Genomic DNA, 72,089 nt, shown 5'->3' on the forward strand with positions numbered 1-72,089 from the left:
ATACTTTTGATTGAGCAGTTTTGAAACACTCTGTCTGTAGAAAATGCAACTGGACATTCGTAGCGCTAAGTGGGTAATAGTGGAAAAAAGAATATGTTCAAATATAAACTACACAGAAGCATTGTATGAAACTTCTTTCTGTTCTGTGCATTCAACTAACAGAGTTGAACCTGACTTTTGATTGAGCCTTTCTGAAACACTCTTTCTGTAGAAACTGCAATTGGACATTCTGAGCGCTAAGAGGCCTATATTGGGAAAAATAATATCTTCAAATAAAAACTACACAGAAGCATTGTGTGAAACTTATTTCTGATATGTTCATTAAGCTAACAGAGTTAAACCATGCTTTTGATTGCGCAGTTCTGAACACTCTTTCTGTAGAAAATGCAAGTGGACATTCGGAGCGCAAAGAGGGTAATAGTGGAAAAAGGAATATATTCAAATATAAACTACACAGTAGCATTCTGTGAAAATTCTTTCTGTTCTGTGCATTCAACTAACAGAGTTGAACCTTACTTTTGATTGAGCCGTTCTGAAACACTCTTTGTGTAGAAACTGCAATTGGACATGCTAAGCGCTGAGAGGCCTACATTGGGAAAAAGAATATCTTCAAATAAAAACTACACAGATGCATTCTGTGAAACTTATTTCTGATCTGTAAATTCAGTTAACAGAGATAAAACATATTTTTGATTCAGCGGTTATGAAACACTCTTTTTGTAGAAAATGGAAGTGGAGATTCGGAGCGCTAAGAGGGTAATAGTGGAAAAAGGAATGTCTTCAAATATAAACTACACAGAATCATTCGGTGAAACTTCTTTCTGATCTGTGCATTCAGCTAACAGAGTTAAACCATACTTTTGATTGAGCAGATCTGAACACTCTTTCTGTAGAAAATGCAACTGGACATTTGGAGCGCTAAGAGCGTAGTAGTGGAAAAAGGAATATATTCAAATATAAACTACACAGAAGCATTCTGTGAAACTTCTTTCTGATCTGAGCATTCAGCTGACAGAGTTAAACCATAGTTTTGATTGAGCAGTTTTGAAACACTCTGTCTGTAGAAAATGCAACTGGATATTCGTAGCGCTAAGCGGGTAATAGTGGAAAAAAGAATATGTTCAAATATAAACTACACAGAAGCATTGTATGAAACTTCTTTCTGTTCTGTGCATTCAACTAACAGAGTTGAACCTTACTTTTGATTGAGCCGTTCTGAAACACTCTTTCTGTAGAAACTGCAATTGGACATTCTGAGCGCTAAGAGGCCTATATTGGGAAAAAGAATGTCTACAAATAAAAACTACACAGAAGAATTGTGTGAAACTTCTTTCTGTTCTGTTTGTTCAACTAAAAGATTTGAACCTTAGTTTTGATTGAGCCGTTCTGAAACACTCTTTCTGTAGAAAATGCAAGTGGAGATTCGGAGCGCTAAGAGGGTAATAGTGGAAAAAGGAATGTCTCCAAATATAAACTACACAGAATCATTCTGTGAAACTTCTTTCTGATATGTGCATTCAGCTAACAGAGTTAAACCATACTTTTGATTGAGCAGATGTGAACTCTCTTTCTGTAGAAAATGCAACTGGACATTTGGAGCGCTAAGAGAGTAGTAGTGGAAAAAGGAATATATTCAAATATAAACTACACAGAAGCATTCTGTGAAACTTCTTTCTGATCTGAGCATTCAGCTAACAGAATTAAACCATACTTTGGATTGAGCAGTTTTGAAACACTCTGTCTGTAGAAAGTGCAACTGGACATTCGTAGCGCTAAGTGGGTAATAGTGGAAAAAAGAATATGTTCAAATATAAACTACACAGAAGCATTGTATGAAACTTCTTACTGTTCTGTGCATTCAACTAACAGAGTTGAACCTTACTTTTGATTGAGCCTTTCTGAAACACTCTTTCTGTAGAAACTGCAATTGGACATTCTGAGCGCTAAGAGGCCTATATTGGGAAAAATAATATCTTCAAATAAAAACTACACAGAAGCATTGTGTGAAACTTATTTCTGATATGTTCATTAAGCTAACAGAGTTAAACCATACTTTTGATTGCGCAGTTCTGAACACTCTTTCTGTAGAAAATGGAAGTGGACATTCGGAGCGCTAAGAGGGTAATAGTGGAAAAACGAATATATTCAAATATAAACTACACAGTAGCATTCTGTGAAAATTCTTTCTGTTCTGTGCATTCAACTAACAGAGTTGAAGCTTACTTTTGATTGAGCCGTTCTGAAACACTCTTTCTGTAGAAACTGCAACTGGACATGCTAAGCGCTAAGAGGCCTACATTGGGAAAAAGAATATCTTCAAATAAAAACTACACAGATGCATTCTGTGAAACTTATTTCTGATCTGTAAATTCAGTTAACAGAGATAAAACATATTTTTGATTGAGCAGTTATGAAAGACTCTTTTTGTAGAAAATGCAAGTGGAGATTCGGAGTGCTAAGAGGGTAATAGTGGAAAAAGGAATGTCTTCAAATATAAACTACACAGAATCATTCGGTGAAACTTCTTTCTGATCTGTGCATTCAGCAAACAGAGTTAAACCATACTTTTGATTGCGCAGATCTGAACACTCTTTCTGTAGAAAATGCAACTGGACATTTGGAGCGCTAAGAGCGTAGTAGTGGAAAAAGGAATATATTCAAATATAAACTACACAGAAGCATTCTGTGAAACTTCTTTCTGATCTGAGCATTCAGCTAACAGAGTTAAACCATACTTTGGATTGAGCAGTTCTGAAACACTCTGTCTGTAGAAAATGCAACTGGACATTCGTAGCGCTAAGTGGGTAATAGTGGAAAAAAGAATATGTTCAAATATAAACTACACAGAAGCATTGTATGAAACTTCTTTCTGTTCTGTGCATTCAACTAACAGAGTTGAACCTTACTTTTGATTGAGCCGTTCTGAAACACTCTTTCTGTAGAAACTGCAATTGGACATTCTGAGCGCTAAGAGGCCTATATTGGGAAAAAGAATGTCTACAAATAAAAACTACACAGAAGAATTGTGTGAAACTTCTTTCTGTTCTGTTTGTTCAACTAAAAGAGTTGAACCTTAGATTTGATTGAGCCATTCTGAAACCCTCTTTCTGTAGAAAATGCAAGTGGAGATTCGGAGCGCTAAGAGGGTAATAGTGGAAAAAGGAATGTCTCCAAATATAAACTACTCAGAATCATTCTGTGAAACTTCTTTATGATCTGTGCATTCAGCTAACAGAGTTAAACCATACTTTTGATTGAGCAGATCTGAACACTCTTTCTGTAGAAAATGCAACTGGACATTGGGAGCGCTAAGAGAGTAGTAGTGGAAAAAGGAATATATTCAAATATAAACTACACAGAAGCATTCTGTGAAAATTCTTTCTGATCTGAGCATTCAGCTAACAGAGTTAAAACATACTTTTGATTGAGCAGTTTTGAAACACTCTGTCTGTAGAAAATGCAACTGGACATTCGTAGCGCTAAGTGGGTAATAGTGGAAAAAAGAATATGTTCAAATATAAACTACACAGAAGCATTGTATGAAACTTCTTTCTGTTCTGTGCATTCAACTAACAGAGTTGAACCTGACTTTTGATTGAGCCTTTCTGAAACACTCTTTCTGTAGAAACTGCAATTGGACATTCTGAGCGCTAAGAGGCCTATATTGGGAAAAATAATATCTTCAAATAAAAACTACACAGAAGCATTGTGTGAAACTTATTTCTGATATGTTCATTAAGCTAACAGAGTTAAACCATGCTTTTGATTGCGCAGTTCTGAACACTCTTTCTGTAGAAAATGCAAGTGGACATTCGGAGCGCAAAGAGGGTAATAGTGGAAAAAGGAATATATTCAAATATAAACTACACAGTAGCATTCTGTGAAAATTCTTTCTGTTCTGTGCATTCAACTAACAGAGTTGAACCTTACTTTTGATTGAGCCGTTCTGAAACACTCTTTGTGTAGAAACTGCAATTGGACATGCTAAGCGCTGAGAGGCCTACATTGGGAAAAAGAATATCTTCAAATAAAAACTACACAGATGCATTCTGTGAAACTTATTTCTGATCTGTAAATTCAGTTAACAGAGATAAAACATATTTTTGATTGAGCGGTTATGAAACACTCTTTTTGTAGAAAATGGAAGTGGAGATTCGGAGCGCTAAGAGGGTAATAGTGGAAAAAGGAATGTCTTCAAATATAAACTACACAGAATCATTCGGTGAAACTTCTTTCTGATCTGTGCATTCAGCTAACAGAGTTAAACCATACTTTTGATTGAGCAGATCTGAACACTCTTTCTGTAGAAAATGCATCTGGACATTTGGAGCGCTAAGAGCGTAGTAGTGGAAAAAGGAATATATTCAAATATAAACTACACAGAAGCATTCTGTGAAATTTCTTTCTGATCTGAGCATTCAGCTAATAGAGTTAAACCATACTTTTGATTGAGCAGTTTTGAAACACTCTGTCTGTAGAAAATGCAACTGGACATTCGTAGCGCTAAGTGGGTAAGAGTGGAAAAAAGAATATGTTCAAATATAAACTACACAGAAGCATTGTATGAAACTTCTTTCTGTTCTGTGCATTCAACTAACAGAGCTGAACCTTACTTTTGATTGAGCCGTTCTGAAACACTCTTTCTGTAGAAACTGCAATTGGACATTCTGAGCGCTAAGAGGCCTATATTGGGAAAAAGAATGTCTACAAATAAAAACTACACAGAAGAATTGTGTGAAACTTCTTTCTGTTCTGTTTGTTCAACTAAAAGAGTTGAACCTTAGTTTTGATTGAGCCGTTCTGAAACACTCTTTCTGTAGAAAATGCAAGTGGAGATTCGGAGCGCTAAGAGGGTAATAGTGGAAAAAGGAATGTATCCAAATATAAACTACACAGAATCATTCTGTGAAACTTCTTTCTGATCTGTGCATTCAGCTAACAGGGTTAAACCATACTTTTGATTGAGCAGATCTGAACACTCTTTCTGTAGAAAATGCAACTGGACTTTGGGAGCGCTAAGAGAGTAGTAGTGGAAAAAGGAATATATTCAAATATAAACTACACAGAAGCATTCTGTGAAACTTCTTTCTGATCGGAGCATTCAGCTAACAGAGTTAAACCATAATTTTGATTGAGCAGTTTTGAAACACTCTGTCTGTAGAAAATGCAACTGGATATTCGTAGCGCTAAGTGGGTAATAGTGGAAAAAAGAATATGTTCAAATATAAACTACACAGAAGCATTATATGAAACTTCTTTCTGTTCTGTGCATTCAACTAACAGAGTTGAAGCTGACTTTTGATTGAGCCTTTCTGAAACACTCTTTCTGTAGAAACTGCAATTGGACATTCTGAGCGCTAAGAGGCCTATATTGGGAAAAATAATATCTTCAAATAAAAACTACACAGAAGCATTGTGTGAAACTTATTTCTGATATGTTCATTAAGCTAACAGAGTTAAACCATGCTTTTGATTGCGCAGTTCTGAACACTCTTTCTGTAGAAAATGCAAGTGGACATTCGGAGCGCTAAGAGGGTAATAGTGGAAAAAGGAATATATTCAAATATAAACTACACAGTAGCATTCTGTGAAAATTCTTTCTGTTCTGTGCATTCAACTAACAGAGTTGAACCTTACTTTTGATTGAGCCGTTCTGAAACACTCTTTGTGTAGAAACTGCAATTGGACATGCTAAGCGCTAAGAGGCCTACATTGGGAAAAAGAATATCTTCAAATAAAAACTACACAGATGCATTCTGTGAAACTTATTTCTGATCTGTAAATTCAGTTAACAGAGATAAAACATATTTTTGATTCAGCGGTTATGAAACACTCTTTTTGTAGAAAATGGAAGTGGAGATTCGGAGCGCTAAGAGGGTAATAGTGGAAAAAGGAATGTCTTCAAATATAAACTACACAGAATCATTCGGTGAAACTTCTTTCTGATCTGTGCATTCAGCTAACAGAGTTAAACCATACTTTTGATTGAGCAGATCTGAACACTCTTTCTGTAGAAAATGCAACTGGACATTTGGAGCGCTAAGAGCATAGTAGTGGAAAAAGGAATATATTCAAATATAAACTACACAGAAGCATTCTGTGAAACTTCTTTCTGATCTGAGCATTCAGCTAACAGAGTTAAACCATAGTTTTGATTGAGCAGTTTTGAAACACTCTGTCTGTAGAAAATGCAACTGGATATTCGTAGCGCTAAGTGGGTAATAGTGGAAAAAAGAATATGTTCAAATATAAACTACACAGAAGCATTGTATGAAACTTCTTTCTGTTCTGTGCATTCAACTAACAGAGTTGAACCTTACTTTTGATTGAGCCGTTCTGAAACACTCTTTCTGTAGAAAGTGCAATTGGACATTCTGAGCGCTAAGAGGCCTATATTGGGAAAAAGAATGTCTACAAATAAAAACTACACAGAAGAATTGTGTGAAACTTCTTTCTGTTCTGTTTGTTCAACTAAAAGAGTTGAACCTTAGTTTTGATTGAGCCGTTCTGAAACACTCTTTCTGTAGAAAATGCAAGTGGAGATTCGGAGCGCTAAGAGGGTAATAGTGGAAAAAGGAATGCCTCCAAATATAAACTACACAGAATCATTCTGTGAAACTTCTTTCTGATATGTGCATTCAGCTAACAGAGTTAAACCATACTTTTGATTGAGCAGATCTGAACTCTCTTTCTGTAGAAAATGCAACTGGACATTTGGAGCGCTAAGAGAGTAGTAGTGGAAAAAGGAATATATTCAAATATAAACTACACAGAAGCATTCTGTGAAACTTTTTCTGATCTGAGCATTCAGCTAACAGAATTAAACCATACTTTGGATTGAGCAGTTTTGAAACACTCTGTCTGTAGAAAGTGCAACTGGACATTCGTAGCGCTAAGTGGGTAATAGTGGAAAAAAGAATATATTCAAATATAAACTACAGAGAAGCATTGTATGAAACTTCTTACTGTTCTGTGCATTCAACTAACAGAGTTGAACCTTACTTTTGATTGAGCCTTTCTGAAACACTCTTTCTGTAGAAACTGCAATTGGACATTCTGAGCGCTAAGAGGCCTATATTGGGAAAAATAATATCTTCAAATAAAAACTACACAGAAGCATTGTGTGAAACTTATTTCTGATATGTTCATTAAGCTAACAGAGTTAAACCATACTTTTGATTGCGCAGTTCTGAACACTCTTTCTGTAGAAAATGCAAGTGGACATTCGGAGCGCTAAGAGGGTAATAGTGGAAAAACGAATATATTCAAATATAAACTACACAGTAGCATTCTGTGAAAATTCTTTCTGTTCTGTGCATTCAACTAAAAGAGTTGAAGCTTACTTTTGATTGAGCCGTTCTGAAACACTCTTTCTGTAGAAACTGCAATTGGACATGCTAAGCGCTAAGAGGCCTACATTGGGAAAAAGAATATCTTCAAATAAAAACTACACAGATGCATTCTGTGAAACTTATTTCTGATCTGTAAATTCAGTTAACAGAGATAAAACATATTTTTGATTGAGCAGTTATGAAACACTCTTTTTGTAGAAAATGCAAGTGGAGATTCGGAGCGCTAAGAGGGTAATAGTGGAAAAAGTAATGTCTTCAAATATAAACTACACAGAATCATTCGGTGAAACTTCTTTCTGATCTGTGCATTCAGCTAACAGAGTTAAACCATACTTTTGATTGAGCAGATCTGAACACTCTTTCTGTAGAAAATGCAACTGGACATTTGGAGCGCTAAGAGCGTAGTAGTGGAAAAAGGAATATATGCAAATATAAACTACACAGAAGCATTCTGTGAAACTTCTTTCTGATCTGAGCATTCAGCTAATAGAGTTAAACCATACTTTTGATTGAGCAGTTTTGAAACACTCTGTCTGTAGAAAATGCAACTGGACATTCGTAGCGCTAAGTGGGTAAGAGTGGAAAAAAGAATATGTTCAAATATAAACTACACAGAAGCATTGTATGAAACTTCTTTCTGTTCTGTGCATTCAACTAACAGAGCTGAACCTTACTTTTGATTGAGCCGTTCTGAAACACTCTTTTTGTAGAAACTGCAATTGGACATTCTGAGCGCTAAGAGGCCTATATTGGGAAAAAGAATGTCTACAAATAAAAACTACACAGAAGAATTGTGTGAAACTTCTTTCTGTTCTGTTTGTTCAACTAAAAGAGTTGAAACTTAGTTTTGATTGAGCCGTTCTGAAACACTCTTTCTGTAGAAAATGCAAGTGGAGATTCGGAGCGCTAAGAGGGTAATAGTGGAAAAAGGAATGTATCCAAATATAAACTACACAGAATCATTCTGTGAAACTTCTTTCTGATCTGTGCATTCAGCTAACAGGGTTAAACCATACTTTTGATTGAGCAGATCTGAACACTCTTTCTGTAGAAAATGCAACTGGACTTTGGGAGCGCTAAGAGAGTAGTAGTGGAAAAAGGAATATATTCAAATATAAACTACACAGAAGCATTCTGTGAAACTTCTTTCTGATCGGAGCATTCAGCTAACAGAGTTAAACCATACTTTTGATTGAGCAGTTTTGAAACACTCTGTCTGTAGAAAATGCAACTGGATATTCGTAGCGCTAAGTGGGTAATAGTGGAAAAAAGAATATGTTCAAATATAAACTACACAGAAGCATTGTATGAAACTTCTTTCTGTTCTGTGCATTCAACTAACAGAGTTGAACCTTACTTTTGATTGAGCCTTTCTGAAACACTCTTTCTGTAGAAACTGCAATTGGACATTCTGAGCGCTAAGAGGCCTATATTGGGAAAAATAATATCTTCAAATAAAAACTACACAGAAGCATTGTGTGAAACTTATTTCTGATATGTTCATTAAGCTAACAGAGTTAAACCATGCTTTTGATTGCGCAGTTCTGAACACTCTTTCTGTAGAAAATGCAAGTGGACATTCGGAGCGCTAAGAGGGTAATAGTGGAAAAAGGAATATATTCAAATATAAACTACACAGTAGCATTCTGTGAAAATTCTTTCTGTTCTGTGCATTCAACTAACAGAGTTGAACCTTACTTTTGATTGAGCCGTTCTGAAACACTCTTTGTGTAGAAACTGCAATTGGACATGCTAAGCGCTAAGAGGCCTACATTGGGAAAAAGAATATCTTCAAATAAAAACTACACAGATGCATTCTGTGAAACTTATTTCTGATCTGTAAATTCAGTTAACAGAGATAAAACATATTTTTGATTCAGCGGTTATGAAACACTCTTTTTGTAGAAAATGGAAGTGGAGATTCGGAGCGCTAAGAGGGTAATAGTGGAAAAAGGAATGTCTTCAAATATAAACTACACAGAATCATTCGGTGAAACTTCTTTCTGATCTGTGCATTCAGCTAACAGAGTTAAACCATACTTTTGATTGAGCAGATCTGAACACTCTTTCTGTAGAAAATGCAACTGGACATTTGGAGCGCTAAGAGCATAGTAGTGGAAAAAGGAATATATTCAAATATAAACTACACAGAAGCATTCTGTGAAACTTCTTTCTGATCTGAGCATTCAGCTAACAGAGTTAAACCATAGTTTTGATTGAGCAGTTTTGAAACACTCTGTCTGTAGAAAATGCAACTGGATATTCGTAGCGCTAAGTGGGTAATAGTGGAAAAAAGAATATGTTCAAATATAAACTACACAGAAGCATTGTATGAAACTTCTTTCTGTTCTGTGCATTCAACTAACAGAGTTGAACCTTACTTTTGATTGAGCCGTTCTGAAACACTCTTTCTGTAGAAAGTGCAATTGGACATTCTGAGCGCTAAGAGGCCTATATTGGGAAAAAGAATGTCTACAAATAAAAACTACACAGAAGAATTGTGTGAAACTTCTTTCGTTCTGTTTGTTCAACTAAAAGAGTTGAACCTTAGTTTTGATTGAGCCGTTCTGAAACACTCTTTCTGTAGAAAATGCAAGTGGAGATTCGGAGCGCTAAGAGGGTAATAGTGGAAAAAGGAATGCCTCCAAATATAAACTACACAGAATCATTCTGTGAAACTTCTTTCTGATATGTGCATTCAGCTAACAGAGTTAAACCATACTTTTGATTGAGCAGATCTGAACTCTCTTTCTGTAGAAAATGCAACTGGACATTTGGAGCGCTAAGAGAGTAGTAGTGGAAAAAGGAATATATTCAAATATAAACTACACAGAAGCATTCTGTGAAACTTCTTTCTGATCTGAGCATTCAGCTAACAGAATTAAACCATACTTTGGATTGAGCAGTTTTGAAACACTCTGTCTGTAGAAAGTGCAACTGGACATTCGTAGCGCTAAGTGGGTAATAGTGGAAAAAAGAATATATTCAAATATAAACTACACAGAAGCATTGTATGAAACTTCTTACTGTTCTGTGCATTCAACTAACAGAGTTGAACCTTACTTTTGATTGAGCCTTTCTGAAACACTCTTTCTGTAGAAACTGCAATTGGACATTCTGAGCGCTAAGAGGCCTATATTGGGAAAAATAATATCTTCAAATAAAAACTACACAGAAGCATTGTGTGAAACTTATTTCTGATATGTTCATTAAGCTAACAGAGTTAAACCATACTTTTGATTGCGCAGTTCTGAACACTCTTTCTGTAGAAAATGCAAGTGGACATTCGGAGCGCTAAGAGGGTAATAGTGGAAAAACGAATATATTCAAATATAAACTACACAGTAGCATTCTGTGAAAATTCTTTCTGTTCTGTGCATTCAACTAAAAGAGTTGAAGCTTACTTTTGATTGAGCCGTTCTGAAACACTCTTTCTGTAGAAACTGCAATTGGACATGCTAAGCGCTAAGAGGCCTACATTGGGAAAAAGAATATCTTCAAATAAAAACTACACAGATGCATTCTGTGAAACTTATTTCTGATCTGTAAATTCAGTTAACAGAGATAAAACATATTTTTGATTGAGCAGTTATGAAACACTCTTTTTGTAGAAAATGCAAGTGGAGATTCGGAGCGCTAAGAGGGTAATAGTGGAAAAAGTAATGTCTTCAAATATAAACTACACAGAATCATTCGGTGAAACTTCTTTCTGATCTGTGCATTCAGCTAACAGAGTTAAACCATACTTTTGATTGAGCAGATCTGAACACTCTTTCTGTAGAAAATGCAACTGGACATTTGGAGCGCTAAGAGCGTAGTAGTGGAAAAAGGAATATATGCAAATATAAACTACACAGAAGCATTCTGTGAAACTTCTTTCTGATCTGAGCATTCAGCTAATAGAGTTAAACCATACTTTTGATTGAGCAGTTTTGAAACACTCTGTCTGTAGAAAATGCAACTGGACATTCGTAGCGCTAAGTGGGTAAGAGTGGAAAAAAGAATATGTTCAAATATAAACTACACAGAAGCATTGTATGAAACTTCTTTCTGTTCTGTGCATTCAACTAACAGAGCTGAACCTTACTTTTGATTGAGCCGTTCTGAAACACTCTTTTTGTAGAAACTGCAATTGGACATTCTGAGCGCTAAGAGGCCTATATTGGGAAAAAGAATGTCTACAAATAAAAACTACACAGAAGAATTGTGTGAAACTTCTTTCTGTTCTGTTTGTTCAACTAAAAGAGTTGAACCTTAGTTTTGATTGAGCCGTTCTGAAACACTCTTTCTGTAGAAAATGCAAGTGGAGATTCGGAGCGCTAAGAGGGTAATAGTGGAAAAAGGAATGTATCCAAATATAAACTACACAGAATCATTCTGTGAAACTTCTTTCTGATCTGTGCATTCAGCTAACAGAGTTAAACCATACTTTTGATTGAGCAGATCTGAACACTCTTTCTGTAGAAAATGCAACTGGACTTTGGGAGCGCTAAGAGAGTAGTAGTGGAAAAAGGAATATATTCAAATATAAACTACACAGAAGCATTCTGTGAAACTTCTTTCTGATCGGAGCATTCAGCTAACAGAGTTAAACCATACTTTTGATTGAGCAGTTTTGAAACACTCTGTCTGTAGAAAATGCAACTGGATATTCGTAGCGCTAAGTGGGTAATAGTGGAAAAAAGAATATGTTCAAATATAAACTACACAGAAGCATTATATGAAACTTCTTTCTGTTCTGTGCATTCAACTAACAGAGTTGAACCTGACTTTTGATTGAGCCTTTCTGAAACACTCTTTCTGTAGAAACTGCAATTGGACATTCTGAGCGCTAAGAGGCCTATATTGGGAAAAATAATATCTTCAAATAAAAACTACACAGAAGCATTGTGTGAAACTTATTTCTGATATGTTCATTAAGCTAACAGAGTTAAACCATGCTTTTGATTGCGCAGTTCTGAACACTCTTTCTGTAGAAAATGCAAGTGGACATTCGGAGCGCTAAGAGGGTAATAGTGGAAAAAGGAATATATTCAAATATAAACTACACAGTAGCATTCTGTGAAAATTCTTTCTGTTCTGTGCATTCAACTAACAGAGTTGAACCTTACTTTTGATTGAGCCGTTCTGAAACACTCTTTCTGTAGAAACTGCAATTGGACATGCTAAGCGCTAAGAGGCCTACATTGGGAAACAGAATATCTTCAAATAAAAACTACACAGATGCATTCTGTGAAACTTATTTCTGATCTGTAAATTCAGTTAACAGAGATAAAACATATTTTTGATTGAGCAGTTATGAAACACTCTTTTTGTAGACAATGCAACTGGAGATTCGGAGCGCTAAGAGGGTAATAGTGGAAAAAGGAATGTCTTCAAATATAAACTACACAGAATCATTGGGTGAAACTTCTTTCTGACCTGTGCATTCAGCTAACAGAGTTAAACCATACTTTTGATTGAGCAGATCTGAACACTCTTTCTGTAGAAAATGCAACTGGACATTTGGAGCGCTAAGAGCGTAGTAGTGGAAAAAGTAATATATTCAAATATAAACTACACAGAAGCATTCTGTGAAACTTCTTTCTGATCTGAGCATTCAGCTAACCGAGTTAAACCATACTTTTGATTGAGCAGTTTTGAAACACTCTGTCTGTAGAAAATGCAACTGGACATTCGTAGCGCTAAGTGGGTAATAGTGGAAAAAAGAATATTTTCAAATATAAACTACACAGAAGCATTGTATGAAACTTCTTTCTGTTCTGTGCATTCCACTAACAGAGTGGAACCTTACTTTTGATTGAGCCGTTCTGAAACACTCTTTCTGTAGAAACTGCAATTGGACATTCTGAGCGCTAAGAGGCCTATATTGGGAAAAAGAATGTCTACAAATAAAAACTACACAGAAGAATTGTGTGAAACTTCTTTCTGTTCTGTTTGTTCAACTAAAAGAGTTGAACCTTAGTTTTGATTGAGGCGTTCTGAAACACTCTTTCTGTAGAAAATGCAAGTGGAGATTGGGAACGCTAAGAGGGTAATAGTGGAAAAAGGAATGTCTCCAAATATAAACTACACAGAATCATTGTGTGAAACTTCTTTCTGATCTGTGCATTCAGCTAACAGAGTTAAACCATACTTTTGATTGAGCAGATCTGAACACTCTTTCGGTAGAAAATGCAACTGGACATTTGGAGCGGTAAGAGAGTAGAAGTGGAAAAAGGAATATATTCAAATATAAACTACACAGAAGCATTCTGTGAAACTTCTTTCTGATCTGAGCATTCAGCTAACAGATTTAAACCATACTTTTGATTGAGCAGTTTTGAAACACACTGTCTGTAGAAAATGCAACTGGACATTCGTAGCGCTAAGTGGGTAATAGTGGAAAAAAGAATATGTTCAAATATAAACTACACAGAAGCATTGTATGAAAATTCTTTCTGTTCTGTGCATTCAACTAACCGAGTTGAACCTTACTTTTGATTGAGCCTTTCTGAAACACTCTTTCTGTAGAAACTGCAATTGGACATTCTGAGCGCTAAGAGGCCTATATTGGGAAAAATAATATCTTCATATAAAAACTACACAGAAGCATTGTGTGAAACTTATTTCTGATATGTTCATTAAGCTAACAGAGTTTATCCATACTTTTGATTGCGCAGTTCTGAACACTCTTTCTGTAGAAAATGCAAGTGGACATTCGGAGCGCTAAGAGGGTAATAGTGGAAAAAGGAATATATTCAAATATAAACTACACAGTAGCATTCTGTGAAAATTCTTTCTGTTCTGTGCATTCAACTAACAGAGTTGAACCTTACTTTTGATTGAGCCGTTCTGAAACAATATTTCTGTAGAAACTGCAATTGGACATGCTAAGCGCTAAGAGGCCTACATTGGGAAACAGAATATCTTCAAATAAAAACTACACAGATGCATTCTGTGAAACTTATTTCTGATCTGTAAATTCAGTTAACAGAGATAAATCATATTTTTGATTGAGCAGTTATGAAACACTCTTTTTGTAGAAAATGCAAGTGGAGATTTGGAGCGCTAAGAGGGTAATAGTGGAAAAAGGAATGTCTTCAAATATAAACTACACAGAATCATTCGGTGAAACTTCTTTCTGATCTGTGCATTCAGCTAACAGAGTTAAACCATACTTTTGATTGAGCAGATCTGAACACTCTTTCTGTAGAAAATGCAACTGGACATTTGGAGCGCTAAGAGCGTAGTAGTGGAAAAAGGAATATATTCAAATATAAACTACACAGAAGCATTCTGTGAAACTTCTTTCTGATCTGAGCATTCAGCTAACAGAGTTAAACCATACTTTTGATTGAGCAGTTTTGAAACACTCTGTCTGTAGAAAATGCAACTGGACATTCGTAGCGCTAAGTGGGTAATAGTGGAAAAAAGAATATGTTCAAATATAAACTACACTGAAGCATTGTATGAAACTTCTTTCTGTTCTGTGCATTCAACTAACAGAGTGGAACCTTACTTTTGATGGAGCCGTTCTGAAACACTCTTTCTGTAGAAACTGCAATTGGACATTCTGAGCGCTAAGAGGCCTATATTGGGAAAAAGAATATCTACAAATAAAAACTACACAGAAGAATTGTGTGAAACTTCTTTCTGTTCTGTTTGTTCAACTAAAAGAGTTGAACCTTAGTTTTGATTGAGGCGTTCTGAAACACTCTTTCTGTAGAAAATGCAAGTGGAGATTCGGAACGCTAAGAGGGTAATAGTGGAAAAAGGAATGTCTCCAAATATAAACTACACAGAATCATTGTGTGAAACTTATTTCTGATCTGTGCATTCAGTTAACAGAGTTAAACCATACTTTTGATTGAGCAGATCTGAACACTCTTTCGGTAGAAAATGCAACTGGACATTTGGAGCGGTAAGAGAGTAGAAGTGGAAAAAGGAATATATTCATATATAAACTACACAGAAGCATTCTGTGAAACTTCTTTCTGATCTGAGCATTCAGCTAACAGAGTTAAACCATACTTTTGATTGAGCAGTTTTGAAACACACTGTCTGTAGAAAATGCAACTGGACATTCGTAGCGCTAAGTGGATAATAGTGGAAAAAAGAATATGTTCAAATATAAACTACACAGAAGCATTGTATGAAACTTCTTTCTGTTCTGTGCATTCAACTAACAGAGTTGAACCTTACTTTTGATTGAGCCGTTCTGAAACACTCTTTCTGTAGAAACTGCAATTGGACATTCTGAGTGCTAAGAGGCCTATATTGGGAAAAAGAATGTCTACAAATAAAAACTACACAGAAGAATTGTGTGAAACTTCTTTCTGTTCTGTTTGTTCAACTAAAAGAGTTGAACCTTAGTTTTGATTGAGCCATTCTGAAACCCTCTTTCTGTAGAAAATGCAAGTGGAGATTCGGAGCGCTAAGAGGGTAATAGTGGAAAAAGGAATGTCTCCAAATATAAACTACTCAGAATCATTCTGTGAAACTTCTTTATGATCTGTGCATTCAGCTAACAGAGTTAAACCATACTTTTGATTGAGCAGATCTGAACACTCTTTCTGTAGAAAATGCAACTGGACATTTGGAGCGCTAAGAGAGTAGTAGTGGAAAAAGGAACATATTCAAATATAAACTACACAGAAGCATTCTGTGAAAATTCTTTCTGATCTGAGCATTCAGCTAACAGAGTTAAACCATACTTTTGATTGAGCAGTTTTGAAACACTCTGTCTGTAGAAAATGCAACTGGACATTCGTAGCGCTAAGTGGGTAATAGTGAAAAAAGAATATGTTCAAATATAAACTACACAGAAGCATTGTATGAAACTTCTTTCTGTTCTGTGCATTCAACTAACAGAGTTGAACCTGACTTTTGATTGAGCCTTTCTGAAACACTCTTTCTGTAGAAACTGCAATTGGACATTCTGAGCGCTAAGAGGCCTATATTGGGAAAAATAATATCTTCAAATAAAAACTACACAGAAGCATTGTGTGAAACTTATTTCTGATATGTTCATTAAGCTAACAGAGTTAAACCATGCTTTTGATTGCGCAGTTCTGAACACTCTTTCTGTAGAAAATGCAAGTGGACATTCGGAGCTCAAAGAGGGTAATAGTGGAAAAAGGAATATATTCAAATATAAACTACACAGTAGCATTCTGTGAAAATTCTTTCTGTTCTGTGCATTCAACTAACAGAGTTGAACCTTACTTTTGATTGAGCCGTTCTGAAACACTCTTTGTGTAGAAACTGCAATTGAACATGCTAAGCGCTAAGAGGCCTACATTGGGAAAAAGAATATCTTCAAATAAAAACTACACAGATGCATTCTGTGAAACTTATTTCTGATCTGTAAATTCAGTTAACAGAGATAAAACATATTTTTGATTCAGCGGTTATGAAACACTCTTTTTGTAGAAAATGGAAGTGGAGATTCGGAGCGCTAAGAGGGTAATAGTGGAAAAAGGAATGTCTTCAAATATAAACTACACAGAATCATTCGGTGAAACTTCTTTCTGATCTGTGCATTCAGCTAACAGAGTTAAACCATACTTTTGATTGAGCAGATCTGAACACTCTTTCTGTAGAAAATGCAACTGGACATTTGGAGCGCTAAGAGCGTAGTAGTGGAAAAAGGAATATATTCAAATATAAACTACACAGAAGCATTCTGTGAAACTTCTTTCTGATCTGAGCATTCAGCTAACAGAGTTAAACCATAGTTTTGATTGAGCAGTTTTGAAACACTCTGTCTGTAGAAAATGCAACTGGATATTCGTAGCGCTAAGTGGGTAATAGTGGAAAAAAGAATATGTTCAAATATAAACTACACAGAAGCATTGTATGAAACTTCTTTCTGTTCTGTGCATTCAACTAACAGAGTTGAACCTTACTTTTGATTGAGCCGTTCTGAAACACTCTTTCTGTAGAAAGTGCAATTGGACATTCTGAGCGCTAAGAGGCCTATATTGGGAAAAAGAATGTCTACAAATAAAAACTACACAGAAAAATTGTGTGAAACTTCTTTCTGTTCTGTTTGTTCAACTAAAAGAGTTGAACCTTAGTTTTGATTGAGCCGTTCTGAAACACTCTTTCTGTAGAAAATGCAAGTGGAGATTCGGAGCGCTAAGAGGGTAATAGTGGAAAAAGGAATGTCTCCAAATATAAACTACACAGAATAATTCTGTGAAACTTCTTTCTGATATGTGCATTCAGCTAACAGAGTTAAACCATACTTTTGATTGAGCAGATCTGAACACTCTTTCTGTTGAAAATGCAACTGGACATTTTGAGCGCTAAGAGCGTAGTAGTGGAAAAAGGAATATATACAAATATAAACTACACAGAAGCATTCTGTGAAACTTCTTTCTGATCTGAGCATTCAGCTAACAGAGTTAAACCATACTTTTGATTGAGCAGTTTTGAAACACTCTGTCTGTAGAAAATGCAACTGGACATTCGTAGCGCTAAGTGGGTAATAGTGGAAAAAAGAATATGTTCAAATATAAACTACACAGAAGCATTGTATGAAACTTCTTTCTGTTCTGTGCATTCAACTAACAGAGTTGAACCTTACTTTTGATTGAGCCGTTCTGAAACACTCTTTCTGTAGAAACTGCAATTGGACATTCTGAGCGCTAAGAGGCCTATATTGGGAAAAAGAATGTCTACAAATAAAAACTACACAGAAAAATTTTGTGAAACTTCTTTCTGTTCTGTTTGTTCAACTAAAAGAGTTGAACCTTAGTTTTGATTGAGCCGTTCTGAAACACTCTTTCTGTAGAAAATGCAAGTGGAGATTCGGAGCGCTAAGAGGGTAATAGTGGAAAAAGGAATGTCTCCAAATATAAACTACACAGAATCATTCTGTGAAACTTCTTTCTGATCTGTGCATTCAGCTAACAGAGTTAAACCATACTTTTGATTGAGCAGATCGGAACACTCTTTCTGTAGAAAATGCAACTGGACATTTGGAGCGCTAAGAGAGTATTAGTGGAAAAAGGAATATATTCAAATATAAACTACACAGAAGCATTCTGTGAAACTTCTTTCTGATCTGAGCATTCAGCTAACAGAGTTAAACCATACTTTGGATTGAGCAGTTTTGAAACACTCTGTCTGTAGAAAGTGCAACTGGACATTCGTAGTGCTAAGTGGGTAATAGTGGAAAAAAGAATATGTTCAAATATAAACTACACAGAATCATTGTATGAAACTTCTTACTGTTCTGTGCATTCAACTAACAGAGTTGAACCTTACTTTTGATTGAGCCTTTCTGAAACACTCTTTCTGTAGAAACTGCAATTGGACATTCTGAGCGCTAAGAGGCCTATATTGGGAAAAATAATATCTTCAAATGAAAACTACACAGAAGCATTGTGTGAAACTTATTTCTGATATGTTCCTTAAGCTAACAGAGTTAAACCATACTTTTGATTGCGCAGTTCTGAACACTCTTTCTGTAGAAAATGCAAGTGGACATTCGGAGCGCTAAGAGGGTAATAGTGGAAAAAGGAATATATTCAAATATAAACTACACAGTAGCATTCTGTGAAAATTCTTTCTGTTCTGTGCATTCAACTAACAGAGTTGAACCTTACTTTTGATTGAGCCGTTCTGAAACAATCTTTCTGTAGAAACTGCAATTGGACATGCTAAGCGCTAAGAGGCCTACATTGGGAAACAGAATATCTTCAAATAAAAACTACACAGATGCATTCTGTGAAACTTATTTCTGATCTGTAAATTCAGTTAACAGAGATAAATCATATTTTTGATTGAGCAGTTATGAAACACTCTTTTTGTAGAAAATGCAAGTGGAGATTCGGAGCGCTAAGAGGGTAATAGTGGAAAAAGGAATGTCTTCAAATATAAACTACACAGAATCATTCGGTGAAACTTCTTTCTGATCTGTGCATTCAGCTAACAGAGTTAAACCATACTTTTGATTGAGCAGATCTGAACACTCTTTCTGTAGAAAATGCAACTGGACATTTGGAGCGCTAAGAGCGTAGTAGTGGAAAAAGGAATATATTCAAATATAAACTACACAGAAGCATTCTGTGAAACTTCTTTCTGATCTGAGCATTCAGCTAACAGAGTTAAACCATACTTTTGATTGAGCAGTTTTGAAACACTCTGTCTGTAGAAAATGCAACTGGACATTCGTAGCGCTAAGTGGGTAATAGTGGAAAAAAGAATATGTTCAAATATAAACTACACTGAAGCATTGTATGAAACTTCTTTCTGTTCTGTGCATTCAACTAACAGAGTGGAACCTTACTTTTGATGGAGCCGTTCTGAAACACTCTTTCTGTAGAAACTGCAATTGGACATTCTGAGCGCTAAGAGGCCTATATTGGGAAAAAGAATATCTACAAATAAAAACTACACAGAAGAATTGTGTGAAACTTCTTTCTGTTCTGTTTGTTCAACTAAAAGAGTTGAACCTTAGTTTTGATTGAGGCGTTCTGAAACACTCTTTCTGTAGAAAATGCAAGTGGAGATTCGGAACGCTAAGAGGGTAATAGTGGAAAAAGGAATGTCTCCAAATATAAACTACACAGAATCATTGTGTGAAACTTATTTCTGATCTGTGCATTCAGCTAACAGAGTTAAACCATACTTTTGATTGAGCAGATCTGAACACTCTTTCGGTAGAAAATGCAACTGGACATTTGGAGCGGTAAGAGAGTAGAAGTGGAAAAAGGAATATATTCAAATATAAACTACACAGAAGCATTCTGTGAAACTTCTTTCTGATCTGAGCATTCAGCTAACAGAGTTAAACCATACTTTTGATTGAGCAGTTTTGAAACACACTGTCTGTAGAAAATGCAACTGGACATTCGTAGCGCTAAGTGGATAATAGTGGAAAAAAGAATATGTTCAAATATAAACTACACAGAAGCATTGTATGAAACTTCTTTCTGTTCTGTGCATTCAACTAACAGAGTTGAACCTTACTTTTGATTGAGCCGTTCTGAAACACTCTTTCTGTAGAAACTGCAATTGGACATTCTGAGTGCTAAGAGGCCTATATTGGGAAAAAGAATGTCTACAAATAAAAACTACACAGAAGAATTGTGTGAAACTTCTTTCTGTTCTGTTTGTTCAACTAAAAGAGTTGAACCTTAGTTTTGATTGAGCCGTTCTGAAACACTCTTTCTGTAGAAAATGCAAGTGGAGATTCGGAGCGCTAAGAGGGTAATAGTGGAAAAAGGAATGTCTCCAAATATAAACTACACAGAATCATTCTGTGAAACTTCTTTCTGATATGTGCATTCAGCTAACAGAGTTAAACCATACTTTTGATTGAGCAGATCTGAACTCTCTTTCTGTAGAAAATGCAACTGGACATTTGGAGCGCTAAGAGAGTAGTAGTGGAAAAAGGAATATATTCAAATATAAACTACACAGAAGCATTCTGTGAAACTTCTTTCTGATCTGAGCATTCAGCTAACAGAATTAAACCATACTTTGGATTGAGCAGTTTTGAAACACTCTGTCTGTAGAAAGTGCAACTGGACATTTGGAGCGCTAAGAGCGTAGTAGTGGAAAAAGGAATATATTCAAATATAAACTACACAGAAGCATTCTGTGAAACTTCTTTCTGATCTGAGCATTCAGCTAACAGAGTTAAACCATACTTTTGATTGAGCAGTTTGGAAACACTCTGTCTGTAGAAAATGCAACTGTACATTCGTAGCGCTAAGTGGGTAATAGTTGAAAAAAGAATATGTTCAAATATAAACTACACAGAAGTATTGTATGAAACTTCTTTCTGTTCTGTGCATTCAACTAACAGAGTTGAACCTTACTTTTGATTGAGCCGTTCTGAAACACTCTTTCTGTAGAAACTGCAATTGGACATGCTAAGCGCTAAGAGGCCTACATTGGGAAAAAGAATATCTTCAAATAAAAACTACACAGATGCATTCTGTGAAACTTATTTCTGATCTGTAAATTCAGTTAACAGAGATAAAACATATTTTTGATTTAGCAGTTATGAAACACTCTTTTTTAGAAAATGCAAGTGGAGATTCGGAGCGCTAAGAGGGTAATAGTGGAAAAAGGAATGTCTTCAAATATAAACTACACAGAATCATTCGGTGAAACTTCTTTCTGATCTGTGCATTCAGCTAACAGAGTTAAACCATACTTTTGATTGAGCAGGTCTGAACACTCTTTCTGTAGAAAATGCAACTGGACATTTGGAGCGCTAAGAGCTTAGTAGTGGAAAAAGGAATATATTCAAATATAAACTACACAGAAGCATTCTGTGAAACTTCTTTCTGATCTGAGCATTCAGCTAACAGAGTTAAACCATACTTTTGATTGAGCAGTTTTGAAACACTCTGTCTGTAGAAAATGCAACTGGACATTCGTAGCGCTAAGTGGATAATAGTGGAAAAAAGAATATGTTCAAATATAAACTACACAGAAGCATTGTATGAAACCTCTTTCTGTTCTGTGCATTCAACTAACAGAGTTGAACCTTACTTTTGATTGAGCCGTTCTGAAACACTCTTTCTGTAGAAACTGCAATTGGACATTCTGAGCGCTAAGAGGCCTATATTGGGAAAAAGAATGTCTACAAATAAACACTACACAGAAGAATTGTGTGAAACTTCTTTCTGTTCTGTTGGTTCAACTAAAAGAGTTGAACCTTAGTTTTGATTGAGCCGTTCTGAAACACTCTTTCTGTAGAAAATGCAAGTGGAGATTCGGAGCGCTAAGAGGGTAATAGTGGAAAAAGGAATGTCTCCAAATATAAACTACACAGAATCATTCTGTGAAACTTCTTTCTGATCTGTGCATTCAGCTAACAGAGTTAAACCATACTTTTGATTGAGCAGATCTGAACACTCTTTCTGTAGAAAATGCAACTGGACATTTGGAGCGCTAAGAGAGAAGTAGTGGAAAAAGGAATATATTCAAATATAAACTACACAGAAGCATTCTGTGAAACTTCTTTCTGATCTGAGCATTCAGCTAACAGAGTTAAACCCTACTTTTGATTGAGCAGTTTTGAAACACTCTGTCTGTAGAAAATGCAACTGGACATTCGTAGCGCTAAGTGGGTAATAGTGGAAAAAAGAATATGTTCAAATATAAACTACACAGAAGCATTGTATGAAACTTCTTTCTGTTCTGTGCATTCAACTAACAGAGTTGAACCTTACTTTGGATTGAGCCTTTCTGAAACACTCTTTCTGTAGAAACTGCAATTGGACATTCTGAGCGCTAAGAGGCCTCTATTGGGAAAAATAATATCTTCAAATAAAAACTACACAGAAGCATTGTGTGAAACTTATTTCTGATATGTTCATTAAGCTAACAGAGTTAAACCATACTTTTGATTGCGCAGTTCTGAACATTCTTTCTGTAGAAAATGCAAGTGGACATTCGGAGCGCTAAGAGGGTAATAGTGGAAAAAGGAATGTATTCAAATATAAACTACACAGTAGCATTCTGTGAAAATTCTTTCTGTTCTGTGCATTCAACTAACAGAGTTGAACCTTACTTTAGATTGAGCCGTTCTGAAACACTCTTTCTGTAGGAACTGCAATTGGACATGCTAAGCGCTAAGAGGCCTACATTGGGAAAAAGAATATCTTCAAATAAAAACTACACAGATGCATTCTGTGAAACTTATTTCTGATCTGTAAATTCAGTTAACAGAGATAAAACATATTTTTGATTGAGAAGTTATGAAACACTCTTTTTATAGAAAATGCAAGTGGAGATTCGGAGCGCTAAGAGGGTAATAGTGGAAAAAGGAATGTCTTCAAATATAAACTACACAGAATCATTCGGTGAAACTTCTTTCTGATCTGTGCATTCAGCTAACAGAGTTAAACCATACTTTTGATTGAGCAGATCTGAACACTCTTTCTGTAGAAAATGCAACTGGACATTTGGAGCGCTAAGAGCGTAGTAGTGGAAAAAGGAATATATTCAAATATAAACTACACAGAAGCATTCTGTGAAACTTCTTTCTGATCTGAGCATTCAGCTAACAGAGTTAAACCATACTTTTTATTGAGCAGTATGGAAACACTCTGTCTGTATAAAATGCAACTGGACATTCGTAGCGCTAAGTGGGTAATAGTTGAAAAAAGAATATGTTGAAATATAAACTACACAGAAGCATTGTATGAAACTTCTTTCTGTTCTGTGCATTCAACTAACAGAGTTGAACCTTACTTTTGATTACGCCGTTCTGAAACACTCTTTCTGTAGAAACTGCAATTGGACATTCAGAGCGCTAAGAGGCCTATATTGGGAAAAAGAATGTCTACAAATAAAAACTACACAGAAGAATTGTGTGAAACTTCTTTCTGTTCTGTTTGTTCAACTAAAAGAGTTGAACCTTAGTTTTGATTTAGCCGTTCTGAAACACTCTTTCTGTAGAAAATGCAAGTGGAGATTCGGATCGCTAAGAGGGTAATAGTGGAAAAAGGAATGTCTCCAAATATAAACTACACAGAATCATTCTGTGAAACTTCTTTCTGATCTGTGCATTCAACTAACAGAGTTAAACCATACTTTTGATTGAGCAGAACTGAACACTCTTTCTGTAGAAAATGCAACTGGACATTTGGAGCGCTAAGAGAGTAGTAGTGGAAAAAGGAATATATTCAAATATAAACTACACAGAAGCATTCTGTGAAACTTATTTCTGATCTGAGCATTCAGCTAACAGAGTTAAACCATACTTTTGATTGAGCAGTTTTGAAACACTCTGTCTGTAGAAAATGCAACTGGACATTCGTAGCGCTAAGTGGGTAATAGTGGAAAAAAGAATATGTTCAAATATAAACTACACAGAAGCATTGTATGAAACTTCTTTCTGTTCTGTGCATTCAACTAACAGAGTTGAACCTTACTTTTGATTGAGCCTTTCTGAAACACTCTTTCTGTAGAAACTGCAATTGGACATTCTGAGCGCTAAGAGGCCTATATTGGGAAAAAAAATATCTTCAAATAAAAACTACACAGAAGCATTGTGTGAAACTTATTTCTGATATGTTCATTAAGCTAACAGAGTTAAACCATACTTTTGATTGCGCAGTTCTGAACACTCTTTCTGTAGAAAATGCAAGTGGACATTCGGAGCGCTAAGAGGGTAATAGTGGAAAAAGGAATATATTCAAATATAAACTACACAGTAGCATTCTGTGAAAATACTTTCTGTTCTGTGCATTCAACTAACAGAGTTGAACCTTACTTTTGATTGAGCCGTTCTGAAACACTCTTTCTGTAGAAACTGCAATTGGACATGCTAAGCGCTAAGAGGCCTACATTGGGAAAAAGAATATCTTCAAATAAAAACTACACAGATGCATTCTGTGAAACTTATTTCTGATCTGTAAATTCAGTTAACAGAGATAAAACATATTTTTGATTGAGCTGATATGAAACACTCTTTTTGTAGAAAATGCAAGTGGAGATTCGGAGCGCTAAGAGGGTAATAGTGGAAAAAGGAATGTCTTCAAATATAAACTACACAGAATCATTCGGTGAAACTTCTTTCTGATCTGTGCATTCAGCTAACAGAGTTAAACCATACTTTTGATTGAGCAGATCTGAACACTCTTTCTGTAGAAAATGCAACTGGACATTTGGAGCGCTAAGAGCGTAGTAGTGGAAAAAGGAATATATTCACATATAAACTACACAGAAGCATTCTGTGAAACTTCTTTCTGATCTGAGCATTCAGCTAACAGAGTTAAACCATACTTTTGATTGAGCAGTTTGGAAACACTCTGTCTGTAGAAAATGCAACTGGACATTCGTAGCGCTAAGTGGGTAATAGTGGAAAAAAGAATATGTTCAAATATAAACTACACAGAAGCATTGTATGAAAATTCTTTCTGTTCTGTGCATTCAACTAACAGAGTTGAACCTTACTTTTGATTGAGCCTTTCTGAAACACTCTTTCTGTAGAAACTGCAATTGGACATTCTGAGCGCTAAGAGGCCTCTATTGGGAAAAATAATATCTTCAAATAAAAACTACACAGAAGCATTGTGTGAAAATTATTTCTGATATGTTCATTAAGCTAACAGAGTTAAACCATACTTTTGATTGCGCAGTTCTGAACACTCTTTCTGTAGAAAATGCAAGTGGACATTCGGAGCGCTAAGAGGGTAATAGTGGAAAAAGGAATATATTCATATATAAACTACACAGTAGCATTCTGTGAAAATTCTTTCTGTTCTGTGCATTCAACTAACAGAGTTGAACCTTACTTTTGATTGAACCGTTCTGAAACACTCTTTCTGTAGAAACTGCAATTGGACATGCTAAGCGCTAAGAGTCCTACATTGGGAAAAAGAATATCTTCAAATAAAAACTACATAGATGCATTCTGTGAAAATTATTTCTGATCTGTAAATTCAGTTAACAGAGATAAAACATATTTTTGATTGAGCAGTTATGAAACACTCTTTTTGTAGAAAATGCAAGAGGAGATTCGTAGCGCTAAGAGGGTAATAGTGGAAAAAGGAATGTCTTCAAATATAAACTACACAAAATCATTCGGTGAAACTTCTTTCTGAACTGTGCATTCAGCTAACAGAGTTAAACCATACTTTTGATTGAGCAGATCTGAACACTCTTTCTGTAGAAAATGCAACTGGACATTTGGAGCGCTAAGAGCGTAGTAGTGGAAAAAGGAATATATTCAAATATAAACTACACAGAAGCATTCTGTGAAACTTCTTTCTGATCTGAGCATTCAGCTAACAGAGTTAAACCATACTTTTGATTGAGCAGTTTTGAAACACTCTGTCTGTAGAAAATGCAACTGGACATTCGTAGCGCTAAGTGGGTAATAGTGGAAAAAAGAATATGTTCAAATATAAACTACAAAGAAGCATTGTATGAAACTTCTTTCTGTTCTGTGCATTCAACTAAAAGAGTTGAACCTTAGTTTTGATTGAGCCGTTCTGAAACACTCTTTCTGTAGAAAATGCAAGTGGAGATTCGGAGCGCTAAGAGGGTAATAGTGGAAAAAGGAATGTCTCCAAATATAAACTACACAGAATCATTCTGTGAAACTTCTTTCTGATCTGTGCATTCAGCTAACAGAGTTAAACCATACTTTTGATTGAGCAGATCTGAACACTCTTTCTGTAGAAAATGCAACTGGACACTTGGAGCGCTAAGAGAGTAGTAGTGGAAAAAGGAATATATTCAAATATAAACTACACAGAAGCATTCTGTGAAACTTCTTTCTGATCAGAGCATTCAGCTAACAGAGTTAAACCATACTTTTGATTGAGCAGTTTTGAAACGCTCTGTGTGTAGAAAATGCAACTGGACATTCGTAGCGCTAAGTGGGTAATAGTGGAAAAAAGAATATGTTCAAATACAAACTACACAGAAGCATTGTATGAAACTTCTTTCTGTTCTGTGCATTCAACTAACAGTGTTGAACCTTACTTTGGATTGAGCCTTTCTGAAACACTCTTTCTGTAGAAACTGCAATTGGACATTCTGAGCGCTAAGAGGCCTCTATTGGGAAAAATAATATCTTCAAATAAAAACTACACAGAAGCATTGTGTGAAACTTATTTCTGATATGTTCATTAAGCTAACAGAGTTAAAACATACTTTTGATTGCGCAGTTCTGAACACTCTTTTTGTAGAAAATGCAAGTGGACATTCGGAGCGCTAAGAGGGTAATAGTGGAAAAAGGAATATATTCAAATATAAACTACACAGTAGCATTCTGTGAAAATTCTTTCTGTTCTGTGCATTCAACTAACAGAGTTGAACCTTACTTTTGATTGAACCGTTCTGAAACACTCTTTCTGTAGAAACTGCAATTGGACATGCTAAGCGCTAAGAGTCCTACATTGGGAAAAAGAATATCTTCAAATAAAAACTACATAGATGCATTCTGTGAAACTTATTTCTGATCTGTAAATTCAGTTAACAGAGATAAAACATATTTTTGATTGAGCAGTTATGAAACACTCTTTTTGTAGAAAATGCAAGAGGAGATTCGTAGCGCTAAGAGGGTAATAGTGGAAAAAGGAATGTCTTCAAATATAAACGACACAGAATCATTCGGTGAAACTTCTTTCTGAACTGTGCATTCAGCTAACAGAGTTAAACCATACTTTTGATTGAGCAGATCTGAACACTCTTTCTGTAGAAAATGAAACTGGACATTTGGAGCGCTAAGAGCGTAGTAGTGGAAAAAGGAATATATTCAAATATAAACTACACAGAAGAATTCTGTGAAACTTCTTTCTGATCTGAGCATTCAGCTAACAGAGTTAAACCATACTTTTGATTGAGCAGTTTTGAAACACTCTGTCTGTAGAAAATGCAACTGGACATTCGTAGCGCTAAGTGGGTAATAGGGGAAAAAAGAATATGTTCAAATATAAACTACACAGAAGCATTGTATGAAACTTCTTTCTGTTCTGTGCATTCAACTAAAAGAGTTGAACCTTAGTTTTGATTGAGCCGTTCTGAAACACTCTTTCTGTAGAAAATGCAAGTGGAGATTCGGAGCGCTAAGAGGGTAATAGTGGAAAAAGGAATGTCTCCAAATATAAACTACACAGAATCATTCTGTGAAACTTCTTTCTGATCTGTGCATTCAGCTAACAGAGTTAAACCATACTTTTGATTGAGCAGCTCTGAACACTCTTTCTGTAGAAAATGCAACTGGACATTTGGAGCGCTAAGAGAGTAGTAGTGGAAAAAGGAATATATTCAAATATAAACTACACAGAAGCATTCTGTGAAACTTCTTTCTGATCAGAGCATTCAGCTAACAGAGTTAAACCATACTTTTGATTGAGCAGTTTTGAAACACTCTGTGTTTAGAAAATGCAACTGGACATTCGTAGCGCTAAGTGGGTAATAGTGGAAAAAAGAATATGTTCAAATATAAACTACACAGAAGCATTGTATGAAACTTCTTTCTGTTCTGTGCATTCAACTAACAGAGTTGAACCTTACTTTGTATTGAGCCTTTCTGAAACACTCTTTCTGTAGAAACTGCAATTGGACATTCTGAGCGCTAAGAGGCCTCTATTGGGAAAAATAATATCTTCAAATAAAAACTACACAGAAGCATTGTGTGAAACTTATTTCTGATATGTTCATTAAGCTAACAGAGTTAAACCATACTTTTGATTGCGCAGTTCTGAACACTCTTTCTGTAGAAAATGCAAGTGGACATTCGGAGCGCTAAGAGGGTAATAGTGGAAAAAGTAATATATTCAAATATAAACTACACAGTAGCATTCTGTGAAAATTCTTTCTGTTCTGTGCATTCAACTAACAGGGTTGAACCTTACTTTTGATTGAGCCGTTCTGAAACACTCTTTCTGTAGAAACTGCAATTGGACATGCTAAGCGCTAAGAGGCCTACATTGGGAAAAAGAATATCTTCAAATAAAAACTACACAGATGCATTCTGTGAAACTTATTTCTGATCTGTAAATTCAGTTAACAGAGATAAAACATATTTTTGATTGAGCAGTTATGAAACACTCTTTTTGTAGAAAATGCAAGTGGAGATTCGGAGCGCTAAGAGGGTAATAGTGGAAAAAGGAATGTCTTCAAATATAAACTACACAGAATCATTCGGTGAAACTTCTTTCTTATCTGTGCATTCAGCTAACAGAGTTAAACCATACTTTTGATTGAGCAGATCTGAACACTCTTTCTGTAGAAAATGCAACTGGACATTTGGAGCGATAAGAGCGTAGTAGTGGAAAAAGGAATATATTCAAATATAAACTACACAGAAGCATTCTGTGAAACTTCTTTCTGATCTGAGCATTCAGCTAACAGAGTTAAACCATACTTTTGATTGAGCAGTTTGGAAACACTCTATCTGTAGAAAATGCAACTGGACATTCGTAGCGCTAAGTGGGTAATAGTTGAAAAAAGAATATGTTGAAATATAAACTACACAGAAGCATTGTATGAAACTTCTTTCTGTTCTGTGCATTCAACTAACAGAGTTGAACCTTACTTTTGATTGAGCCGTTCTGAAACACTCTTTCTGTAGAAACTGCAATTGGACATTCTGAGCGCTAAGAGGCCTATATTGGGAAAAAGAATGTCTACAAATAAAAACTACACAGAAGAATTGTGTGAAACTTCTTTCTGTTCTGTTTGTTCAACTAAAAGAGTTGAACCTTAGTTTTGATTTAGCCGTTCTGAAACACTCTTTCTGTAGAAAATGCAAGTGGAGATTCGGAGCGCTAAGAGGGTAATAGTGGAAAAAGGAATGTCTCCAAATATAAACTACACAGAATCATTCTGTGAAACTTCTTTCTGATCTGTGCATTCAGCTAACAGAGTTAAACCATACTTTTGATTGAGCAGATCTGAACACTCTTTCTGTAGAAAATGCAACTGGACATTTGGAGCGCTAAGAGAGTAGTAGTGGAAAAAGGAATATATTCAAATATAAACTACACAGAAGCATTCTGTGAAACTTCTTTCTGATCTGAGCATTCAGCTAACAGAGTTAAACCATACTTTTGATTGAGCAGATTTGAAACACTCTGTCTGTAGAAAATGCAACTGGACATTCGTAGTGCTAAGTGGGTAATAGTGGAAAAAAGAATATGTTCAAATATAAACTACACAGAAGCATTGTATGAAACTTCTTTCTGTTCTGTGCATTCAACTAACAGAGTTGAACCTTACTTTTGATTGAGCCTTTCTGAAACACTCTTTCTGTAGAAACTGCAATTGGACATTCTGAGCGCTAAGAGGCCTCTATTGGGAAAAATAATATCTTCAAATAAAAACTACACAGAAGCATTGTGTGAAACTTATTTCTGATATGTTCATTAAGCTAACAGAGTTAAACCATACTTTTGATTGCGCAGTTCTGAACACTCTTTCTGTAGAAAATGCAAGTGGACATTCGGAGCGCTAAGAGGGTAATAGTGGAAAAAGGAATATATTCAAATATAAACTACACAGTAGCATTCTGTGAAACTTCTTTCTGTTCTGTGCATTCAACTAACAGAGTTGAACCTTACTTTTGATTGAGCCGTTCTGAAACACTCTTTCTGTAGAAACTGCAATTGGACATGCTAAGCGCTAAGAGGCCTACATTGGGAAAAAGAATATCTTCAAATAAAAACTACACAGATGCATTCTGTGAAATTATTTCTGATCTGTAAATTCAGTTAACAGAGATAAAACATATTTTTGATTGAGCAGTTACGAAACACTCTTTTTTAGAAAATGCAAGTGGAGATTTGGAGCGCTAAGAGGGTAATAGTGGAAAAAGGAATGTCTTCAAATATAAACTACACAGAATCATTCGGTGAAACTTCTTTCTGATCTGTGCATTCAGCTAACAGAGTTAAACCATACTTTTGATTGAGCAGGTCTGAACACTCTTTCTGTAGAAAATGCAACTGGACATTTGGAGCGCTAAGAGCTTAGTAGTGGAAAAAGGAATATATTCAAATATAAACTACACAGAAGCATTCTGTGAAACTTCTTTCTGATCTGAGCATTCAGCTAACAGAGTTAAACCATACTTTTGATTGAGCAGTTTTGAAACACTCTGTCTGTAGAAAATGCAACTGGACATTCGTAGCGCTAAGTGGATAATAGTGGAAAAAAGAATATGTTCAAATATAAACTACACAGAAGCATTGTATGAAACCTCTTTCTGTTCTGTGCATTCAACTAACAGAGTTGAACCTTACTTTTGATTGAGCCGTTCTGAAACACTCTTTCTGTAGAAACTGCAATTGGACATTCTGAGCGCTAAGAGGCCTATATTGGGAAAAAGAATGTCTACAAATAAACACTACACAGAAGAATTGTGTGAAACTTCTTTCTGTTCTGTTGGTTCAACTAAAAGAGTTGAACCTTAGTTTTGATTGAGCCGTTCTGAAACACTCTTTCTGTAGAAAATGCAAGTGGAGATTCGGAGCGCTAAGAGGGTAATAGTGGAAAAAGGAATGTCTCCAAATATAAACTACACAGAATCATTCTGTGAAACTTCTTTCTGATCTGTGCATTCAGCTAACAGAGTTAAACCATACTTTTGATTGAGCAGATCTGAACACTCTTTCTGTAGAAAATGCAACTGGACATTTGGAGCGCTAAGAGAGAAGTAGTGTAAAAAGGAATATATTCAAATATAAACTACACAGAAGCATTCTGTGAAACTTCTTTCTGATCTGAGCATTCAGCTAACAGAGTTAAACCCTACTTTTGATTGAGCAGTTTTGAAACACTCTGTCTGTAGAAAATGCAACTGGACATTCGTAGCGCTAAGTGGGTAATAGTGGAAAAAAGTATATGTTCAAATATAAACTACACAGAAGCATTGTATGAAACTTCTTTCTGTTCTGTGCATTCAACTAACAGAGTTGAACCTTACTTTTGATTGAGCCGTTCTGAAACACTCTTTCTGTAGAAACTGCAATTGGACATTCTGAGCGCTAAGAGGTCTCTATTGGGAAAAATAATATCTTCAAATAAAAACTACACAGAAGCATTGTGTGAAACTTATTTCTGATATGTTCATTAAGCTAACAGAGTTAAACCATACTTTTGATTGCGCAGTTCTGAACACTCTTTCTGTAGAAAATGCAAGTGGACATTCGGAGCGCTAAGAGGGTAATAGTGGAAAAAGGAATATATTCAAATACAAACTACACAGTAGCATTCTGTGAAAATTCTTTCTGTTCTGTGCATTCAACTAACAGAGTTGAACCTTACTTTTGATTGAGCCGTTCTGAAACACTCTTTCTGTAGAAACTGCAATTGGACATGCTAAGCGCTAAGAGGCCTACATTGGGAAAAAGAATATCTTCAAATAAAAACTACACAGATGCATTCTGTGAAACTTATTTCTGATCTGTAAATTCAGTTAACAGAGATAAAACATATTTTTGATTGAGCAGTTATGAAACACTCTTTTTGTAGAAAATGCAAGTGGAGATTCGGAGCGCTAAGAGGGTAATAGTGGAAAAAGGGATGTCTTCAAATATAAACTACACAGAATCATTTGGTGAAACTTTTTCTGATCTGTGCATTCAGCTAACAGAGTTAAACCATACTTTTGATTGAGCAGATCTGAACACTCTTTCTGTAGAAAATGCAACTGGACATTTGGAGCGCTAAGAGCGTAGTAGTGGAAAAAGGAATATATTCAAATATAAACTACACAGAAGCATTCTGTGAAACTCCTTTCTGATCTGAGCATTCAGCTAACAGAGTTAAACCATACTTTTGATTGAGCAGTTTTGAAACACTCTGTCTGTAGAAAATGCAACTGGACATTCGTAGCGCTAAGTGGGTAATAGTGGAAAAAAGAATATGTTCAAATATAAACTACACAGAAGCATTGTATGAAACTTCTTTCTGTTCTGTGCATTCAACTAACAGAGTTGAACCTTACTTTTGATTGAGCCGTTCTGAAACACTCTTTCTGTAGAAACTTCAATTGGACATTCTGAGCGCTAAGAGGCCTATATTGGGAAAAAGAATGTCTACAAATAAAAACTACACAGAAGAATTGTGTGAAACTTCTTTCTGTTCTGTTTGTTCAACTAAAAGAGTTGAACCTTAGTTTTGATTGAGCCGTTCTGAAACACTCTTTCTGTAGAAAATGCAAGTGGAGATTCGGAGCGCTAAGAGGGTAATAGTGGAAAAAGGAATGTCTCCAAATATAAACTACACAGAATCATTCTGTGAAACTTCTTTCTGATCTGTGCATTCAGCTAACAGAGTTAAACCATACTTTTGATTGAGCAGATCTGAACACTCTTTCTGTAGAAAATGCAACTGGACATTTGGAGCGCTAAGAGAGTAGTAGTGGAAAAAGGAATATATTCAAATATAAACTACACAGAAGCATTCTGTGAAACTTCTTTCTGATCTGAGCATTCAGCTAACAGAGTTAAACCCTACTTTTGATTGAGCAGTTTTGAAACACTCTGTCTGTAGAAAATGCAACTGAACATTCGTAGCGCTAAGTGGGTAATAGTGGAAAAAAGAATATGTTCAAATATAAACTACACAGAAGCATTGTATGAAACTTCTTTCTGTTCTGTGCATTCAACTAACAGAGTTGAACCTTACTTTTGATTGAGCCTTTCTGAAACACTCTTTCTGTAGAAACTGCAATTGGACATTCTGAGCGCTAAGAGGCCTCTATTGGGAAAAATAATATCTTCAAATAAAAAGTACACAGAAGCATTGTGTGAAACTTATTTCTGATATGTTCATTAAGCTAACAGAGTTAAACCATACTTTTGATTGCGCAGTTCTGAACACTCTTTCTGTAGAAAATGCAAGTGGACATTCGGAGCGCTAAGAGGGTAATAGTGGAAAAAGGAATATATTCAAATATAAACTACACAGTAGCATTCTGTGAAAATTCTTTCTGTTCTGTGCATTCAACTAACAGAGTTGAACCTTACTTTTGATTGAGCCGTTCTGAAACACTCTTTCTGTAGAAACTGCAATTGGACATGCTAAGCGCTAAGAGGCCTACATTGGGAAAAAGAATATCTTCAAATAAAAACTACACAGAAGCATTGTGTGAAACTTATTTCTGATATGTTCATTAAGCTAACAGAGTTAAACCATACTTTTGATTGCGCAGTTCTGAACACTCTTTCTGTAGAAAATGCAAGTGGACATTCGGAGCGCTAAGAGGGTAATAGTGGAAAAAGGAATATATTCAAATATAAACTACACAGTAGCATTCTGTGAAAATACTTTCTGTTCTGTGCATTCAACTAACAGAGTTGAACCTTACTTTTGATTGAGCCGTTCTGAAACACTCTTTCTGTAGAAACTGCAATTGGACATGCTAAGCGCTAAGAGGCCTACATTGGGAAAAAGAATATCTTCAAATAAAAACTACACAGATGCATTCTGTGAAACTTATTTCTGATCTGTAAATTCAGTTAACAGAGATAAAACATATTTTTGATTGAGCAGTTACGAAACACTCTTTTTTAGAAAATGCAAGTGGAGATTCGGAGCGCTAAGAGGGTAATAGTGGAAAAAGGAATGTCTTCAAATATAAACTACACAGAATCATTCGGTGAAACTTCTTTCTGATCTGTGCATTCAGCTAACAGAGTTAAACCATACTTTTGATTGAGCAGATCTGAACACTCTTTCTGTAGAAAATGCAACTGGACATTTGGAGCGCTAAGAGCGTAGTAGTGGAAAAAGGAATATATTCAAATATAAACTACACAGAAGCATTCTGTGAAACTTCTTTCTGATCTGAGCATTCAGCTAACAGAGTTAAACCATACTTTTGATTGAGCAGTTTGGAAACACTCTGTCTGTAGAAAATGCAACTGTACATTCGTAGCGCTAAGTGGGTAATAGTTGAAAAAAGAATATGTTCAAATATAAACTACACAGAAGTATTGTATGAAACTTCTTTCTGTTCTGTGCATTCAACTAACAGAGTTGAACTTTACTTTTGATTGAGCCGTTCTGAAACACTCTTTCTGTAGAAACTGCAATTGGACATGCTAAGCGCTAAGAGGCCTACATTGGGAAAAAGAATATCTTCAAATAAAAACTACACAGATGCATTCTGTGAAACTTATTTCTGATCTGTAAATTCAGTTAACAGAGATAAAACATATTTTTGATTTAGCAGTTATGAAACACTCTTTTTTAGAAAATGCAAGTGGAGATTCGGAGCGCTAAGAGGGTAATAGTGGAAAAAGGAATGTCTTCAAATATAAACTACACAGAATCATTCGGTGAAACTTCTTTCTGATCTGTGCATTCAGCTAACAGAGTTAAACCATACTTTTGATTGAGCAGGTCTGAACACTCTTTCTGTAGAAAATGCAACTGGACATTTGGAGCGCTAAGAGCTTAGTAGTGGAAAAAGGAATATATTCAAATATAAACTACACAGAAGCATTCTGTGAAACTTCTTTCTGATCTGAGCATTCAGCTAACAGAGTTAAACCATACTTTTGATTGAGCAGTTTTGAAACACTCTGTCTGTAGAAAATGCAACTGGACATTCGTAGCGCTAAGTGGATAATAGTGGAAAAAAGAATATGTTCAAATATAAACTACACAGAAGCATTGTATGAAACCTCTTTCTGTTCTGTGCATTCAACTAACAGAGTTGAACCTTACTTTTGATTGAGCCGTTCTGAAACACTCTATCTGTAGAAACTGCAATTGGACATTCTGAGCGCTAAGAGGCCTATATTGGGAAAAAGAATGTCTACAAATAAACACTACACAGAAGAATTGTGTGAAACTTCTTTCTGTTCTGTTGGTTCAACTAAAAGAGTTGAACCTTAGTTTTGATTGAGCCGTTCTGAAACACTCTTTCTGTAGAAAATGCAAGTGGAGATTCGGAGCGCTAAGAGGGTAATAGTGGAAAAAGGAATGTCTCCAAATATAAACTACACAGAATCATTCTGTGAAACTTCTTTCTGATCTGTGCATTCAGCTAACAGAGTTAAACCATACTTTTGATTGAGCAGATCTGAACACTCTTTCTGTAGAAAATGCAACTGGACATTTGGAGCGCTAAGAGAGAAGTAGTGGAAAAAGGATTATATTCAAATATAAACTACACAGAAGCATTCTGTGAAACTTCTTTCTGATCTGAGCATTCAGCTAACAGAGTTAAACCCTACTTTTGATTGAGCAGTTTTGAAACACTCTGTCTGTAGAAAATGCAACTGGACATTCGTAGCGCTAAGTGGGTAATAGTGGAAAAAAGTATATGTTCAAATATAAACTACACAGAAGCATTGTATGAAACTTCTTTCTGTTCTGTGCATTCAACTAACAGAGTTGAACCTTACTTTTGATTGAGCCTTTCTGAAACACTCTTTCTGTAGAAACTGCAATTGGACATTCTGAGCGCTAAGAGGCCTCTATTGGGAAAAATAATATCTTCAAATAAAAACTACACAGAAGCATTGTGTGAAACTTATTTCTGATATGTTCATTAAGCTAACAGAGTTAAACCATACTTTTGATTGCGCAGTTCTGAACACTCTTTCTGTAGAAAATGCAAGTGGACATTCGGAGCGCTAAGAGGGTAATAGTGGAAAAAGGAATATATTCAAATACAAACTACACAGTAGCATTCTGTGAAAATTCTTTCTGTTCTGTGCATTCAACTAACAGAGTTGAACCTTACTTTTGATTGAGCCATTCTGAAACACTCTTTCTGTAGAAACTGCAATTGGACATGCTAAGCGCTAAGAGGCCTACATTGGGAAAAAGAATATCTTCAAATAAAAACTACACAGATGCATTCTGTGAAACTTATTTCTGATCTGTAAATTCAGTTAACAGAGATAAAACATATTTTTGATTGAGCAGTTATGAAACACTCTTTTTGTAGAAAATGCAAGTGGAGATTCGGAGCGCTAAGAGGGTAATAGTGGAAAAAGGGATGTCTTCAAATATAAACTACACAGAATCATTTGGTGAAACTTCTTTCTGATCTGTGCATTCAGCTAACAGAGTTAAACCATACTTTTGATTGAGCAGATCTGAACACTCTTTCTGTAGAAAATGCAACTGGACATTTGGAGCGCTAAGAGCGTAGTAGTGGAAAAAGGAATATATTCAAATATAAACTACACAGAAGCATTCTGTGAAACTCTTTTCTGATCTGAGCATTCAGCTAACAGAGTTAAACCATACTTTTGATTGAGCAGTTTTGAAACACTCTGTCTGTAGAAAATGCAACTGGACATTCGTAGCGCTAAGTGGGTAATAGTGGAAAAAAGAATATGTTCAAATATAAACTACACAGAAGCATTGTATGAAACTTCTTTCTGTTCTGTGCATTCAACTAACAGAGTTGAACCTTACTTTTGATTGAGCCGTTCTGAAACACTCTTTCTGTAGAAACTTCAATTGGACATTCTGAGCGCTAAGAGGCCTATATTGGGAAAAAGAATGTCTACAAATAAAAACTACACAGAAGAATTGTGTGAAACTTCTTTCTGTTCTGTTTGTTCAAGTAAAAGAGTTGAACCTTAGTTTTGATTGAGCCGTTCTGAAACACTCTTTCTGTAGAAAATGCAAGTGGAGATTCGGAGCGCTAAGAGGGTAATAGTGGAAAAAGGAATGTCTCCAAATATAAACTACACAGAATCATTCTGTGAAACTTCTTTCTGATCTGTGCATTCAGCTAACAGAGTTAAACCATACTTTTGATTGAGCAGATCTGAACACTCTTTCTGTAGAAAATGCAACTGGACATTTGGAGCGCTAAGAGAGTAGTAGTGGAAAAAGGAATATATTCAAATATAAACTACACAGAAGCATTCTGTGAAACTTCTTTCTGATCTGAGCATTCAGCTAACAGAGTTAAACCCTACTTTTGATTGAGCAGTTTTGAAACACTCTGTCTGTAGAAAATGCAACTGGACATTCGTAGCGCTAAGTGGGTAATAGGGGAAAAAAGAATATGTTCAAATATAAACTACACAGAAGCATTGTATGAAACTTCTTTCTGTTCTGTGCATTCAACTAAAAGAGTTGAACCTTAGTTTTGATTGAGCCGTTCTGAAACACTCTTTCTGTAGAAAATGCAAGTGGAGATTCGGAGCGCTAAGAGGGTAATAGTGGAAAAAGGAATGTCTCCAAATATAAACTACACAGAATCATTCTGTGAAACTTCTTTCTGATCTGTGCATTCAGCTAACAGAGTTAAACCATACTTTTGATTGAGCAGCTCTGAACACTCTTTCTGTAGAAAATGCAACTGGACATTTGGAGCGCTAAGAGAGTAGTAGTGGAAAAAGGAATATATTCAAATATAAACTACACAGAAGCATTCTGTGAAACTTCTTTCTGATCAGAGCATTCAGCTAACAGAGTTAAACCATACTTTTGATTGAGCAGTTTTGAAACACTCTGTGTTTAGAAAATGCAACTGGACATTCGTAGCGCTAAGTGTGTAATAGTGCAAAAAAGAATATGTTCAAATATAAACTACACAGAAGCATTGTATGAAACTTCTTTCTGTTCTGTGCATTCAACTAACAGAGTTGAACCTTACTTTGTATTGAGCCTTTCTGAAACACTCTTTCTGTAGAAACTGCAATTGGACATTCTGAGCGCTAAGAGGCCTCTATTGGGAAAAATAATATCTTCAAATAAAAACTACACAGAAGCATTGTGTGAAACTTATTTCTGATATGTTCATTAAGCTAACAGAGTTAAACAATACTTTTGATTGCGCAGTTCTGAACACTCTTTCTGTAGAAAATGCAAGTGGACATTCGGAGCGCTAAGAGGGTAATAGTGGAAAAAGGAATATATTCAAATATAAACTACACAGTAGCATTCTGTGAAAATTCTTTCTGTTCTGTGCATTCAACTAACAGGGTTGAACCTTACTTTTGATTGAGCCGTTCTGAAACACTCTTTCTGTAGAAACTGCAATTGGACATGCTAAGCGCTAAGAGGCCTACATTGGGAAAAAGAATATCTTCAAATAAAAACTACACAGATGCATTCTGTGAAACTTATTTCTGATCTGTAAATTCAGTTAACAGAGATAAAACATATTTTTGATTGAGCAGTTATGAAACACTCTTTTTGTAGAAAATGCAAGTGGAGATTCGGAGCGCTAAGAGGGTAATAGTGGAAAAAGGAATGTCTTCAAATATAAACTACACAGAATCATTCGGTGAAACTTCTTTCTTATCTGTGCATTCAGCTAACAGAGTTAAACCATACTTTTGATTGAGCAGATCTGAACACTCTTTCTGTAGAAAATGCAACTGGACATTTGGAGCGCTAAGAGCGTAGTAGTGGAAAAAGGAATATATTCAAATATAAACTACACAGAAGCATTCTGTGAAACTTCTTTCTGATCTGAGCACTCAGCTAACAGAGTTAAACCATACTTTTGATTGAGCAGTTTGGAAACACTCTATCTGTAGAAAATGCAACTGGACATTCGTAGCGCTAAGTGGGTAATAGTTGAAAAAAGAATATGTTGAAATATAAACTACACAGAAGCATTGTATGAAACTTCTTTCTGTTCTGTGCATTCAACTAACAGAGTTGAACCTTACTTTTGATTGAGCCGTTCTGAAACACTCTTTCTGTAGAAACTGCAATTGGACATTCTGAGCGCTAAGAGGCCTATATTGGGAAAAAGAATGTCTACAAATAAAAACTACACAGAAGAATTGTGTGAAACTTCTTTCTGTTCTGTTTGTTCAACTAAAAGAGTTGAACCTTAGTTTTGATTTAGCCGTTCTGAAACACTCTTTCTGTAGAAAATGCAAGTGGAGATTCGGAGCGCTAAGAGGGTAATAGTGGAAAAAGGAATGTCTCCAAATATAAACTACACAGAATCATTCTGTGAAACTTCTTTCTGATCTGTGCATTCAGCTAACAGAGTTAAACCATACTTTTGATTGAGCAGATCTGAACACTCTTTCTGTAGAAAATGCAACTGGACATTTGGAGCGCTAAGAGAGTAGTAGTGGAAAAAGGAATATATTCAAATATAAACTACACAGAAGCATTCTGTGAAACTTCTTTCTGATCTGAGCATTCAGCTAACAGAGTTAAACCATACTTTTGATTGAGCAGATTTGAAACACTCTGTAGAAAATGCAACTGGACATTCGTAGTGCTAAGTGGGTAATAGTGGAAAAAAGAATATGTTCAAATATAAACTACACAGAAGCATTGTATGAAACTTCTTTCTGTTCTGTGCATTCAACTAACAGAGTTGAACCTTACTTTTGATTGAGCCTTTCTGAAACACTCTTTCTGTAGAAACTGCAATTGGACATTCTGAGCGCTAAGAGGCCTCTATTGGGAAAAATAATATCTTCAAATAAAAAGTACACAGAAGCATTGTGTGAAACTTATTTCTGATATGTTCATTAAGCTAACAGAGTTAAACCATACTTTTGATTGCGCAGTTCTGAACACTCTTTCTGTAGAAAATGCAAGTGGACATTCGGAGCGCTAAGAGGGTAATAGTGGAAAAAGGAATATATTCAAATATAAACTACACAGTAGCATTCTGTGAAAATTCTTTCTGTTCTGTGCATTCAACTAACAGAGTTGAACCTTACTTTTGATTGAGCCGTTCTGAAACACTCTTTCTGTAGAAACTGCAATTGGACATGCTAAGCGCTAAGAGGCCTACATTGGGAAAAAGAATATCTTCAAATAAAAACTACACAGATGCATTCTGTGAAACTTATTTCTGATCTGTAAATTCAGTTAACAGAGATAAAACATATTTTTGATTGAGCAGTTACGAAACACTCTTTTTTAGAAAATGCAAGTGGAGATTTGGAGCGCTAAGAGGGTAATAGTGGAAAAAGGAATGTCTTCAAATATAAACTACACAGAATCATTCGGTGAAACTTCTTTCTGATCTGTGCATTCAGCTAACAGAGTTAAACCATACTTTTGATTGAGCAGATCTGAACACTCTTTCTGTAGAAAATGCAACTGGACATTTGGAGCGCTAAGAGCGTAGTAGTGGAAAAAGGAATATATTCAAATATAAACTACACAGAAGCATTCTGTGAAACTTCTTTCTGATCTGAGCATTCAGCTAACAGAGTTAAACCATACTTTTGATTGAGCAGTTTGGAAACACTCTGTCTGTAGAAAATGCAACTGTACATTCGTAGCGCTAAGTGGGTAATAGTTGAAAAAAGAATATGTTCAAATATAAACTACACAGAAGTATTGTATGAAACTTCTTTCTGTTCTGTGCATTCAACTAACAGAGTTGAACCTTACTTTTGATTGAGCCGTTCTGAAACACTCTTTCTGTAGAAACTGCAATTGGACATGCTAAGCGCTAAGAGGCCTACATTGGGAAAAAGAATATCTTCAAATAAAAACTACACAGATGCATTCTGTGAAACTTATTTCTGATCTGTAAATTCAGTTAACAGAGATAAAACATATTTTTGATTTAGCAGTTATGAAACACTCTTTTTTAGAAAATGCAAGTGGAGATTCTGAGCGCTAAGAGGGTAATAGTGGAAAAAGGAATGTCTTCAAATATAAACTACACAGAATCATTCGGTGAAACTTCTTTCTGATCTGTGCATTCAGCTAACAGAGTTAAACCATACTTTTGATTGAGCAGGTCTGAACACTCTTTCTGTAGAAAATGCAACTGGACATTTGGAGCGCTAAGAGCTTAGTAGTGGAAAAAGGAATATATTCAAATATAAACTACACAGAAGCATTCTGTGAAACTTCTTTCTGATCTGAGCATTCAGCTAACAGAGTTAAACCATACTTTTGATTGAGCAGTTTTGAAACACTCTGTCTGTAGAAAATGCAACTGGACATTCGTAGCGCTAAGTGGATAATAGTGGAAAAAAGAATATGTTCAAATATAAACTACACAGAAGCATTGTATGAAACCTCTTTCTGTTCTGTGCATTCAACTAACAGAGTTGAACCTTACTTTTGATTGAGCCGTTCTGAAACACTCTTTCTGTAGAAACTGCAATTGGACATTCTGAGCGCTAAGAGGCCTATATTGGGAAAAAGAATGTCTACAAATAAACACTACACAGAAGAATTGTGTGAAACTTCTTTCTGTTCTGTTGGTTCAACTAAAAGAGTTGAACCTTAGTTTTGATTGAGCCGTTCTGAAACACTCTTTCTGTAGAAAATGCAAGTGGAGATTCGGAGCGCTAAGAGGGTAATAGTGGAAAAAGGAATGTCTCCAAATATAAACTACACAGAATCATTCTGTGAAACTTCTTTCTGATCTGTGCATTCAGCTAACAGAGTTAAACCATACTTTTGATTGAGCAGATCTGAACACTCTTTCTGTAGAAAATGCAACTGGACATTTGGAGCGCTAAGAGAGAAGTAGTGGAAAAAGGAATATATTCAAATATAAACTACACAGAAGCATTCTGTGAAACTTCTTTCTGATCTGAGCATTCAGCTAACAGAGTTAAACCCTACTTTTGATTGAGCAGTTTTGAAACACTCTGTCTGTAGAAAATGCAACTGGACATTCGTAGCGCTAAGTGGGTAATAGTGGAAAAAAGTATATGTTCAAATATAAACTACACAGAAGCATTGTATGAAACTTCTTTCTGTTCTGTGCATTCAACTAACAGAGTTGAACCTTACTTTTGATTGAGCCGTTCTGAAACACTCTTTCTGTAGAAACTGCAATTGGACATTCTGAGCGCTAAGAGGTCTCTATTGGGAAAAATAATATCTTCAAATAAAAACTACACAGAAGCATTGTGTGAAACTTATTTCTGATATGTTCATTAAGCTAACAGAGTTAAACCATACTTTTGATTGCGCAGTTCTGAACACTCTTTCTGTAGAAAATGCAAGTGGACATTCGGAGCGCTAAGAGGGTAATAGTGGAAAAAGGAATATATTCAAATACAAACTACACAGTAGCATTCTGTGAAAATTCTTTCTGTTCTGTGCATTCAACTAACAGAGTTGAACCTTACTTTTGATTGAGCCGTTCTGAAACACTCTTTCTGTAGAAACTGCAATTGGACATGCTAAGCGCTAAGAGGCCTACATTGGGAAAAAGAATATCTTCAAATAAAAACTACACAGATGCATTCTGTGAAACTTATTTCTGATCTGTAAATTCAGTTAACAGAGATAAAACATATTATTGATTGAGCAGTTATGAAACACTCTTTTTGTAGAAAATGCAAGTGGAGATTCGGAGCGCTAAGAGGGTAATAGTGGAAAAAGGGATGTCTTCAAATATAAACTACACAGAATCATTTGGTGAAACTTCTTTCTGATCTGTGCATTCAGCTAACAGAGTTAAACCATACTTTTGATTGAGCAGATCTGAACACTCTTTCTGTAGAAAATGCAACTGGACATTTGGAGCGCTAAGAGCGTAGTAGTGGAAAAAGGAATATATTCAAATATAAACTACACAGAAGCATTCTGTGAAACTCCTTTCTGATCTGAGCATTCAGCTAACAGAGTTAAACCATACTTTTGATTGAGCAGTTTTGAAACACTCTGTCTGTAGAAAATGCAACTGGACATTCGTAGCGCTAAGTGGATAATAGTGGAAAAAAGAATATGTTCAAATATAAACTACACAGAAGCATTGTATGAAACCTCTTTCTGTTCTGTGCATTCAACTAACAGAGTTGAACCTTACTTTTGATTGAGCCGTTCTGAAACACTCTTTCTGTAGAAACTGCAATTGGACATTCTGAGCGCTAAGAGGCCTATATTGGGAAAAAGAATGTCTACAAATAAACACTACACAGAAGAATTGTGTGAAACTTCTTTCTGTTCTGTTGGTTCAACTAAAAGAGTTGAACCTTAGTTTTGATTGAGCCGTTCTGAAACACTCTTTCTGTAGAAAATGCAAGTGGAGATTCGGAGCGCTAAGAGGGTAATAGTGGAAAAAGGAATGTCTCCAAATATAAACTACACAGAATCATTCTGTGAAACTTCTTTCTGATCTGTGCATTCAGCTAACAGAGTTAAACCATACTTTTGATTGAGCAGATCTGAACACTCTTTCTGTAGAAAATGCAACTGGACATTTGGAGCGCTAAGAGAGAAGTAGTGGAAAAAGGAATATATTCAAATATAAACTACACAGAAGCATTCTGTGAAACTTCTTTCTGATCTGAGCATTCAGCTAACAGAGTTAAACCCTACTTTTGATTGAGCAGTTTTGAAACACTCTGTCTGTAGAAAATGCAACTGGACATTCGTAGCGCTAAGTGGGTAATAGTGGAAAAAAGTATATGTTCAAATATAAACTACACAGAAGCATTGTATGAAACTTCTTTCTGTTCTGTGCATTCAACTAACAGAGTTGAACCTTACTTTTGATTGAGCCGTTCTGAAACACTCTTTCTGTAGAAACTGCAATTGGACATTCTGAGCGCTAAGAGGTCTCTATTGGGAAAAATAATATCTTCAAATAAAAACTACACAGAAGCATTGTGTGAAACTTATTTCTGATATGTTCATTAAGCTAACAGAGTTAAACCATACTTTTGATTGCGCAGTTCTGAACACTCTTTCTGTAGAAAATGCAAGTGGACATTCGGAGCGCTAAGAGGGTAATAGTGGAAAAAGGAATATATTCAAATACAAACTACACAGTAGCATTCTGTGAAAATTCTTTCTGTTCTGTGCATTCAACTAACAGAGTTGAACCTTACTTTTGATTGAGCCGTTCTGAAACACTCTTTCTGTAGAAACTGCAATTGGACATGCTAAGCGCTAAGAGGCCTACATTGGGAAAAAGAATATCTTCAAATAAAAACTACACAGATGCATTCTGTGAAACTTATTTCTGATCTGTAAATTCAGTTAACAGAGATAAAACATATTTTTGATTGAGCAGTTATGAAACACTCTTTTTGTAGAAAATGCAAGTGGAGATTCGGAGCGCTAAGAGGGTAATAGTGGAAAAAGGGATGTCTTCAAATATAAACTACACAGAATCATTTGGTGAAACTTCTTTCTGATCTGTGCATTCAGCTAACAGAGTTAAACCATACTTTTGATTGAGCAGATCTGAACACTCTTTCTGTAGAAAATGCAACTGGACATTTGGAGCGCTAAGAGCGTAGTAGTGGAAAAAGGAATATATTCAAATATAAACTACACAGAAGCATTCTGTGAAACTCCTTTCTGATCTGAGCATTCAGCTAACAGAGTTAAACCATACTTTTGATTGAGCAGTTTTGAAACACTCTGTCTGTAGAAAATGCAACTGGACATTCGTAGCGCTAAGTGGGTAATAGTGGAAAAAAGAATATGTTCAAATATAAACTACACAGAAGCATTGTATGAAACTTCTTTCTGTTCTGTGCATTCAACTAACAGAGTTGAACCTTACTTTTGATTGAGCCGTTCTGAAACACTCTTTCTGTAGAAACTTCAATTGGACATTCTGAGCGCTAAGAGGCCTATATTGGGAAAAAGAATGTCTACAAATAAAAACTACACAGAAGAATTGTGTGAAACTTCTTTCTGTTCTGTTTGTTCAACTAAAAGAGTTGAACCTTAGTTTTGATTGAGCCGTTCTGAAACACTCTTTCTGTAGAAAATGCAAGTGGAGATTCGGAGCGCTAAGAGGGTAATAGTGGAAAAAGGAATGTCTCCAAATATAAACTACACAGAATCATTCTGTGAAACTTCTTTCTGATCTGTGCATTCAGCTAACAGAGTTAAACCATACTTTTGATTGAGCAGATCTGAACACTCTTTCTGTAGAAAATGCAACTGGACATTTGGAGCGCTAAGAGAGTAGTAGTGGAAAAAGGAATATATTCAAATATAAACTACACAGAAGCATTCTGTGAAACTTCTTTCTGATCTGAGCATTCAGCTAACAGAGTTAAACCCTACTTTTGATTGAGCAGTTTTGAAACACTCTGTCTGTAGAAAATGCAACTGAACATTCGTAGCGCTAAGTGGGTAATAGTGGAAAAAAGAATATGTTCAAATATAAACTACACAGAAGCATTGTATGAAACTTCTTTCTGTTCTGTGCATTCAACTAACGGAGTTGAACCTTACTTTTGATTGAGCCTTTCTGAAACACTCTTTCTGTAGAAACTGCAATTGGACATTCTGAGCGCTAAGAGGCCTCTATTGGGAAAAATAATATCTTCAAATAAAAAGTACACAGAAGCATTGTGTGAAACTTATTTCTGATATGTTCATTAAGCTAACAGAGTTAAACCATACTTTTGATTGCGCAGTTCTGAACACTCTTTCTGTAGAAAATGCAAGTGGACATTCGGAGCGCTAAGAGGGTAATAGTGGAAAAAGGAATATATTCAAATATAAACTACACAGTAGCATTCTGTGAAAATTCTTTCTGTTCTGTGCATTCAACTAACAGAGTTGAACCTTACTTTTGATTGAGCCGTTCTGAAACACTCTTTCTGTAGAAACTGCAATTGGACATGCTAAGCGCTAAGAGGCCTACATTGGGAAAAAGAATATCTTCAAATAAAAACTACACAGAAGCATTGTGTGAAACTTATTTCTGATATGTTCATTAAGCTAACAGAGTTAAACCATACTTTTGATTGCGCAGTTCTGAACACTCTTTCTGTAGAAAATGCAAGTGGACATTCGGAGCGCTAAGAGGGTAATAGTGGAAAAAGGAATATATTCAAATATAAACTACACAGTAGCATTCTGTGAAAATACTTTCTGTTCTGTGCATTCAACTAACAGAGTTGAACCTTACTTTTGATTGAGCCGTTCTGAAACACTCTTTCTGTAGAAACTGCAATTGGACATGCTAAGCGCTAAGAGGCCTACATTGGGAAAAAGAATATCTTCAAATAAAAACTACACAGATGCATTCTGTGAAACTTATTTCTGATCTGTAAATTCAGTTAACAGAGATAAAACATATTTTTGATTGAGCAGTTACGAAACACTCTTTTTTAGAAAATGCAAGTGGAGATTCGGAGCGCTAAGAGGGTAATAGTGGAAAAAGGAATGTCTTCAAATATAAACTACACAGAATCATTCGGTGAAACTTCTTTCTGATCTGTGCATTCAGCTAACAGAGTTAAACCATACTTTTGATTGAGCAGATCTGAACACTCTTTCTGTAGAAAATGCAACTGGACATTTGGAGCGCTAAGAGCGTAGTAGTGGAAAAAGGAATATATTCAAATATAAACTACACAGAAGCATTCTGTGAAACTTCTTTCTGATCTGAGCATTCAGCTAACAGAGTTAAACCATACTTTTGATTGAGCAGTTTGGAAACACTCTGTCTGTAGAAAATGCAACTGTACATTCGTAGCGCTAAGTGGGTAATAGTTGAAAAAAGAATATGTTCAAATATAAACTACACAGAAGTATTTTATGAAACTTCTTTCTGTTCTGTGCATTCAACTAACAGTGTTGAACCTTACTTTTGATTGAGCCGTTCTGAAACACTCTTTCTGTAGAAACTGCAATTGGACATGCTAAGCGCTAAGAGGCCTACATTGGGAAAAAGAATATCTTCAAATAAAAACTACACAGATGCATTCTGTGAAACTTATTTCTGATCTGTAAATTCAGTTAACAGAGATAAAACATATTTTTGATTTAGCAGTTATGAAACACTCTTTTTTAGAAAATGCAAGTGGAGATTTGGAGCGCTAAGAGGGTAATAGTGGAAAAAGGAATGTCTTCAAATATAAACTACACAGAATCATTCGGTGAAACTTCTTTCTGATCTGTGCATTCAGCTAACAGAGTTAAACCATACTTTTGATTGAGCAGGTCTGAACACTCTTTCTGTAGAAAATGCAACTGGACATTTGGAGCGCTAAGAGCTTAGTAGTGGAAAAAGGAATATATTCAAATATAAACTACACAGAAGCATTCTGTGAAACTTCTTTCTGATCTGAGCATTCAGCTAACAGAGTTAAACCATACTTTTGATTGAGCAGTTTTGAAACACTCTGTCTGTAGAAAATGCAACTGGACATTCGTAGCGCTAAGTGGATAATAGTGGAAAAAAGAATATGTTCAAATATAAACTACACAGAAGCATTGTATGAAACCTCTTTCTGTTCTGTGCATTCAACTAACAGAGTTGAACCTTACTTTTGATTGAGCCGTTCTGAAACACTCTTTCTGTAGAAACTGCAATTGGACATTCTGAGCGCTAAGAGGCCTATATTGGGAAAAAGAATGTCTACAAATAAACACTACACAGAAGAATTGTGTGAAACTTCTTTCTGTTCTGTTGGTTCAACTAAAAGAGTTGAACCTTAGTTTTGATTGAGCCGTTCTGAAACACTCTTTCTGTAGAAAATGCAAGTGGAGATTCGGAGCGCTAAGAGGGTAATAGTGGAAAAAGGAATGTCTCCAAATATAAACTACACAGAATCATTCTGTGAAACTTCTTTCTGATCTGTGCATTCAGCTAACAGAGTTAAACCATACTTTTGATTGAGCAGATCTGAACACTCTTTCTGTAGAAAATGCAACTGGACATTTGGAGCGCTAAGAGAGAAGTAGTGGAAAAAGGAATATATTCAAATATAAACTACACAGAAGCATTCTGTGAAACTTCTTTCTGATCTGAGCATTCAGCTAACAGAGTTAAACCCTACTTTTGATTGAGCAGTTTTGAAACACTCTGTCTGTAGAAAATGCAACTGGACATTCGTAGCGCTAAGTGGGTAATAGTGGAAAAAAGTATATGTTCAAATATAAACTACACAGAAGCATTGTATGAAACTTCTTTCTGTTCTGTGCATTCAACTAACAGAGTTGAACCTTACTTTTGATTGAGCCTTTCTGAAACACTCTTTCTGTAGAAACTGCAATTGGACATTCTGAGCGCTAAGAGGCCTCTATTGGGAAAAATAATATCTTCAAATAAAAACTACACAGAAGCATTGTGTGAAACTTATTTCTGATATGTTCATTAAGCTAACAGAGTTAAACCATACTTTTGATTGCGCAGTTCTGAACACTCTTTCTGTAGAAAATGCAAGTGGACATTCGGAGCGCTAAGAGGGTAATAGTGGAAAAAGGAATATATTCAAATACAAACTACACAGTAGCATTCTGTGAAAATTCTTTCTGTTCTGTGCATTCAACTAACAGAGTTGAACCTTACTTTTGATTGAGCCGTTCTGAAACACTCTTTCTGTAGAAACTGCAATTGGACATGCTAAGCGCTAAGAGGCCTACATTGGGAAAAAGAATATCTTCAAATAAAAACTACACAGATGCATTCTGTGAAACTTATTTCTGATCTGTAAATTCAGTTAACAGAGATAAAACATATTTTTGATTGAGCAGTTATGAAACACTCTTTTTGTAGAAAATGCAAGTGGAGATTCGGAGCGCTAAGAGGGTAATAGTGGAAAAAGGGATGTCTTCAAATATAAACTACACAGAATCATTTGGTGAAACTTCTTTCTGATCTGTGCATTCAGCTAACAGAGTTAAACCATACTTTTGATTGAGCAGATCTGAACACTCTTTCTGTAGAAAATGCAACTGGACATTTGGAGCGCTAAGAGCGTAGTAGTGGAAAAAGGAATATATTCAAATATAAACTACACAGAAGCATTCTGTGAAACTCCTTTCTGATCTGAGCATTCAGCTAACAGAGTTAAACCATACTTTTGATTGAGCAGTTTTGAAACACTCTGTCTGTAGAAAATGCAACTGGACATTCGTAGCGCTAAGTGGGTAATAGTGGAAAAAAGAATATGTTCAAATATAAACTACACAGAAGCATTGTATGAAACTTCTTTCTGTTCTGTGCATTCAACTAACAGAGTTGAACCTTACTTTTGATTGAGCCGTTCTGAAACACTCTTTCTGTAGAAACTGCAATTGGACATTCTGAGCGCTAAGAGGTCTCTATTGGGAAAAATAATATCTTCAAATAAAAACTACACAGAAGCATTGTGTGAAACTTATTTCTGATATGTTCATTAAGCTAACAGAGTTAAACCATACTTTTGATTGCGCAGTTCTGAACACTCTTTCTGTAGAAAATGCAAGTGGACATTCGGAGCGCTAAGAGGGTAATAGTGGAAAAAGGAATATATTCAAATACAAACTACACAGTAGCATTCTGTGAAAATTCTTTCTGTTCTGTGCATTCAACTAACAGAGTTGAACCTTACTTTTGATTGAGCCGTTCTGAAACACTCTTTCTGTAGAAACTGCAATTGGACATGCTAAGCGCTAAGAGGCCTACATTGGGAAAAAGAATATCTTCAAATAAAAACTACACAGATGCATTCTGTGAAACTTATTTCTGATCTGTAAATTCAGTTAACAGAGATAAAACATATTTTTGATTGAGCAGTTATGAAACACTCTTTTTGTAGAAAATGCAAGTGGAGATTCGGAGCGCTAAGAGGGTAATAGTGGAAAAAGGGATGTCTTCAAATATAAACTACACAGAATCATTTGGTGAAACTTCTTTCTGATCTGTGCATTCAGCTAACAGAGTTAAACCATACTTTTGATTGAGCAGATCTGAACACTCTTTCTGTAGAAAATGCAACTGGACATTTGGAGCGCTAAGAGCGTAGTAGTGGAAAAAGGAATATATTCAAATATAAACTACACAGAAGCATTCTGTGAAACTCCTTTCTGATCTGAGCATTCAGCTAACAGAGTTAAACCATACTTTTGATTGAGCAGTTTTGAAACACTCTGTCTGTAGAAAATGCAACTGGACATTCGTAGCGCTAAGTGGGTAATAGTGGAAAAAAGAATATGTTCAAATATAAACTACACAGAAGCATTGTATGAAACTTCTTTCTGTTCTGTGCATTCAACTAACAGAGTTGAACCTTACTTTTGATTGAGCCGTTCTGAAACACTCTTTCTGTAGAAACTTCAATTGGACATTCTGAGCGCTAAGAGGCCTATATTGGGAAAAAGAATGTCTACAAATAAAAACTACACAGAAGAATTGTGTGAAACTTCTTTCTGTTCTGTTTGTTCAACTAAAAGAGTTGAACCTTAGTTTTGATTGAGCCGTTCTGAAACACTCTTTCTGTAGAAAATGCAAGTGGAGATTCGGAGCGCTAAGAGGGTAATAGTGGAAAAAGGAATGTCTCCAAATATAAACTACACAGAATCATTCTGTGAAACTTCTTTCTGATCTGTGCATTCAGCTAACAGAGTTAAACCATACTTTTGATTGAGCAGATCTGAACACTCTTTCTGTAGAAAATGCAACTGGACATTTGGAGCGCTAAGAGAGTAGTAGTGGAAAAAGGAATATATTCAAATATAAACTACACAGAAGCATTCTGTGAAACTTCTTTCTGATCTGAGCATTCAGCTAACAGAGTTAAACCCTACTTTTGATTGAGCAGTTTTGAAACACTCTGTCTGTAGAAAATGCAACTGAACATTCGTAGCGCTAAGTGGGTAATAGTGGAAAAAAGAATATGTTCAAATATAAACTACACAGAAGCATTGTATGAAACTTCTTTCTGTTCTGTGCATTCAACTAACGGAGTTGAACCTTACTTTTGATTGAGCCTTTCTGAAACACTCTTTCTGTAGAAACTGCAATTGGACATTCTGAGCGCTAAGAGGCCTCTATTGGGAAAAATAATATCTTCAAATAAAAAGTACACAGAAGCATTGTGTGAAACTTATTTCTGATATGTTCATTAAGCTAACAGAGTTAAACCATACTTTTGATTGCGCAGTTCTGAACACTCTTTCTGTAGAAAATGCAAGTGGACATTCGGAGCGCTAAGAGGGTAATAGTGGAAAAAGGAATATATTCAAATATAAACTACACAGTAGCATTCTGTGAAAATTCTTTCTGTTCTGTGCATTCAACTAACAGAGTTGAACCTTACTTTTGATTGAGCCGTTCTGAAACACTCTTTCTGTAGAAACTGCAATTGGACATGCTAAGCGCTAAGAGGCCTACATTGGGAAAAAGAATATCTTCAAATAAAAACTACACAGAAGCATTGTGTGAAACTTATTTCTGATATGTTCATTAAGCTAACAGAGTTAAACCATACTTTTGATTGCGCAGTTCTGAACACTCTTTCTGTAGAAAATGCAAGTGGACATTCGGAGCGCTAAGAGGGTAATAGTGGAAAAAGGAATATATTCAAATATAAACTACACAGTAGCATTCTGTGAAAATACTTTCTGTTCTGTGCATTCAACTAACAGAGTTGAACCTTACTTTTGATTGAGCCGTTCTGAAACACTCTTTCTGTAGAAACTGCAATTGGACATGCTAAGCGCTAAGAGGCCTACATTGGGAAAAAGAATATCTTCAAATAAAAACTACACAGATGCATTCTGTGAAACTTATTTCTGATCTGTAAATTCAGTTAACAGAGATAAAACATATTTTTGATTGAGCAGTTACGAAACACTCTTTTTTAGAAAATGCAAGTGGAGATTCGGAGCGCTAAGAGGGTAATAGTGGAAAAAGGAATGTCTTCAAATATAAACTACACAGAATCATTCGGTGAAACTTCTTTCTGATCTGTGCATTCAGCTAACAGAGTTAAACCATACTTTTGATTGAGCAGATCTGAACACTCTTTCTGTAGAAAATGCAACTGGACATTTGGAGCGCTAAGAGCGTAGTAGTGGAAAAAGGAATATATTCAAATATAAACTACACAGAAGCATTCTGTGAAACTTCTTTCTGATCTGAGCATTCAGCTAACAGAGTTAAACCATACTTTTGATTGAGCAGTTTGGAAACACTCTGTCTGTAGAAAATGCAACTGTACATTCGTAGCGCTAAGTGGGTAATAGTTGAAAAAAGAATATGTTCAAATATAAACTACACAGAAGTATTTTATGAAACTTCTTTCTGTTCTGTGCATTCAACTAACAGTGTTGAACCTTACTTTTGATTGAGCCGTTCTGAAACACTCTTTCTGTAGAAACTGCAATTGGACATGCTAAGCGCTAAGAGGCCTACATTGGGAAAAAGAATATCTTCAAATAAAAACTACACAGATGCATTCTGTGAAACTTATTTCTGATCTGTAAATTCAGTTAACAGAGATAAAACATATTTTTGATTTAGCAGTTATGAAACACTCTTTTTTAGAAAATGCAAGTGGAGATTTGGAGCGCTAAGAGGGTAATAGTGGAAAAAGGAATGTCTTCAAATATAAACTACACAGAATCATTCGGTGAAACTTCTTTCTGATCTGTGCATTCAGCTAACAGAGTTAAACCATACTTTTGATTGAGCAGGTCTGAACACTCTTTCTGTAGAAAATGCAACTGGACATTTGGAGCGCTAAGAGCTTAGTAGTGGAAAAAGGAATATATTCAAATATAAACTACACAGAAGCATTCTGTGAAACTTCTTTCTGATCTGAGCATTCAGCTAACAGAGTTAAACCATACTTTTGATTGAGCAGTTTTGAAACACTCTGTCTGTAGAAAATGCAACTGGACATTCGTAGCGCTAAGTGGATAATAGTGGAAAAAAGAATATGTTCAAATATAAACTACACAGAAGCATTGTATGAAACCTCTTTCTGTTCTGTGCATTCAACTAACAGAGTTGAACCTTACTTTTGATTGAGCCGTTCTGAAACACTCTTTCTGTAGAAACTGCAATTGGACATTCTGAGCGCTAAGAGGCCTATATTGGGAAAAAGAATGTCTACAAATAAACACTACACAGAAGAATTGTGTGAAACTTCTTTCTGTTCTGTTGGTTCAACTAAAAGAGTTGAACCTTAGTTTTGATTGAGCCGTTCTGAAACACTCTTTCTGTAGAAAATGCAAGTGGAGATTCGGAGCGCTAAGAGGGTAATAGTGGAAAAAGGAATGTCTCCAAATATAAACTACACAGAATCATTCTGTGAAACTTCTTTCTGATCTGTGCATTCAGCTAACAGAGTTAAACCATACTTTTGATTGAGCAGATCTGAACACTCTTTCTGTAGAAAATGCAACTGGACATTTGGAGCGCTAAGAGAGAAGTAGTGGAAAAAGGAATATATTCAAATATAAACTACACAGAAGCATTCTGTGAAACTTCTTTCTGATCTGAGCATTCAGCTAACAGAGTTAAACCCTACTTTTGATTGAGCAGTTTTGAAACACTCTGTCTGTAGAAAATGCAACTGGACATTCGTAGCGCTAAGTGGGTAATAGTGGAAAAAAGTATATGTTCAAATATAAACTACACAGAAGCATTGTATGAAACTTCTTTCTGTTCTGTGCATTCAACTAACAGAGTTGAACCTTACTTTTGATTGAGCCTTTCTGAAACACTCTTTCTGTAGAAACTGCAATTGGACATTCTGAGCGCTAAGAGGCCTCTATTGGGAAAAATAATATCTTCAAATAAAAACTACACAGAAGCATTGTGTGAAACTTATTTCTGATATGTTCATTAAGCTAACAGAGTTAAACCATACTTTTGATTGCGCAGTTCTGAACACTCTTTCTGTAGAAAATGCAAGTGGACATTCGGAGCGCTAAGAGGGTAATAGTGGAAAAAGGAATATATTCAAATACAATCTACACAGTAGCATTCTGTGAAAATTCTTTCTGTTCTGTGCATTCAACTAACAGAGTTGAACCTTACTTTTGATTGAGCCGTTCTGAAACACTCTTTCTGTAGAAACTGCAATTGGACATGCTAAGCGCTAAGAGGCCTACATTGGGAAAAAGAATATCTTCAAATAAAAACTACACAGATGCATTCTGTGAAACTTATTTCTGATCTGTAAATTCAGTTAACAGAGATAAAACATATTTTTGATTGAGCAGTTATGAAACACTCTTTTTGTAGAAAATGCAAGTGGAGATTCGGAGCGCTAAGAGGGTAATAGTGGAAAAAGGGATGTCTTCAAATATAAACTACACAGAATCATTTGGTGAAACTTCTTTCTGATCTGTGCATTCAGCTAACAGAGTTAAACCATACTTTTGATTGAGCAGATCTGAACACTCTTTCTGTAGAAAATGCAACTGGACATTTGGAGCGCTAAGAGCGTAGTAGTGGAAAAAGGAATATATTCAAATATAAACTACACAGAAGCATTCTGTGAAACTCCTTTCTGATCTGAGCATTCAGCTAACAGAGTTAAACCATACTTTTGATTGAGCAGTTTTGAAACACTCTGTCTGTAGAAAATGCAACTGGACATTCGTAGCGCTAAGTGGGTAATAGTGGAAAAAAGAATATGTTCAAATATAAACTACACAGAAGCATTGTATGAAACTTCTTTCTGTTCTGTGCATTCAACTAACAGAGTTGAACCTTACTTTTGATTGAGCCGTTCTGAAACACTCTTTCTGTAGAAACTTCAATTGGACATTCTGAGCGCTAAGAGGCCTATATTGGGAAAAAGAATGTCTACAAATAAAAACTACACAGAAGAATTGTGTGAAACTTCTTTCTGTTCTGTTTGTTCAACTAAAAGAGTTGAACCTTAGTTTTGATTGAGCCGTTCTGAAACACTCTTTCTGTAGAAAATGCAAGTGGAGATTCGGAGCGCTAAGAGGGTAATAGTGGAAAAAGGAATGTCTCCAAATATAAACTACACAGAATCATTCTGTGAAACTTCTTTCTGATCTGTGCATTCAGCTAACAGAGTTAAACCATACTTTTGATTGAGCAGATCTGAACACTCTTTCTGTAGAAAATGCAACTGGACATTTGGAGCGCTAAGAGAGTAGTAGTGGAAAAAGGAATATATTCAAATATAAACTACACAGAAGCATTCTGTGAAACTTCTTTCTGATCTGAGCATTCAGCTAACAGAGTTAAACCCTACTTTTGATTGAGCAGTTTTGAAACACTCTGTCTGTAGAAAATGCAACTGAACATTCGTAGCGCTAAGTGGGTAATAGTGGAAAAAAGAATATGTTCAAATATAAACTACACAGAAGCATTGTATGAAACTTCTTTCTGTTCTGTGCATTCAACTAAAAGAGTTGAACCTTAGTTTTGATTGAGCCGTTCTGAAACACTCTTTCTGTAGAAAATGCAAGTGGAGATTCGGAGCGCTAAGAGGGTAATAGTGGAAAATGGAATGTCTCCAAATATAAACTACACAGAATCATTCTGTGAAACATCTTTCTGATCTGTGCATTCAGCTAACAGAGTTAAACCATACTTTTGATTGAGCAGATCTGAACACTCTTTCTGTAGAAAATGCAACTGGACATTTGGAGCGCTAAGAGAGTAGTAGTGGAAAAAGGAATATATTCAAATATAAACTACACAGAAGCATTCTGTGAAACTTCTTTCTGATCAGAGCATTCAGCTAACAGAGTTAAACCATACTTTTGATTGAGCAGTTTTGAAACACTCTGTGTGTAGAAAATGCAACTGGACATTCGTAGCGCTAAGTGGGTAATAGTGGAAAAAAGAATATGTTCAAATATAAACTACACAGAAGCATTGTATGAAACTTCTTTCTGTTCTGTGCATTCAACTAACAGAGTTGAACCTTACTTTGGATTGAGCCTTTCTGAAACACTCTTTCTGTAGAAACTGCAATTGGACATTCTGAGCGCTAAGAGGCCTCTATTGGGAAAAATAATATCTTCAAATAAAAACTACACAGAAGCATTGTGTGAAACTTATTTCTGATATGTTCATTAAGCTAACAGAGTTAAACCATACTTTTGATTGCGCAGTTCTGAACACTCTTTCTGTAGAAAATGCAAGTGGACATTCGGAGCGCTAAGAGGGTAATAGTGGAAAAAGGAATATATTCAAATACAAACTACACAGTAGCATTCTGTGAAAATTCTTTCTGTTCTGTGCATTCAACTAACAGAGTTGAACCTTACTTTTGATTGAGCCGTTCTGAAACACTCTTTCTGTAGAAACTGCAATTGGACATGCTAAGCGCTAAGAGGCCTACATTGGGAAAAAGAATATCTTCAAATAAAAACTACACAGATGCATTCTGTGAAACTTATTTCTGATCTGTAAATTCAGTTAACAGAGATAAAACATATTTTTGATTGAGCAGTTATGAAACACTCTTTCTGTAGAAAATGCAAGTGGAGATTCGGAGCGCTAAGAGGGTAATAGTGGAAAAAGGGATGTCTTCAAATATAAACTACACAGAATCATTTGGTGAAACTTCTTTCTGATCTGTGCATTCAGCTAACAGAGTTAAACCATACTTTTGATTGAGCAGATCTGAACACTCTTTCTGTAGAAAATGCAACTGGACATTTGGAGCGCTAAGAGCGTAGTAGTGGAAAAAGGAATATATTCAAATATAAACTACACAGAAGCATTCTGTGAAACTCCTTTCTGATCTGAGCATTCAGCTAACAGAGTTAAACCATACTTTTGATTGAGCAGTTTTGAAACACTCTGTCTGTAGAAAATGCAACTGGACATTCGTAGCGCTAAGTGGGTAATAGTGGAAAAAAGAATATGTTCAAATATAAACTACACAGAAGCATTGTATGAAACTTCTTTCTGTTCTGTGCATTCAACTAACAGAGTTGAACCTTACTTTTGATTGAGCCGTTCTGAAACACTCTTTCTGTAGAAACTTCAATTGGACATTCTGAGCGCTAGGAGGCCTATATTGGGAAAAAGAATGTCTACAAATAAAAACTACACAGAAGAATTGTGTGAAACTTCTTTCTGTTCTGTTTGTTCAACTAAAAGAGTTGAACCTTAGTTTTGATTGAGCCGTTCTGAAACACTCTTTCTGTAGAAAATGCAAGTGGAGATTCGGAGCGCTAAGAGGGTAATAGTGGAAAAAGGAATGTCTCCAAATATAAACTACACAGAATCATTCTGTGAAACTTCTTTCTGATCTGTGCATTCAGCTAACAGAGTTAATCCATACTTTTGATTGAGCAGATCTGAACACTCTTTCTGTAGAAAATGCAACTGGACATTTGGAGCGCTAAGAGAGTAGTAGTGGAAAAAGGAATATATTCAAATATAAACTACACAGAAGCATTCTGTGAAACTTCTTTCTGATCTGAGCATTCAGCTAACAGAGTTAAACCCTACTTTTGATTGAGCAGTTTTGAAACACTCTGTCTGTAGAAAATGCAACTGAACATTCGCAGCGCTAAGTGGGTAATAGTGGAAAAAAGAATATGTTCAAATATAAACTACACAGAAGCATTGTATGAAACTTCTTTCTGTTCTGTGCATTCAACTAACAGAGTTGAACCTTACTTTTGATTGAGCCTTTCTGAAACACTCTTTCTGTAGAAACTGCAATTGGACATTCTGAGCGCTAAGAGGCCTCTATTGGGAAAAATAATATCTTCAAATAAAAACTACACAGAAGCATTGTGTGAAACTTATTTCTGATATGTTCATTAAGCTAACAGAGTTAAACCATACTTTTGATTGCGCAGTTCTGAACACTCTTTCTGTAGAAAATGCAAGTGGACATTCGGAGCGCTAAGAGGGTAATAGTGGAAAAAGGAATATATTCAAATATAAACTACACAGTAGCATTCTGTGAAAATTCTTTCTGTTCTGTGCATTCAACTAACAGAGTTGAACCTTACTTTTGATTGAGCCGTTCTGAAACACTCTTTCTGTAGAAACTGCAATTGGACATGCTAAGCGCTAAGAGGCCTACATTGGGAAAAAGAATATCTTCAAATAAAAACTACACAGATGCATTCTGTGAAACTTATTTCTGATCTGTAAATTCAGTTAACAGAGATAAAACATATTTTTGATTGAGCAGTTATGAAACACTCTTTTTGTAGAAAATGCAAGAGGAGATTCGTAGCGCTAAGAGGGTAATAGTGGAAAAAGGAATGTCTTCAAATATAAATTACACAGAATCATTCGGTGAAACTTCTTTCTGAACTGTACATTCAGCTAACAGAGTTAAACCATACTTTTGATTGAGCAGATCTGAACACTCTTTCTGTAGAAAATGCAACTGGACATTTGGAGCGCTAAGAGCGTAGTAGTGGAAAAAGGAATATATTCAAATATAAACTACACAGAAGCATTCTGTGAAACTTCTTTCTGATCTGAGCATTCAGCTAACAGAGTTAAACCATACTTTTGATTGAGCAGTTTTGAAACACTCTGTCTGTAGAAAATGCAACTGGACATTCGTAGCGCTAAGTGGGTAATAGTGGAAAAAAGAATATGTTCAAATATAAACTACACAGAAGCATTGTATGAAACTTCTTTCTGTTCTGTGCATTCAACTAAAAGAGTTGAACCTTAGTTTTGATTGAGCCGTTCTGAAACACTCTTTCTGTAGAAAATGCAAGTGGAGATTCGGAGCGCTAAGAGGGTAATAGTGGAAAATGGAATGTCTCCAAATATAAACTACACAGAATCATTCTGTGAAACATCTTTCTGATCTGTGCATTCAGCTAACAGAGTTAAACCATACTTTTGATTGAGCAGATCTGAACACTCTTTCTGTAGAAAATGCAACTGGACATTTGGAGCGCTAAGAGAGTAGTAGTGGAAAAAGGAATATATTCAAATATAAACTACACAGAAGCATTCTGTGAAACTTCTTTCTGATCAGAGCATTCAGCTAACAGAGTTAAACCATACTTTTGATTGAGCAGTTTTGAAACACTCTGTGTGTAGAAAATGCAACTGGACATTCGTAGCGCTAAGTGGGTAATAGTGGAAAAAAGAATATGTTCAAATATAAACTACACAGAAGCATTGTATGAAACTTCTTTCTGTTCTGTGCATTCAACTAACAGAGTTGAACCTTACTTTGGATTGAGCCTTTCTGAAACACTCTTTCTGTAGAAACTGCAATTGGACATTCTGAGCGCTAAGAGGCCTCTATTGGGAAAAATAATATCTTCAAATAAAAACTACACAGAAGCATTGTGTGAAACTTATTTCTGATATGTTCATTAAGCTAACAGAGTTAAACCATACTTTTGATTGCGCAGTTCTGAACACTCTTTCTGTAGAAAATGCAAGTGGACATTCGGAGCACTAAGAGGGTAATAGTGGAAAAAGGAATATATTCAAATACAAACTACACAGTAGCATTCTGTGAAAATTCTTTCTGTTCTGTGCATTCAACTAACAGAGTTGAACCTTACTTTTGATTGAGCCGTTCTGAAACACTCTTTCTGTAGAAACTGCAATTGGACATGCTAAGCGCTAAGAGGCCTACATTGGGAAAAATAATATCTTCAAATAAAAACTACACAGATGCATTCTGTGAAACTTATTTCTGATCTGTAAATTCAGTTAACAGGGATAAAACATATTTTTGATTGAGCAGTTATGAAACACTCTTTTTGTAGAAAATGCAAGTGGAGATTCGGAGCGCTAAGAGGGTAATAGTGGAAAAAGGGATGTCTTCAAATATAAACTACACAGAATCATTTGGTGAAACTTCTTTCTGATCTGTGCATTCAGCTAACAGAGTTAAACCATACTTTTGATTGAGCAGATCTGAACACTCTTTCTGTAGAAAATGCAACTGGACATTTGGAGCGCTAAGAGCGTAGTAGTGGAAAAAGGAATATATTCAAATATAAACTACACAGAAGCATTCTGTGAAACTCCTTTCTGATCTGAGCATTCAGCTAACAGAGTTAAAGCATACTTTTGATTGAGCAGTTTTGAAACACTCTGTCTGTAGAAAATGCAACTGGACATTCGTAGCGCTAAGTGGGTAATAGTGGAAAAAAGAATATGTTCAAATATAAACTACACAGAAGCATTGTATGAAACTTCTTTCTGTTCTGTGCATTCAACTAACAGAGTTGAACCTTACTTTTGATTGAGCCGTTCTGAAACACTCTTTCTGTAGAAACTTCAATTGGACATTCTGAGCGCTAAGAGGCCTATATTGGGAAAAAGAATGTCTACAAATAAAAACTACACAGAAGAATTGTGTGAAACTTCTTTCTGTTCTGTTTGTTCAACTAAAAGAGTTGAACCTTAGTTTTGATTGAGCCGTTCTGAAACACTCTTTCTGTAGAAAATGCAAGTGGAGATTCGGAGCGCTAAGAGGGTAATAGTGGAAAAAGGAATGTCTCCAAATATAAACTACACAGAATCATTCTGTGAAACTTCTTTCTGATCTGTGCATTCAGCTAACAGAGTTAAACCATACTTTTGATTGAGCAGATCTGAACACTCTTTCTGTAGAAAATGCAACTGGACATTTGGAGCGCTAAGAGAGTAGTAGTGGAAAAAGGAATATATTCAAATATAAACTACACAGAAGCATTCTGTGAAACTTCTTTCTGATCTGAGCATTCAGCTAACAGAGTTAAACCCTACTTTTGATTGAGCAGTTTTGAAACACTCTGTCTGTAGAAAATGCAACTGAACATTCGTAGCGCTAAGTGGGTAATAGTGGAAAAAAGAATATGTTCAAATATAAACTACACAGAAGCATTGTATGAAACTTCTTTCTGTTCTGTGCATTCAACTAACAGAGTTGAACCTTACTTTTGATTGAGCCTTTCTGAAACACTCTTTCTGTAGAAACTGCAATTGGACATTCTGAGCGCTAAGAGGCCTCTATTGGGAAAAATAATATCTTCAAATAAAAACTACACAGAAGCATTGTGTGAAACTTATTTCTGATATGTTCATTAAGCTAACAGAGTTAAACCATACTTTTGATTGCGCAGTTCTGAACACTCTTTCTGTAGAAAATGCAAGTGGACATTCGGAGCGCTAAGAGGGTAATAGTGGAAAAAGGAATATATTCAAATATAAACTACACAGTAGCATTCTGTGAAAATTCTTTCTGTTCTGTGCATTCAACTAACAGAGTTGAACCTTACTTTTGATTGAGCCGTTCTGAAACACTCTTTCTGTAGAAACTGCAATTGGACATGCTAAGCGCTAAGAGGCCTACATTGGGAAAAAGAATATCTTCAAATAAAAACTACACAGATGCATTCTGTGAAACTTATTTCTGATCTGTAAATTCAGTTAACAGAGATAAAACATATTTTTGATTGAGCAGTTATGAAACACTCTTTTTGTAGAAAATGCAAGAGGAGATTCGTAGCGCTAAGAGGGTAATAGTGGAAAAAGGAATGTCTTCAAATATAAATTACACAGAATCATTCGGTGAAACTTCTTTCTGAACTGTACATTCAGCTAACAGAGTTAAACCATACTTTTGATTGAGCAGATCTGAACACTCTTTCTGTAGAAAATGCAACTGGACATTTGGAGCGCTAAGAGCGTAGTAGTGGAAAAAGGAATATATTCAAATATAAACTACACAGAAGCATTCTGTGAAACTTCTTTCTGATCTGAGCATTCAGCTAACAGAGTTAAACCATACTTTTGATTGAGCAGTTTTGAAACACTCTGTCTGTAGAAAATGCAACTGGACATTCGTAGCGCTAAGTGGGTAATAGTGGAAAAAAGAATATGTTCAAATATAAACTACACAGAAGCATTGTATGAAACTTCTTTCTGTTCTGTGCATTCAACTAAAAGAGTTGAACCTTAGTTTTGATTGAGCCGTTCTGAAACACTCTTTCTGTAGAAAATGCAAGTGGAGATTCGGAGCGCTAAGAGGGTAATAGTGGAAAATGGAATGTCTCCAAATATAAACTACACAGAATCATTCTGTGAAACATCTTTCTGATCTGTGCATTCAGCTAACAGAGTTAAACCATACTTTTGATTGAGCAGATCTGAACACTCTTTCTGTAGAAAATGCAACTGGACATTTGGAGCGCTAAGAGAGTAGTAGTGGAAAAAGGAATATATTCAAATATAAACTACACAGAAGCATTCTGTGAAACTTCTTTCTGATCAGAGCATTCAGCTAACAGAGTTAAACCATACTTTTGATTGAGCAGTTTTGAAACACTCTGTGTGTAGAAAATGCAACTGGACATTCGTAGCGCTAAGTGGGTAATAGTGGAAAAAAGAATATGTTCAAATATAAACTACACAGAAGCATTGTATGAAACTTCTTTCTGTTCTGTGCATTCAACTAACAGAGTTGAACCTTACTTTGGATTGAGCCTTTCTGAAACACTCTTTCTGTAGAAACTGCAATTGGACATTCTGAGCGCTAAGAGGCCTCTATTGGGAAAAATAATATCTTCAAATAAAAACTACACAGAAGCATTGTGTGAAACTTATTTCTGATATGTTCATTAAGCTAACAGAGTTAAACCATACTTTTGATTGCGCAGTTCTGAACACTCTTTCTGTAGAAAATGCAAGTGGACATTCGGAGCACTAAGAGGGTAATAGTGGAAAAAGGAATATATTCAAATACAAACTACACAGTAGCATTCTGTGAAAATTCTTTCTGTTCTGTGCATTCAACTAACAGAGTTGAACCTTACTTTTGATTGAGCCGTTCTGAAACACTCTTTCTGTAGAAACTGCAATTGGACATGCTAAGCGCTAAGAGGCCTACATTGGGAAAAAGAATATCTTCAAATAAAAACTACACAGATGCATTCTGTGAAACTTATTTCTGATCTGTAAATTCAGTTAACAGGGATAAAACATATTTTTGATTGAGCAGTTATGAAACACTCTTTTTGTAGAAAATGCAAGTGGAGATTCGGAGCGCTAAGAGGGTAATAGTGGAAAAAGGGATGTCTTCAAATATAAACTACACAGAATCATTTGGTGAAACTTCTTTCTGATCTGTGCATTCAGCTAACAGAGTTAAACCATACTTTTGATTGAGCAGATCTGAACACTCTTTCTGTAGAAAATGCAACTGGACATTTGGAGCGCTAAGAGCGTAGTAGTGGAAAAAGGAATATATTCAAATATAAACTACACAGAAGCATTCTGTGAAACTCCTTTCTGATCTGAGCATTCAGCTAACAGAGTTAAAGCATACTTTTGATTGAGCAGTTTTGAAACACTCTGTCTGTAGAAAATGCAACTGGACATTCGTAGCGCTAAGTGGGTAATAGTGGAAAAAAGAATATGTTCAAATATAAACTACACAGAAGCATTGTATGAAACTTCTTTCTGTTCTGTGCATTCAACTAACAGAGTTGAACCTTACTTTTGATTGAGCCGTTCTGAAACACTCTTTCTGTAGAAACTTCAATTGGACATTCTGAGCGCTAAGAGGCCTATATTGGGAAAAAGAATGTCTACAAATAAAAACTACACAGAAGAATTGTGTGAAACTTCTTTCTGTTCTGTTTGTTCAACTAAAAGAGTTGAACCTTAGTTTTGATTGAGCCGTTCTGAAACACTCTTTCTGTAGAAAATGCAAGTGGAGATTCGGAGCGCTAAGAGGGTAATAGTGGAAAAAGGAATGTCTCCAAATATAAACTACACAGAATCATTCTGTGAAACTTCTTTCTGATCTGTGCATTCAGCTAACAGAGTTAAACCATACTTTTGATTGAGCAGATCTGAACACTCTTTCTGTAGAAAATGCAACTGGACATTTGGAGCGCTAAGAGAGTAGTAGTGGAAAAAGGAATATATTCAAATATAAACTACACAGAAGCATTCTGTGAAACTTCTTTCTGATCTGAGCATTCAGCTAACAGAGTTAAACCCTACTTTTGATTGAGCAGTTTTGAAACACTCTGTCTGTAGAAAATGCAACTGAACATTCGTAGCGCTAAGTGGGTAATAGTGGAAAAAAGAATATGTTCAAATATAAACTACACAGAAGCATTGTATGAAACTTCTTTCTGTTCTGTGCATTCAACTAACAGAGTTGAACCTTACTTTTGATTGAGCCTTTCTGAAACACTCTTTCTGTAGAAACTGCAATTGGACATTCTGAGCGCTAAGAGGCCTCTATTGGGAAAAATAATATCTTCAAATAAAAACTACACAGAAGCATTGTGTGAAACTTATTTCTGATATGTTCATTAAGCTAACAGAGTTAAACCATACTTTTGATTGCGCAGTTCTGAACACTCTTTCTGTAGAAAATGCAAGTGGACATTCGGAGCGCTAAGAGGGTAATAGTGGAAAAAGGAATATATTCAAATATAAACTACACAGTAGCATTCTGTGAAAATTCTTTCTGTTCTGTGCATTCAACTAACAGAGTTGAACCTTACTTTTGATTGAGCCGTTCTGAAACACTCTTTCTGTAGAAACTGCAATTGGACATGCTAAGCGCTAAGAGGCCTACATTGGGAAAAAGAATATCTTCAAATAAAAACTACACAGATGCATTCTGTGAAACTTATTTCTGATCTGTAAATTCAGTTAACAGAGATAAAACATATTTTTGATTGAGCAGTTATGAAACACTCTTTTTGTAGAAAATGCAAGAGGAGATTCGTAGCGCTAAGAGGGTAATAGTGGAAAAAGGAATGTCTTCAAATATAAATTACACAGAATCATTCGGTGAAACTTCTTTCTGAACTGTACATTCAGCTAACAGAGTTAAACCATACTTTTGATTGAGCAGATCTGAACACTCTTTCTGTAGAAAATGCAACTGGACATTTGGAGCGCTAAGAGCGTAGTAGTGGAAAAAGGAATATATTCAAATATAAACTACACAGAAGCATTCTGTGAAACTTCTTTCTGATCTGAGCATTCAGCTAACAGAGTTAAACCATACTTTTGATTGAGCAGTTTTGAAACACTCTGTCTGTAGAAAATGCAACTGGACATTCGTAGCGCTAAGTGGGTAATAGTGGAAAAAAGAATATGTTCAAATATAAACTACACAGAAGCATTGTATGAAACTTCTTTCTGTTCTGTGCATTCAACTAAAAGAGTTGAACCTTAGTTTTGATTGAGCCGTTCTGAAACACTCTTTCTGTAGAAAATGCAAGTGGAGATTCGGAGCGCTAAGAGGGTAATAGTGGAAAATGGAATGTCTCCAAATATAAACTACACAGAATCATTCTGTGAAACATCTTTCTGATCTGTGCATTCAGCTAACAGAGTTAAACCATACTTTTGATTGAGCAGATCTGAACACTCTTTCTGTAGAAAATGCAACTGGACATTTGGAGCGCTAAGAGAGTAGTAGTGGAAAAAGGAATATATTCAAATATAAACTACACAGAAGCATTCTGTGAAACTTCTTTCTGATCAGAGCATTCAGCTAACAGAGTTAAACCATACTTTTGATTGAGCAGTTTTGAAACACTCTGTCTGTAGAAAATGCAACTGGACATTCGTAGCGCTAAGTGGGTAATAGTGGAAAAAAGAATATGTTCAAATATAAACTACACAGAAGCATTGTATGAAACTTCTTTCTGTTCTGTGCATTCAACTAACAGAGTTGAACCTTACTTTGGATTGAGCCTTTCTGAAACACTCTTTCTGTAGAAACTGCAATTGGACATTCTGAGCGCTAAGAGGCCTCTATTGGGAAAAATAATATCTTCAAATAAAAACTACACAGAAGCATTGTGTGAAACTTATTTCTGATATGTTCATTAAGCTAACAGAGTTAAACCATACTTTTGATTGCGCAGTTCTGAACACTCTTTCTGTAGAAAATGCAAGTGGACATTCGGAGCGCTAAGAGGGTAATAGTGGAAAAAGGAATATATTCAAATATAAACTACACAGTAGCATTCTGTGAAAATTCTTTCTGTTCTGTGCATTCAACTAACAGAGTTGAACCTTACTTTTGATTGAGCCGTTCTGAAACACTCTTTCTGTAGAAACTGCAATTGGACATGCTAAGCGCTAAGAGGCCTACATTGGGAAAAAGAATATCTTCAAATAAAAACTACACAGATGCATTCTGTGAAACTTATTTCTGATCTGTAAATTCAGTTAACAGAGATAAAACATATTTTTGATTGAGCAGTTATGAAACACTCTTTTTGTAGAAAATGCAAGTGGAGATTCGGAGCGCTAAGAGGGTAATAGTGGAAAAAGGAATGTCTTCAAATATAAACTACACAGAATCATTCGGTGAAACTTCTTTCTGATCTGTGCATTCAGCTAACAGAGTTAAACCATACTGTTGATTGAGCAGATCTGAACACTCTTTCTGTAGAAAATGCAACTGGACATTTGGAGCGCTAAGAGCGTAGTAGTGGAAAAAGGAATATATTCAAATATAAACTACACAGAAGCATTCTGTGAAACTTCTTTCTGATCTGAGCATTCAGCAATCAGAGTTAAACCATACTTTTGATTGAGCAGTTTTGAAACACTCTGTCTGTAGAAAATGCAACTGGACATTCGTAGCGCTAAGTGGGTAATAGTGGAAAAAAGAATATGTTCAAATATAAACTACACAGAAGCATTGTATGAAACTTCTTTCTGTTCTGTGAATTCAACTAACAGAGTTGAACCTTACTTTTGATTGAGCCGTTCTGAAACACTCTTTCTGTAGAAACTTCAATTGGACATTCTGAGCGCTAAGAGGCCTATATTGGGAAAAAGAATGTCTACAAATAAAAACTACACAGAAGAATTGTGTGAAACTTCTTTCTGTTCTGTTTGTTCAACTAAAAGAGTTGAACCTTAGTTTTGATTGAGCCGTTCTGAAACACTCTTTCTGTAGAAAATGTAAGTGGAGATTCGGAGCGCTAAGAGGGTAATAGTGGAAAAAGGAATGTCTCCAAATATAAACTACACAGAATCATTCTGTGAAACTTCTTTCTGATCTGTGCATTCAGCTAACAGAGTTAAACCATACTTTTGATTGAGCAGATCTGAACACTCTTTCTGTAGAAAATGCAACTGGACATTTGGAGCGCTAAGAGAGTAGTAGTGGAAAAAGGAATATATTCAAATATAAACTACACAGAAGCATTCTGTGAAACTTCTTTCTGATCTGAGCATTCAGCTAACAGAGTTAAACCCTACTTTTGATTGAGCAGTTTTGAAACACTCTGTCTGTAGAAAATGCAACTGAACATTCGTAGCGCTAAGTGGGTAATAGTGGAAAAAAGAATATGTTCAAATATAAACTACACAGAAGCATTGTATGAAACTTCTTTCTGTTCTGTGCATTCAACTAACAGAGTTGAACCTTACTTTTGATTGAGCCTTTCTGAAACACTCTTTCTGTAGAAACTGCAATTGGACATTCTGAGCGCTAAGAGGCCTCTATTGGGAAAAATAATATCTTCAAATAAAAACTACACAGAAGCATTGTGTGAAACTTATTTCTGATATGTTCATTAAGCTAACAGAGTTAAACCATACTTTTGATTGCGCAGTTCTGAACACTCTTTCTGTAGAAAATGCAAGTGGACATTCGGAGCGCTAAGAGGGTAATAGTGGAAAAAGGAATATATTCAAATATAAACTACACAGTAGCATTCTGTGAAAATTCTTTCTGTTCTGTGCATTCAACTAACAGAGTTGAACCTTACTTTTGATTGAGCCGTTCTGAAACACTCTTTCTGTAGAAACTGCAATTGGACATGCTAAGCGCTAAGAGGCCTACATTGGGAAAAAGAATATCTTCAAATAAAAACTACACAGATGCATTCTGTGAAACTTATTTCTGATCTGTAAATTCAGTTAACAGAGATAAAACATATTTTTGATTGAGCAGTTATGAAACACTCTTTTTGTAGAAAATGCAAGAGGAGATTCGTAGCGCTAAGAGGGTAATAGTGGAAAAAGGAATGTCTTCAAATATAAATTACACAGAATCATTCGGTGAAACTTCTTTCTGAACTGTACATTCAGCTAACAGAGTTAAACCATACTTTTGATTGAGCAGATCTGAACACTCTTTCTGTAGAAAATGCAACTGGACATTTGGAGCGCTAAGAGCGTAGTAGTGGAAAAAGGAATATATTCAAATATAAACTACACAGAAGCATTCTGTGAAACTCCTTTCTGATCTGAGCATTCAGCTCACAGAGTTAAACCATACTTTTGATTGAGCAGTTTTGAAACACTCTGTCTGTAGAAAATGCAACTGGACATTCGTAGCGCTAAGTGGGTAATAGTGGAAAAAAGAATATGTTCAAATATAAACTACACAGAAGCATTGTATGAAACTTCTTTCTGTTCTGTGCATTCAACTAACAGAGTTGAACCTTACTTTTGATTGAGCCGTTCTGAAACACTCTTTCTGTAGAAACTTCAATTGGACATTCTGAGCGCTAAGAGGCCTATATTGGGAAAAAGAATGTCTACAAATAAAAACTACAGAGAAGAATTGTGTGAAACTTCTTTCTGTTCTGTTTGTTCAACTAAAAGAGTTGAACCTTAGTTTTGATTGAGCCGTTCTGAAACACTCTTTCTGTAGAAAATGCAAGTGGAGATTCGGAGCGCTAAGAGGGTAATAGTGGAAAAAGGAATGTCTCCAAATATAAACTACACAGAATCATTCTGTGAAACTTCTTTCTGATCTGTGCATTCAGCTAACAGAGTTAAACCATACTTTTGATTGAGCAGATCTGAACACTCTTTCTGTAGAAAATGCAACTGGACATTTGGAGCGCTAAGAGAGTAGTAGTGGAAAAAGGAATATATTCAAATATAAACTACACAGAAGCATTCTGTGAAACTTCTTTCTGATCTGAGCATTCAGCTAACAGAGTTAAACCCTACTTTTGATTGAGCAGTTTTGAAACACTCTGTCTGTAGAAAATGCAACTGAACATTCGTAGCGCTAAGTGGGTAATAGTGGAAAAAAGAATATGTTCAAATATAAACTACACAGAAGCATTGTATGAAACTTCTTTCTGTTCTGTGCATTCAACTAACAGAGTTGAACCTTACTTTTGATTGAGCCTTTCTGAAACACTCTTTCTGTAGAAACTGCAATTGGACATTCTGAGCGCTAAGAGGCCTCTATTGGGAAAAATAATATCTTCAAATAAAAACTACACAGAAGCATTGTGTGAAACTTATTTCTGATATGTTCATTAAGCTAACAGAGTTAAACCATACTTTTGATTGCGCAGTTCTGAACACTCTTTCTGTAGAAAATGCAAGTGGACATTCGGAGCGCTAAGAGGGTAATAGTGGAAAAAGGAATATATTCAAATATAAACTACACAGTAGCATTCTGTGAAAATTCTTTCTGTTCTGTGCATTCAACTAACAGAGTTGAACCTTACTTTTGATTGAGCCGTTCTGAAACACTCTTTCTGTAGAAACTGCAATTGGACATGCTAAGCGCTAAGAGGCCTACATTGGGAAAAAGAATATCTTCAAATAAAAACTACACAGATGCATTCTGTGAAACTTATTTCTGATCTGTAAATTCAGTTAACAGAGATAAAACATATTTTTGATTGAGCAGTTATGAAACACTCTTTTTGTAGAAAATGCAAGAGGAGATTCGTAGCGCTAAGAGGGTAATAGTGGAAAAAGGAATGTCTTCAAATATAAATTACACAGAATCATTCGGTGAAACTTCTTTCTGAACTGTACATTCAGCTAACAGAGTTAAACCATACTTTTGATTGAGCAGATCTGAACACTCTTTCTGTAGAAAATGCAACTGGACATTTGGAGCGCTAAGAGCGTAGTAGTGGAAAAAGGAATATATTCAAATATAAACTACACAGAAGCATTCTGTGAAACTCCTTTCTGATCTGAGCATTCAGCTCACAGAGTTAAACCATACTTTTGATTAAGCAGTTTTGAAACACTCTGTCTGTAGAAAATGCAACTGGACATTCGTAGCGCTAAGTGGGTAATAGTGGAAAAAAGAATATGTTCAAATATAAACTACACAGAAGCATTGTATGAAACTTCTTTCTGTTCTGTGCATTCAACTAACAGAGTTGATCCTTACTTTTGATTGAGCCGTTCTGAAACACTCTTTCTGTAGAAACTTCAATTGGACATTCTGAGCGCTAAGAGGCCTATATTGGGAAAAAGAATGTCTACAAATAAAAACTACACAGAAGAATTGTGTGAAACTTCTTTCTGTTCTGTTTGTTCAACTAAAAGAGTTGAACCTTAGTTTTGATTGAGCCGTTCTGAAACACTCTTTCTGTAGAAAATGCAAGTGGAGATTCGGAGCGCTAAGAGGGTAATAGTGGAAAAAGGAATGTCTCCAAATATAAACTACACAGAATCATTCTGTGAAACTTCTTTCTGATCTGTGCATTCAGCTAACAGAGTTAAACCATACTTTTGATTGAGCAGATCTGAACACTCTTTCTGTAGAAAATGCATCTGGACATTTGGAGCGCTAAGAGAGTAGTAGTGGAAAAAGGAATATATTCAAATATAAACTACACAGAAGCATTCTGTGAAACTTCTTTCTGATCTGAGCATTCAGCTAACAGAGTTAAACCCTACTTTTGATTGAGCAGTTTTGAAACACTCTGTCTGTAGAAAATGCAACTGAACATTCGTAGCGCTAAGTGGGTAATAGTGGAAAAAAGAATATGTTCAAATATAAACTACACAGAAGCATTGTATGAAACTTCTTTCTGTTCTGTGCATTCAACTAACAGAGTTGAACCTTACTTTTGATTGAGCCTTTCTGAAACACTCTTTCTGTAGAAACTGCAATTGGACATGCTAAGCGCTAAGAGGCCTACATTGGGAAAAAAAATATCTTCAAATAAAAACTACACAGATGCATTCTGTGAAACTTATTTCTGATCTGTAAATTCAGTTAACAGAGATAAAACATATTTTTGATTGAGCAGTTATGAAACACTCTTTTTGTAGAAAATGCAAGTGGAGATTCGGAGCGCTAAGAGGGTAATAGTGGAAAAAGGAATGTCTTCAAATATAAACTACACAGAATCATTCGGTGAAACTTCTTTCTGATCTGTGCATTCAGCTAACAGAGTTAAACCATACTGTTGATTGAGCAGATCTGAACACTCTTTCTGTAGAAAATGCAACTGGACATTTGGAGCGCTAAGAGCGTAGTAGTGGAAAAAGGAATATATTCAAATATAAACTACACAGAAGCATTCTGTGAAACTTCTTTCTGATCTGAGCATTCAGCAATCAGAGTTAAACCATACTTTTGATTGAGCAGTTTGGAAACACTCTGTCTGTAGAAAATGCAACTGGACATTCGTAGCGCTAAGTGGGTAATAGTTGAAAAAAGAATATGTTCAAATATAAACTACACAGAAGCATTGTATGAAACTTCTTTCTGTTCTGTGCATTCAACTAACATAGTTGAACCTTACTTTTGATTGAGCCGTTCTGAAACACTCTTTCTGTAGAAACTGCAATTGGTCATTCTGAGCGCAAAGAGGCCTATATTGGGAAAAAGAATGTCTACAAATAAAAACTACACAGAAGAATTGTGTGAAACTTCTTTCTGTTCTGTTTGTTCAACTAAAAGAGTTGAACCTTAGTTTTGATTTAGCCGTTCTGAAACACTCTTTCTGTAGAAAATGCAAGTGGAGATTCGGAGCGCTAAGAGG

The sequence above is a fragment of the Symphalangus syndactylus genome, chromosome 9, assembly GCF_028878055.3.
Source record: "Symphalangus syndactylus isolate Jambi chromosome 9, NHGRI_mSymSyn1-v2.1_pri, whole genome shotgun sequence".
NCBI lineage: Eukaryota > Metazoa > Chordata > Mammalia > Primates > Hylobatidae > Symphalangus > Symphalangus syndactylus.